The sequence below is a fragment of the Equus caballus genome, chromosome 14 (genome assembly GCF_041296265.1).
Source record: "Equus caballus isolate H_3958 breed thoroughbred chromosome 14, TB-T2T, whole genome shotgun sequence".
Taxonomy (NCBI): Eukaryota; Metazoa; Chordata; class Mammalia; order Perissodactyla; family Equidae; genus Equus; species Equus caballus.
Window position 1 is genome coordinate 91,214,940 of NC_091697.1, and position 72,089 is coordinate 91,287,028.

General features: G+C 35.6%; 1 long non-coding RNA gene across 1 annotated transcript; it reads left to right on the forward strand.

Moving 5' to 3' along the window:
• Positions 1–2,499: 2,499 nt before the first annotated feature.
• Positions 2,500–56,093, forward strand: LOC138917334 (uncharacterized). Its single transcript, XR_011425184.1, has 4 exons — positions 2,500–2,619; positions 16,527–16,568; positions 34,435–34,512; positions 54,875–56,093. It is a non-coding gene; the product is annotated as an uncharacterized lncRNA (long non-coding RNA).
• The last annotated feature ends 15,996 nt before the right edge of the window (positions 56,094–72,089 follow it).

The following is a 72,089-nucleotide window of genomic DNA, read 5'->3' on the forward strand; positions in this document are numbered from 1 at the left end:
TATTTTATGTGTCTGAATGATGTTTAGACATTTAACTAATGATTTGGTTGTAATATTTTCCTCTCTGCAATTGTGACAGAATAAAGTTTGTAAGAGGAACATACATAATATTTAATAAATAAATTCATAAGAGGAATATAAATATCCCAGATGTCCTCCTTTTTATTCTAATTATTTTCAAATTCCTAAAACAAAATGGAAATGGAAGAAAAGAAACAGGAATAAATCTACTTAGCTTACAAAGCATAAAGTTACAAGTAGAGAAAATATCTAAATTTGGGTCAATTTGACTTTGAAAATTAAAAGAAAAAATTCCAAGTGTTGAAGGAAATGAGTCACCAGAAATATAATAAATAGAGGAAATATTGGAAAATACATTTGATCGGAAAGATGAAGCACCAAACAGATCAACGGACTTGAGTGTAGTCTGACTCATGTTGGATACAGTTTCCAAGAGTATTATGTTTACCCTCAGGCCCAATCCCCTTTCTCTTAGCTTCCCGCTTTTTGACCTGATTGAGAAATTGAAATGTTCCAGTAAAGTTTAGTTAATACTCATAGGAGACTTAGAAGCATTTTCAAACACATGACATTTTTCTTTCTGTGATGGAACCACAATGATTAGCTAGACATTTGTTTGAGTGAACAAAATGGCTCTAGCCCTGATAGTTCAAGGAGAAATTTGTAGTCACTTGGCCAGCTCATGTTCCCCTCCAAATTGCATAACCCAAAGATGCATACTCTGAGCTCCAGTTAAGTGTGTTCACTGCATTGTGACCTACACAATTTGCCCTGTCACCTACAGGTAGAGTATGAAGGATGCATTTGAGGACCAGATCAGCAACCTCAAGATAGATTTTACTGTGTAGCCCATTAGTTGGCCTCCATAATATGAAACTGTAGAAACTTATAGTTAATATATTTAATTCAAGCTCTCTCTGCTCTATTATTTAATTATATAAATAAAACAATGTTTAAGTAAGCATTGCTACCCAGGTCTGTGGGAGATACCTACTAGCCCTAAACAAACCTCTGAGGGTAGCGCCACCAGGAGCAGGGGGAATTTTAAAGATCCAGTCACCATAGTTTTAGGAAATCCCCTGGAAAGCAAAGATAAATCCACAGTTTTGTGCATCAGCAGAAAAGAAAATCTTATTAAACCACATTCTTCTGTTTGTATAAATAAAGTCATTTTAGGAAAAGTCAGGGTTGTTCAGTGCTTACATCACCCACAGAGAGTTTACTTACTAAAATCAAGTGCTTCTTTCTACTTCACTTTTAGTTGTTGAAGTCTGGCAAACTGAAAATCATTCTAGAAATGTTTTTAAAGTGCTTTATATTTCATTTTTTTTGTAAAGAAATATCAGCTTTGTAATATCATTAATAGATACATAGTTTTAAAATATCCCAAACTATTTTAGTTTTAAACTAAAAGTTCAAGATGTTTCCAAAGGCCAGTCTAATTGTAATTGAATTATCCTCTCTTTTTAAAAAAGCAATACTCTTCAGTAAATAATATAAACATTATAATAGAGGTTGCTCATGTGGGTTAATGAAGGAGTTTGTTTCAAACAGAACTTGATATTTGGTAAAGAAGTAGAAATCAGAATCAGAGAAAATTAATTTTGTTTTTTAGTACTTTGGTTAATCCTTTATTGTTTTCTTCTTTTTCGAAAATACAGTTTGTTCTTTTAAAGCAATACACCTTATCTGCTGTGTTGTAAAATGATACAGAAAAAATAAACATAACAAATAAAAGGGCTGCTTGCATTTTTTTCTACTGAAATTCTAAATATTTCTACTCAAATATTCCACTGGCTTTCAAGATACATTTTAAGTTTTCTCAATTTCAGGTAAATTGTGGAAAGCAATTAGACTATGGTTACAAGGGATAAAAGTGTATAAGAGGTAAAACAGGATTTACAATCACTCAACTAAAGAGAAGAGAAACTGAAATAAGTCATTTACTTTCCAAAGGGAAAAATCTCAATGTTTTTAAATTGGGGCGGGGGGGGGGGGGGTGGAGCAAGGGTCTAACTGCCATGTAAACTCATTTTAAATGTCATGTCTTATTAGAACCTAATAATCAGAATGCCTATTTCCCCCTTTTGCTTGAGCCATCAAATTTTTGTCAAAATTTTGTGATAATTCATTCCATCATTCCTTAGACATTTAAATGACAGACAGTCGTAGTAAAGGGGAGAAAAGCCTCTGTAATCCTACTCCTCATGATAAAACTGCCTTCAGAGAGGTTATAAAAATATTCCGTATCATGACTAGAGCAGCAGCTAAACTTCTCAGTTCCATGTGTGGTGCCCTGCCTTTTTGGAAAATGACAATAAATTGACTACCCACCCTTCCTTGCCCTTTTGACTTCGGAACCATGGCTGCCCAAATCTTAGCTTGACCTGTTTCAGTCAGCAGCTCTGGTATTGCTCTGATCCTCTCCCAGAGGGACTGAAGCCTTCCCTCTCTGAACGGGGAAGCTCCCCCTCTAGTGTTCACTGCTCATCAAATGATTCCTCCAACAAATAGAGAGCTGCTCGGTTTTTGGTTCCCCATAGAAGGACATAGCTCGGAGCGACATTTCTAAGTGTTTGATGGCACAAAGAGGAAAAGGTAAGTATAAATCCTACATTTTAAAAACTATTCTTCCTTCTGAGCACCTTGAAAACATCCCGACTGTTCGGCTGTGAAACTCTAAGAAATGCTGCTTGTGCTGCCTTGCAGGCAGAATGCATGGCTGAACACATAGGATGAGTTTGGAAGCTCAAAGATGACCTGGTAGAAAACAGCCCTTTCTTTTGGGAAGTTTGAAGTCTTGTTGTGAATAAATGAATTTTCCTTGAAAGCTGACACCAGGAGCTCTTTCTGTGCAGACCAATTACCAATAGAGGAACAGGACTGGGGAGTCTGGAGGGTTGGAGGCTCCAGCACATTTTTCTCAAGAATTTTCCGAAAAAACAGTAAAAGAATTAAATTCCCTCTATTTGCTGTTACAGAGAGCCTGGGTAAATAAAGTCCCATACAGTAAAAAGCTTATCCTCACTATATCTGATACAGAATTACAGAAAAAAGTGCAGTGGATATCAGTAATAGTTTTAAAGCATGTTGGCCTCAAAGGTTAAAAGTTCAGCCACTTCATTAAATCTAGTGTTGAAGCTTCACTGAGACATAATTCAGAATTTATCATGCAGTTGAAAGTAAGAGAAAGTAAAAACAAACAAAGAAAGAACAAGCCAAAGAAAGAAAAAAGTAAAGCAAAAGTCTGAAATAGTTCTGAGAGGCTAAAACTTCACAGTTAGTTACCAAACTAAAATCTAGAAGGTTTATTTATTTTTAATCATGGAACATAATTTTAAACTAAAAAACAAACAAACAAAGATAGTAAACGTACACAAAATTCTTCAAAGAAGGTACAAAGTATCATACTATTTAAGCAATTGCTTCAAAGTTTGTTTCAAAGGACAGTGTATATCTTGGGATAGGTCATATAATTCATTGAATATTCAGATTGGAAATAAGTGGCCACATTAAATTAGTTTTGGCTTTAATTCTCTGAATTTAGGGGAATAATGTAAGCCCTCAACCAATGTTTTTCTTAATATCACTGACTCTAAAAACATGGTTGGCTAATTTTATTCTTGTGTTATAAGGGAATATACACTTTTTAATGACAATACTAAGACTTTTAAAAATTATGATAAATAAGAATGACTCCCTAAACTCAAGGGAGGGAGTTCCTTTTCAAGTTTTCAGTTTTAATATTATTTCATGATCAAAATTATCACTATTATCATCATGACTAATTACGTGTCAAGTACCTACAAGTTATATAAATGTACACTCTGTAGGAACCCATTACATTTTGTTATGATGTTGAATTATCCTATTTCGGTCTAATAAAAACCTTAAAATATTTTCTAAAGTAAAGTAAACCATTCTTTACAAACATTTCTTACTTTTTTGTCATTTTTCTCTTTACTGGGGGTCATTTAAAACTAGATTGCTTAACAGAGCAGAAGAAGAACAATGTCTTCAAGCCCTGCAATGTTAGATTATCTTAAGTTTTTCCTATTTTCAATTTTCCTGGTTCTGTGTTTTGTTAAATGCCATTTTAGTGCTCTCTTTTAAAGCTGACTTGAGGGTCTTCTTAAAAAGACCATCATTCATGAACTGATGGGATCAGGTGACTGAGGCCTATCTTTGATCTGCAGGAGCCCCTTTGAAGGTTTAAAGGACTAAAATGGTCCATGGGTCCATTCAGTTTTGAACTTCTTGGATGAGACTGCCAACACATAGGATGATCATTTCCACTGAGCTGAGGGTTTTTCCAGGTGGACAACTCTGCTCTGAACTGGACTGAGATCACACATTCTTCACTCTGGGCAGTTGTTTGACAGGAGTATCCTTCAATCGCACATCCCATACGAGGTTGCATTATGTGACACACAGTGTGAATTAGAGGCAAGCACAAATATAAATGCTACCTTCTTTAGTTTTTTTTTTTTTTTTTTTAAGTGATGCTCTAATCCGTTAGTTCAGGCAAACTTCACACCATCAGTAAATTCCAAAGTAAATAGAATGCCATACGTACAGGAAAATTGAATTTTAGGAAATTTTTGTAGCTCAATTTTCTAGTTGTACAAAATTCACATCAAAATTTGTACTATGAGGGTCATGAGTTATATCACCTTGACTAATTTAATTGCTAGAGATTATGCAGCATTGCAAAGGAGAGATGAGGGGGCTCCTATCCATCAAAGTGGTTATAGCAGAACAAAGGCACACAGAAAAATAAGGACAGCAGCAAAAATAAAAGCACAAAATAAATTTAACTACACAGAACCCTGAGGGTCCTTGTACTTTGAACTGATTTATAAGAGGATTATAAAATATGAGAACCACAAGGAACCTTAGAGATGATCTCATCTGCTTTTCTCATTTGCCAAATCTTAGGCCCAGGAAAACTTAGAAAAATAAGTTGCTTGCTTAATATCATGTGGCTACAGAATGCAGAACAAAGCATTGGATCTTGATCTTTGGGTTTCAATGGCAGGGCTCTTTTCACCAAGTGAGCTTCAGTCATGCTGTAAAGGTAGGTAGGGGTGTTTTCACAGAAATAGGATGAAAAAGACATTTTTGGAAAGTTTGGAGTAGATGTGAATTATTCAAGGAGATGGTAAATATTTAGAGGGGAGGAAGTTAAATGTTTGTTGGGGGTAGAAAATGTACTTGCTACAGTCTTACCACTCATAACATTCTTAAAACACATAATCTTGGAGTTTACCTTCACTGAAAGAACAACTAGTAAGGTACAATTTGTTATTGAGACTGGGAATTAAAGAGCAAATCATGATTGATTGAAGACCTTATGCTTCTTCTTAACAAATAAACGGGAAAATCTTATCAAGGTATCTCCTTACTAGACAGGTCTCTACAATAAATCCACAGTCCTAGGCAAATGCATAAACACGATTCTTATGAATTATGGTGAAAACTTTGGTCAAGTGGGCTCATTTATTTCTGAAGAAATTATGCATTCATTGATTAGTTAATCAATAGCAACTCCAATGGTGTTGAGACAAGAATAAACTGTTCAATGACTTTTTAATGATAATGGCAAGTTAAAAAAACAGAAGGAAAGGTGGTTGTTTTGAAAGCAGTTTAAGTAGGAAAAAGTCTAGATTTAGTTAAAAGAAAATGGTCATAAGGAGTATAAATGACACCTTACAGAGTTTGACGTCAGTAAGGAAATAAAGAGGGATGTTTACTTGTAGGGAGCAGTGACTTCAAGTGTGGTTCGTTGTTCTCACTGTGCTGCCGAAATACACGAATTAATAATAAACAAGAGTATTGTTGGCATTTACATTCAAAATAAAACTCATGAATTACAGGTTGTTCTTTAATATAAGAACAAATAAAATATATATTAAATATGAATCAAATTGCTTAGAATCTACTTTAAGTTGTGGAAATTGCTAGTCCACGTAATAGACAAGTTATTGTGGACATGCTGGAATTTGATCATTTGATCATTCTGCAGAACATCTATTTACTTTTTAAGAGCTCAGTTTATTAGTTGTCTTCATTTGGAGGCCTTCTTTGATACCCCTGTCCTCCCTTGCACCCTTCCTCCTTGCTCTGTTAGGAACCTAATTCTGTGCTTTCTTTAGACACTAGTCTCTTCCACACTCTGCCCCAACTATAGATTTCCTCATCTCATTCAGCCTCAAAATACGCAAGAGAGGTGATTATATTTTTCTTTTCTGCATCGACCCTGTTCTCAGTGTCTGGCATATAGTAGGCACTCAATAGAAAATCGTTTCATGAATGAAATCATTGGTGTAAAGATTAGAATGAAAAAAAACCTTTGGTTTCCCAGTCTTCATTCTAAAGATTTCCCATTATTTTGTGGATATAGCAATAAAGTTTCCATGACAGTAAACATTTTTTTCAAGGTGAAATGATGTATTCCAAATTGGAGCTACACATGAAAATTATGACCCTTAACTTCAACTCTAAAATTATACAATAATTATAAAACTGCTCTGCTCAAGAATGTCAAAATTGTACCTCTTTTAACAAATGTCTCTTCAAATACTATATGATACTAACTCAAGCATTTTAATCTTATTACATTTTCAGTGTCATATAGTCCAGTTCATGCCATTCATTCAGTGAGTCTTTAAGGACTGCCCTGGTAGTACAGTAACAATTGAATTTTCTTCTCCTCATGAAGTTTACATATGAGGAGAAGAGGCAAATGATAAATAAATAAATGTGGCAAAAAAGCAATGGAAGAAAAGAATAACAAAATATGGGAGTTAAAGAATGCTAAAAAAAAAGGTCAATACTTGAAGTTTCTGTATGTCATATGTATGTTAAACTGAAATGGCAGGTCACCAAGGCTCTGCCTTTGTTCATACAAATATTATTCCATACAGACAAGAGTATGTCATATTGTTCTTCCTTAACTTTTTCTAGAGGTCTAATCTAAGCATGTCCGTTTAAAATTTCAATGTGTTATCAAGTTTATATTGAATGCTCCCCACAATGCAACAGCTTGAGTATTCCACTGTTGGTTATCCTCTAGACATATTCAGGCCAACATAATTTGTAGCAGAAATTATTACTTTAATAAGATTTGAGAGGGATAGGGGAAATGCTCAGAAAATACTGTAAGATAAGATTCTTTGAGAAACAATGGGAATAATGAAGAAACAATAAAAGGTGTATAAGGGCTCCCCAGAAATCATTAGGAAAAATAGAGCAGATGATCTGTTACAAAACTTACACCTTCAGCAAGATATCAGGTAAGTTGGACAGGACTTAAAACATAATATGCACACATCTGTATGAATATGACCTAACAGAAGAAATAAAAAATGTTATTGCAAATTAGTCATTCTACTTCCAGTATATTCTATAAACCTTAGACTGGAAATGGGGTTGACGGCTTTTAGGTAGGAATTATAAGAAAGAGAACCAACCATGACATGATTATAGAGGCATAGCATTTCAGAGATGAAATAGATCTTTGAAGGACATTTGGATAAACTTCTTAACTTTACAGATGAAACTGAATTGAGGGAAACTGTTGAGTATAGACCACTTTGCAAGAGAGAAGATGTGGACAATGCTGTCACAGTGCTTACAATGAGCTTAGCTGCTTTTCTTACTTCTCTCGTACTTCTTATCACATCATACGAATGTGAACTTCTTGATTATAGGAGCCATCTCTCATGTACCTCTGAAATCTTGCTGTTTAGCACAGAACCTGGTATAATAGTTCTACTGAAATGCTTGATTACTGCCTTGCTAGCTGAAAAAACAAGTGAATGAATATATGGCCAACTCTGTACAGACCATGATAAGTCGGAAACCCAACAACAGAGCATCTGACAAAACTTGACTCAACTTTTGGAAAAATTTCTCTCTCAAACTTAAGAAATAATGAAAAGAATTGCCAGTTCAATCTTAATTCCAAATAAAAATAAAGTCAAAATTATTGAGCGCAAAGCATGTGCCAAACCACTTTATTTGTACTAAGTTGATTTCCCAATAGTCTCCCAAGACATATGTTATCCTCAATGAGAAGAAAAAGTAACCAAGTCTAAGGGAAATGAAATAAATTACCCAAAGTACCATCACTTGTAAACAGCAGAATTAGATTTAAATGCAACTCTGGCTGACTTCACAGACAAGGCCCAATGCCTTTCTGTTCTCCCATTCTCCTTTCTGTTGAAACATGGCTTGGAGAAGTGGTGTTTAAAAACCTAGAAAGGTGTGATATTATTAACTTAGAATTTGTAAAAACTATGGAAAGAAACATTGAATATAATTTAACTATATCCTACTCTTTAAGGAAACACAATTCAAAAATGTTAAGAGAAAAAAGGCTTGATTCCATGGTCATCCATTTTAAAATTGAAGATGGCTCCAGTATTGCAAAAGACTCTGAAACATGAAATTAACAGTAAGTTCACTGAACTACCTTCTTCTCAATCTCAGCTTTGTCACCAGTGTATGATCTTGGGGACATGACTTCTCTGCACTTCATTTTCCTATTTTGTAAAATGGTGATAACAGCAATAGTCTTTCTTATAAAGAAATTGGAGAATTACATGAGATGTAATTACAAAGAAAAGTGTTTAGAATAATGGTTGGGACATAGTAGACATTTAATGAATGTGAGCTATTATATTAAAGAAGAAGAAAAGCAAGTATCCAAATGGTTCCATGATAAAAAACACAGGATCAAACAAATGGCAGTAGAGAGAAGGGAGCAACTCAAGACAGCATGGGACAAAGGCCAATGAAACTAATTGGGACTGAAAAGTCAATTAATTCTCTTTAGGGAGGGGGTTGTGGTAGCAACCTGAATTTCTGAAAAATAAAGTGAATCTGGAAAAGTTGAATTCAGTTTGCCTTGGCTCTTGATGGCATGAGTGGTATGGTCTCAGCAGCCATAGGCTTCTCAGAGAATGAAAATATCAAAAATTAAAAAAGTTAAAATCTAGGGAAAACTGACTAAAATTTACAGGATTAAATATAATTGAAATAAATGCCAAGTTCTACATTTAGATTAAAAAGTCAAAACAATATTGAAAAGATTGGCATTACCTTGGAGACAAATTTGTTTATTGATTATTGAAAACTGTCTTTATTTCCTTTTTAATACTTACCACTATCTCATATTATATTGTGTTCCCATTTTACATACTTGTCTACATGTCTACTTTCTAGAACGTATGTCTACGTTCTAGAACGTATGTTTCCACACAGCAGGGAGCTCATGCATCTTGTCCACAGATGCCCTCCGTGTGCTTGGCACAGTGACTGGCACACAGCAAGTACTCCAGAAATATTTTTTAACCAAGGCATCGATTTTTAAAATAGATCCCCTTCAGCTCACCTTAGTGGGGCAAGGTGCTTAAGCTGTTTAAGCTCCTGAATCTTCATCTCCAAAACTGTTATAATAAACAAGTGAATAGATGTAAAGTGCTGGGCCTCATGCCTGGCACATTGCAGCATCTCATAAATGCTCATTTTATTCTTCCTGTCTAGTGTGGTGGGTACAGGATAAATCCTATACCTTGTAGAGGCGTTTCCTGCTATGGAATGACACAGGACTGGTCTTTAAACGCCATGCTTCATAGATTAGTAATCTTTCATATTTTCTATCTTTGCTAGAAACTCCTAAATTATTTTACAGTGAAATTTGTTATTTACACTATATCTTTAGTAAAATATCGACAAAAAATATCGAAGAAATTCAATTACGGTCCACGTCACTTAACAGCAGGGGCACATTCTGAGAAGTGTGTCCTTGGGCGAACATCATAGAGTGTACTTACACAAACCAAGATGATATAGCCTATTACACACCTAGGCTATATGGTGCTAATCTTATGGGACCACCGTTGTATATATGGTCCGTCGTTGACTGAAATGTCATTATGTGACATATGACTGTCTATTAAATTCAATAAGCACTTATTGGTCCTTATTACACTGTATAAAGATAATACCATCTCTGTCTTCAAAGACTGTGTATGGTCTAGCTGGATGGATTTAGATTAAATAGGTATATTGCAAGAAATATATAAAAATGTAAAGAGGACCTGGCGTTGCCATTATTTTTAGTACATAATTCTTTTTACAAAGTTGATATTGAACCCTTGGAGACATTAATTTTAATACCAATAATTATGTGCTTAGAGTTTCCTTTGGTTGGACAAAAGCACTGCAAAGCAGTAAAACAAATTGCAAGGGTTATTTAGCTGTTCTCTTTTTTTTAACTTCAACTTCAAATGAAAACAATTATATTTGAGACATGCATTTAAGAAATGGGTGAATCATAAGGTCAAATTATCTTTAAACAGAATCAAATGACCATTGAAATCTCTTACGAAAGACATTTGGCTTAGGAAAATTGTTTTCTTTTACTTGAGACTCAGCATTTATACATTTGCTGTTTTAAAATTACTTCTAAAGATTATCTTTGTATTATAATGGAATTGTTGTGCAAATACGGCTTAATACATAAAATGAGAGCTATTACAGTGTCCCTTATGGTTCCATCAGGATCCATAAAGAGCCCTCACAGGTCTCTGTGCAGTCTGCCTTCTGGTGCCCTGGATCTGTGCTGCCATAGTCACCTTCTCCAGTTTATCAGCCCTGAAATAAAAAGCAAATTCTGAGCTCGAGAAGAGGCTGATAGATGTAGCCTAAATTCAATTTAAGAAAATCAAATACTATCAAAGGCTAATTTTGAAAGAAGCCTTTCTACCATTCAAAAACAAGACAAAAATTAAGATATCTTAAAATGCCAGTTGAGTATACTTCTGATTATCAGGGAAAAAGCATAATATGGCAGAAACATTTTCAATATACCCCATTTACTTTCTGCAAGGATTAAAAGTGGATTTTAGGATTTCCAAAGATGAGAGTTTCTATTGGAAAAATGATCTGTACAATAAATACACTTAGTAATGAATTCACTCTTCATTATTTCACAGATTCCTTCTTAGGAAAAAGTATACTGAGTTAAATATACTTTTTCTTCTCATAGATATTTTTAAAACATAAGCAGAGATTCAAATAAATTCTGCTTATTGACCCCATGCTAAATGCAAAATTTCTCCTTTTAAGCTTGGTGGTGAAACTCTTATACTTTAAATAATCATATGAAATAAACTTTCGGAAAGGAAAAACGTATGTTGAACTCTAAAATGTGGTTTAGAGTTCATAAGTTCCATGATGAAAATTTATTTCATTAGTTTAAACAAGCTGCTAGATTTTATAAAAGACATTTTCATATTTCAAATTATTTAAAATGTGATAGGTCTATGGTTTTATTTCAACCTGAAATGATCAAAATCAGGCTACTGAATACCTCATTAATTGGAATCCATTAAAGAAGATAACTAAATTCAGAACCTACTAGTTGAATATGTGATAATAGCTGACATTTTTGTAGTATTAACAGTTTACAATAAATGTCTTTTCACATATTTAATATTTATACGATTAGTGCCATACAAAATGCATACCAAAGGGAAGTTTTCTGTTTTGAAGAGGAATAGTTGGCATACTTTTTTTTTTTTTAAATGTAGCATTGGAGAACCCACAAACCTGAAAATTGTGCATTAACTAAAGTATTATGAATTCATTTTTTAAGGGGAAAGTAGACTTATGGTTAATTTTAATGATGAGCTATACTGAATTACTTGCACAATAGCACACATGTCTTTGATGATACTAACCTCAGAAATAGATCATTTTAAGCAGCAAAGGCAAAGGCAGCAATTACAGAAGGATGTCAGGTTACAAAAACTGAGCAATTAGACAAGAATTTTAGCAGGGCATGATTCAGTGTAGGTATGGTTTTTTAATATTAATTTCTGATATATCTCTTTATAATAAAATATTTTAATCTCTCTCAAGATCTCTCTAGTTTAACTAAATCCTCCCACCAGATATGCAAACTAGAGCCATGCTAGTCATTTTGGAATTGTAAAAAAGGAGGTAATAACGTGTTGCGTTAAATTCCACTGTTCCAATTCATTTCAATGAGAATCAGTCAATAAAAAGTCCCTGTTTCAGCAAAGGCGGGAGAAGAAACAAAAGGACTTAATGAAATGATCTGTTTACAAAATGCTAAGTGAGGGTTCTACGAGAAAACAGCATTAAATCCAATTTTGGTTTCCTAATGCAATTTAGGAAATCTCATATGCTCCCAGTTTTTGCTTGTCATTTTTTTCATTTTGGTAAATGGACTGAGGCATGTGGTCTTTTTTCCTTAACGTTAAAATTCTTTTAAAAAGCTATTTAACTTTCTTTCTCTTCAACTTTGCTGCAGTATTTCTAAATAGCCTCGAAGAGATAAATCAACGGCTGAACTGTAACCTTACACTTATATACTTGTTAAATGACTTTTTTACAGTCTGTTATTGCTAGAAATTGGATTGCTTTTAAACTAATGCTGTCTGGCGGGCAAAAGTGAGTGAAACCACAAAGCCTGGAGGAACACTAATTACTTGTTTTAATTAGCAGCAACTTTCACTTGAGCATAATCTCCCTACAGGCCACTTTTCGGTAGGTGTGGAAAAAAATCATGTAGGAGCAGACTGATAATCTCTTGCTTGTCCCTAAAAGAGAGCAGAACTCGGCTTCCAGTGTAGACATATCATTCTGCACAAGCCTCTGTAAACCCTCGGGAACAGGGCCGACCAGGCGAGGCTGCCCAATTCAAAGATCTTTAGCAATCAGTTGCACAATAGAGCCCCTTATTTTATGCTGCTACATCATAAAAGTGGTCCTTTTGTTACATTTCCATCCTGAAAAGGGTCTTAATCCCTTTCTTTTCAGACCAGTCTATGGCAAATTCCATTGGGACATCCCATTCGCCACAAGGACTGAAATGACCCACTCCGAAAGCAGCATGTGAAGCTTTGAGCCTTTTTTTGCCCCCTGCCACTCTCCAGAGAACATTAAATCGTACTTTTCATTCCCCTCACCATAGGGGGAACCCCCTTAATGATGACAGAGAAAGAAAAATTCCATCACACTGTCCTATGATACCATTCTGCTGTCAAGCAGGCGTTTCCCCGTCAGAGAATCAAACATGGCTTCCAGCAGGTGGATGGTGCTGAAGGTCGCAGGCAGCCAAATGCAGAGGTTACACGCGGAGGAAGCGCAGGTTCCCACAGCAAATTAAGTCATCTGTGAAGCCTTCTCATTTCCCAGTGACTAAATTTATGACTGCTCTAAAGGGGCCTCATTGCTTGCATGCACATGTGCTTTAATGAAAGTGTCTGAGAGTTTAGAAGAGCCGGATCATCCCAATTAAAAACACATACATGAGCTACAGGTTTAAAGGAAGAGAGCGAAATATTCAAATGTCTTTATGTCACTCCTTTATTACTGATTAAAGAGATAAAAGCTTCATAATTTTTAATAATTTAAAAATGAAGGCTTAAATAATACATTGAACGTGGGTATACTTCTAAAGCAAAGGTGGAGGTATTGGGAAATAATAACATTTTTTTCCTTGATATGAGAAATTATTTTAACTTTTACATTAAGGATACTGAAAGCCCACAATATTATAATTGGGTAATGCTGTTATACATCTTGCTTACCACGCTATGGACTCCTATAGAGCTTGAAATATGCGTTTCATTTAAAAAAAAATCAAAGCCGATTTAAAATGGGCTTTTTGTAAAATTAGAAATACAGTGTAGTAAATTAGTAGTTTTCACTGGATTTAATAACCTTTACTTGATTAATTTCATTCAAATTAAAACTAAAGTTTTCTCATAGATTTTACCAGTATTTAATTGTTTTATTATTTAAAATACCTTTTAAATTATACTGTAGCACCTGCACAAGTGATGAGATTAAATACAATCTATTCCATTTTACACAAATGACTTAGAGAATTGTCTAATAAACTTTCACAAATGTTGACATTTCCAATTGTATATGGTGATATCATTACAAATATTCCCTTGACTTGATTATGATATTTTTTAAAAAATTAGATATTCATTGAACATTTTTTGTTCCTTTTATTGATTAACTTAAGAGAGGCCTTAATTTAAAAACTCTCCACCCCTTTACAGGTGTAACTTTTTGCAGAGTTACATATATACAATCACATACCATAGGGAAATATTTTAGAGAGAGATATATATATATACCATGTGGTAATATCATATACGTATTCCTTTATCTCACACTTAAGGAAATTTCTGAATTACAAAAATAACCTTAAAAAATAAAATCAAATTCAAAACCAAGTACATCAACTCTAGAATACAACAGATATTTTATTCTGCCATTCTTACATTACTCAGGTGGTGCAATTTTCCCATGCTTGGTCATTTAAAATATCAAGGGAAAAGACCCCTCCTAAATGCTTACATAGTAACTTTCCTTTGTTACTGCAGAATAGTTCTCTTCAGGAACTTTATTTTAGCTTGCATAAAGTTACCGTTAGTTTATGTGTTGTAAAAAGTGAAAACTCACTAAGCGTTTGTACCAAATTATTGAATCCTTGGCCTGGGGTGTGTTTTCTTCAATGCTCTGCTTGTGGCTCAGTTGTGTCCAGGGTCCAGCTTGCTGGAGCATTGGGGTATGCTGTGCATGAGATAGCAAAAGAGATCTGAATGGGTAAAAGTAAACACCCAGAATAAAGAAGCAGTTGAAAGGGGCTTTGTGAACAAGGGGTGTTGCAGGAGAGGAGAATGGGTGAGGGTGGGGCCGCCCCAACTCTTTGTCTCCCTTCACAGCGGTGTCTCCGAGGGACCTGCATTGTGCCATGAATGAACTGACCATCTCTCAAACTGGCTAATCGCCACCCCTGTAAGCACATTTAAACTATCTAGCCTAAATATTTGGAGTTATTTGGGGCTCTTTTTTCATTAATTAGTGGCTACCTACCTACCATTCCTTGATTTTCTGTACGTTCTTTCCCCAATACTTTCTACAAGACATGTTCTGAAGTCCATGGCTGAAGCTATGCCTGGGACTTCATGCTGTTTAATTAAGTCTGAAGAAAAAATGGCTTATTTTGTAGGATTTGTATGCTGTATAGAGAACCTGTACATCAAGTGAGAGCCACACTCTAACACAATTGATTCCTACTTTCAAGTTTTAATTTCTAGGCAGAATGTCTTTTTGAATATAATTTTACTTTATTTGTTCTTACATGGGAAAAGGAAAACCCATGTCTGAAGAGATATCTTTCCAGAATCTATACTTCACAGAAGGAAGTTGACTAAGTACAAGTTGGAAAAAGAAAAAAAAGGAAAAAGCAGCATAGTGCCCCTCACCTCACTAAATATCAAGGTATTTGTGTTTTATAATCCTGAACGTTCCCTGGGTAGGTGTCTTGATGGGAAATAAAACTTGAATGTCCATGAGGGACTCAACCACAATTTCCAAGTGTCATTTAAATTCCATTATTAACTTTTTCAGTATCATGACTGGCGATTAGCCTCTTAGGGAAACACCATTAATAAAATGACTTAATTACTGAAAATCCAAGTATAGAATATGCGTACTTTATCATTATTTATATTACTATATGTACACATGTGTTATATAGCTAATAGCTTATTTGATAAAGACTTATATAAAGTGTAAACTTTTCTTCTGAGGTAAGAAGTGATAAAACTATTAATGATTTTAATTATTGAGCTTTAAAGTAAACATTTATTCTTCACTCAAAACCCCTTCACCAATCACATATAAGGAAAAACTTCAAAGGTTCAGGTATACTTATCATTTTGGTAATTTAATTCTTTTTATCTTTGAGGAGTATTTGTCTTGGACTTTAAAATATAAATGCCAAAATAAGATAATCTTGTATTTGAGAAAATGATAATATAAATATTTTAATTGCAAATACCTATAACTTAATCAGTACTTAATTTGGGTTCTGGTTACACAGCTATGTTCAAATTATGAAATTTAATTCAGCTGATATTTATTATTTGCTCCCTCTCAGCATATATATTTTATCTCAGTGAACATCCTATGTAAAGTTTTAAATAATTCCAAGAATCCAGAATTTACCTTAGAAATTGTCCAATATAGATTTCCCAACAGTTTATTCTTAAACAATTTTCCACCCAGATCTAGTCTTGACAAGGTCAAAGCCTCTAACCATCTTTTCTGGCATCTTTAAAAAGTATAAATAGTAAACATGAAAGAATGCTGTAAACCACAATGCAGATTGTAATTATAAAGTGTGGTTAAACGTTGTAAGGGAGAGCAAGTTGTGTGAGACAAGTGTGCTTACCTCTGAGAAGGTAAAATAGAGAGAGAAAGAAGTTAGATGTCTTTATAGGTAAGTCTGTCAATTCTGATTCTTCTGATTGAAGTTCAAAGAACCATGGAGTATCTTTGATAAATGCTTACTATGTGCTAGTTATTGCTTTAAGGGTTTACCTGAATAATATTTATTTTTCACAACAGCCCTATGAAACAGTTACTATTATTCCCTCTTTCAGGTGGAGAAACTAAGGCTTCAAAAAAAGTCAAAAACAAAGTTAGTAAGTATTGAAGAATGAATGAAGGCAGTCTGACTCTGGAATCTATGCTCTTATATACTATTTGAGACTAAATACTCTGCAGGTCTCCCGGAAATCCCCAAGGGCATGCAAGCAAATGTGGAGCTCCTAACTCCTCCAGATGAAACACACAGCAAATATGCACTAATAAGCAATGATAGTGTTCAAAATGTTTGTTTCCAACTTGTTCATTTAGAACTTGAAATGGATTTCCACACAGAAATGCTATTATAAATATATTTCCTAGTTTACAAATATCTGTTTAACTCGTGGTTAGGATTTTCTGTGCTAGAATTATGGATCAAATTTGCTGTGCTTTATGTTTTAAGAAGTACTCAATATTTAAAAATCTATTTGTTGAGTGTGTACTCTGTATCGTATCCAAATGTTGCACCACAATTATTAGGCACACATGTTCTAACAGAAGAAACATGGAATTATTGAATGCATTGTGATTATCCTATGATAAATATACTTTCGTAGTGTTCTAGGAGTACAGTAGAAAGGTAGATTTGTTTTGACTGGCAGATTTGGGGAAGACTTCAATTACAAGTGTTAGTGCTATTTAAGCTGGAACCTAAAAGGTGGATAGGATTTGACAGCTAGACAAGAGAGAAAGAGATGCTCCTTCCAAAATGTTCCGGATATCCATGTAATGTATACTCTGTGAAATGTATATTTTTTTTTATTGAACTATAACTTCTACAGAACAATTTCCCATAATTCTTGTATACCCTTAAAGGTAAGGCTATGATTTCTGATTCTTGTTTATTCAGAACTCAATTAGCACATTATTGTAGAGTATGAATATTGTTGAGATTTTAATACAGGGTTGCAAATTTTGTAACACTTCTCAACAGAGAGGTGGGGTCAATTTCCCTTCCCTTTCGGTCTGGGTGGCCATGCGACTACAATAGTCTGCTGGAAACGACGCTATAGGACTTGTGAAGCTACTTCATAAAAGGCCGTGGTGCTTGTCTTGTTGGCTGCAACTGAACACGTGCTCTTGAAGTTGTGAGCTGCCATATAAAAATTCTGACTAGGAACCGTATATCTTGAGAATAAGTAAAGTGAGAGACATGACTCTATTAAAATGAGAAAAACAAAAACAAAAATGTCTGACTAACCAGACGTCACTATGTTAAAGAGGATCCAGTCAAGATTCTCAACTGAAACCTGCCTCCCTTCCATCCATCCCCAATAAGGGGCTAGAAATATGAGTGGAGTCATCTTGGATTCTAATGACCAGCCCATCCATCAGCTGAATGTTACTAAGTAACCTCCATCCATGCCACTTGGAAAAAAAGGAGTTGCCCAGACAGGCTTTATCTGAATTCCTGACTCACAAAATCATAAGGTTTAATAAAGTGGTTGTTATTTTAAGTCGCTATATTATGAGATAATTTGTTACACAACACTACATAGCTGGCACAAACTAGAACAAACATATTCAAAAGTATCTTATATATGTTAAAAGTACTCGACTTTGCCGATCTTTCTAACTATACTCTTATCCTTCTCTTTCCTTCACTAGAATTATTGAATAAATGAATAAAAAATGGACTTAAGGATAGGGGCTTTAACATTAAATAAATACAAAATAAATATAATAAATCGTGATAAATACTTTGAAGTAACTTAAGAGAGTGTTATTAAAAACAAATATTAGGAGAATTTACTCCACATTAAGTGCTCAGGGAAAATTTCCCTTCAGAAGTGAGGTGAAGGATGGGAAGGAGCAGGCAGGAGAAAATTAAAAGAATGAACTGTCTAGAAAGAAAGAACAGCTATGTGGCAAGTTCATGAAATAGGAAAGAGCTTGGAATATTCTAGAAACTGAAGGAAAAAGAAATTACCACTATAACTGAAACATAAGAAATAAATAGGAGTAGGGTTCAAAATGATTTTGGAGACATGGCTCAAGAGCCATATTATAGAGGAAAATTTCTTTTTTAAAGAGTTTGGATTTAATCCCAAATTCAGTGGGAAGCTATGTAAATTCTTTACAGGTATTGGCTATTATTATTTCTATTTATATTGTAAAATATTTATCAGATCTCTTTCCACTAAAACATTATAGTTCTAATACTAATATAGCATTGAACTTTTAATATTTTTTCTTTGTAGAAATTAATTTTGAATTCTCACTTCCCAAACCAAGAGCATGTTCTCAGCAGAAAGAAGAATGACATTTTTTCCTATGATTTGTCCCAAAATGGTAACTCCTGGGCAGCATCTAGAAGCTGGAGTGACACAAGGAGTTAAGTGGAGAAAGAAAAAGGGCCCAAGGAAAATACAGAGTTGAGGGTCCATCTGTTCCCCACATTGGAGAAAAATACATTTCCGACGGTAATAGTGCGGGCTAAAACAGGACTTCACGCGGCAGTTGTGAGTCTTAAGTAAAATAATCCATATATTTCACTCATGACATGGTGTGGCACATAGTGATATTTTAATGTGTTAGTTGTCATGGTTATATTTGAGACGTGAAACTATAGCGAGACAACTTTTCTTCTGGAACGATGTAAAGGATGTTTGTGAGGTGAATATTCGCAAGTCGTGTATTCCTTGTCAGTAGTACCCATTTAGTTAGAGAAGCTAACTTTTCTATTGGAAGTTATGTTCAATATGCCAGGCTGTCACTGAAAAGAGCCATTACTATTTTGAGAGCAAGCTAATTAATTTTAAAAATAAGCCCAAATGATAAGCCAAGACAAAAATTTTATTGCTTAAAAAAGGAAGTATTTGCTGATTTCTTACATATCTCACAGTACAGTGAGACCGTTTAGGATCCTTTCACACAAATTTGAGTAGTTAATATAATCTAATAAGACCAAAGAGCTATAGACTATTCCTGCTTTTTCTTTCCCACCTGAATATGCCACAGGTATCAGAATATGGCCAGTTAGTCCCCAAACCACTTTTATTTTTCACTCTTGTTCCCCATTTGCATCCAGATGCAGAGGATCCCACAGAGGACTCCGAGGGAAAGGTAGAGCCGTGAGGTGGAGGGGTCCTGACTCCCTAAGTCACCATGTAAGAGCCCTCCACCAGACACTGGCACTGACTTGTTTGGTGAGCAAGAAAGAGACATCTTGCCCGTTAAGCCATTCATTGAGATTTTTGGACTGTATGTTTTAGCCATTGGAGTCACTCGATTAATAAAGCTACATATATTCCAGACACCCCCAAAAATGCCATTCTCTCAATAAGCATATTCTTTTTTAAAAAATCACTTGAAATTACTTCTTTCCCTCCAAAAAAATTCTCTTCTTTAGGTGTCTATTTCTGTTAATAGTACCACCATTTTCCTAGTCTCTCAGGCTCAAAATCTTGGTGTTATCATTGGTTCTGTCTTGTCTCTCGTAGGTAAGTGGTTGCCATCTTCAATAAAGTTTGAATCCTCAGGGATTCTTACATCTAGCCCTTCTTCAGCTAATATAGCAGTTTAGACCTCTAGCCTCTTTCCTGCATCATTATTTAAGCAATTCAACGACAATTTATTTGGTTCTCAATATGTGCCCAGCATTGTGCTAGGGAATATATCAGTCAAAGTCCAGCCAGGAGAGAGAAACTATACATTAATTTGAACAGGGAAAATTTAATATAAAGAATTAGCCAGCAAAAAAGATAAAAAGGACCTAAGGCTAAAGAAAAAGCAAACGCAGAAAGCAACTATTATATCTAGGGCCAAGGGAGAGTGAACAAAAAGGAACTAAGAACTTAGAAGAGGAATCCCCCCAATGCAGAGATTCAGACCTTATTGGGGAAAGCACAATGGACACAAAAACACACAGCCTGATGGTGCCTAAGAAACTTGCTGAAGTAAAACATGTGCCCAGCTGGCCCCTAAGACTAACCCATATGAGGGCTGAGAAAAATGCTCAAGCATAGGATAGGTGGTACATCATCCTTAGAAGTGTCCTGTTGAGTAGCTGAGAAACCTGATGGGGGATGTAGTCAGGCCAGAGTCAGTCCCTGCAAAAGCCTTGCCAAGAGGCCAAGTAAACTGCTGAAGGGTGTGAGTGGGTTGCTCCCTAAGAAAGGTCTGTTTTCACTTTTAATTGTGTTCTTCCAGTTCCCTGTCTTAACAAAGCCTCACATCAAGTCAGCTGGCAAATGTTTGAAGGGGCCAGCTATAGTATTACAAGGCAGGGCAAAGAAGAATGGATTTGGATCTGAGAAGTATTAATATGATAACTGGTGGAGGGAATCAGATAATAACAATGATGTCCCCATACTCCATTAGCTCAGAAATGACTTCGACCAACATAAAAAAGTAAATATTTATAACAGACTTGGAAAGCGTTCAAAGGAATATAGACAAGGTTGCTTAGTCCATCCTAGGGAAATGAAGGAATGGTCATGTGAAAGCTGTTGCTTTGGCTGAGTTTCAAAGAATGAGTAGGCATTAGCTAGAAGGAGCATGGGTGAAGAGGAGAAGGCTTTCCAGACAGAGGAAACAGGACGGGCAAGGGCTATGGGTGAGCTAGAGCATTGTTTATATGATGAATTACAAATTATATAAATTGCAATGTACAGAAAAAAATGACCCTAATAGGTAAGCATGGACTAGATCGCTAATTTATCTTTTTGCTTTTTAAAATGTTATTCTGGGAAGCTTGAATATTTTCCTGAAGACATCACAGAGTAACTAAAAAATTAGAAACAGTTGGTGGAGGTAGGTGTCAATATCAGAATCACAATACTGAAAATCATTGCCAGGGTGAAATTGATGTTAGTTCCACAAGGAATGGAATCTCTATCACCAGTGAAGCCCAAATGCCTATTATCAGTGCCTAGTACAGAGCATAGGCTCACGAACTATTTGCTGAAGGAATAAGTGAGTGAAGGTTCATTTTAAAGATGGTAACTAATTTAACTTGAGTTAGAAGTGATGAGTATTCAATTGCAGAAGTTTAGGAGCCAGGTGAAAAAAATCTCTAGCTTAAGAGAGAATTCTGCAAAGAAATTTAGTTTTAGGAATTGCCGAGATATAGGCAGAACTTGAAGTCTTGAGTCTAGATAAAATCACTGAAGGAGAGTACAATGGAATGATATGAAAAGAGGGTTATGACAGAACTTCAGAAACATCAATAGTTACGACAGGAGTAGGCAAAAAGAAATCAGAAATAAGACTGAGGGATAACCAAAGATTTTTGGTAAGATCTTGAAAGAGAAATAATTTGAAAAAAAGGAGATGGGAGAGAAGATGAAGAAAGAAGCAGCAGGGGCTGGCCCTGTGGCCGAGTGGTTAAGTTCGCGCGCTCCGCTGCAGGAGGCCCAGTGTTTCGTTGGTTTGAATCCTGGGCGCGGACGTGGCACTGCTCGTCAGACCACACTGAGGCAGCGTCCCACATGCCACAACTAGAAGGACCCACAACGACATATACAACTATGTACCGAAGGGCTTTGGGGAGAAAAAGGAGAAAAATAAAACCTTTAAAAAAAAAAAAAGAAAGAAAGAAGCAGCAGCAGTCATTGGTTTCAAATGCAGCATGAGAGTCAAGTAAGATAAAAAAGTAATGTTAGTATCTTTTTATCTGGCTTTCTCTCTCTATGCCTATTATATAACCTACATGTTGCTCTCTATTGAGCCTTACTAAAGTCTAGCTCTAATCATTTAACTTCCGCTTTAAAATCTTTCACTGATTCCCCATTGCCCTGGAATCAATTTCAAGAACAATTGACTAGGTGCTACCCTCAGGACAGGTGTGACCTCTACCCTGAACTCCGTTGCATTTCTCTGGGACTTATCACATTCAGCATTTCTATTCATACTTGTGCACTTTTGTTTTATCACATGTATAATCCCTCTCAACTATACTGTAAGGTTTCTGAGATCAGGAGATGTTCTTACTCCTTGTATCTCTGCAAATTTAACCTCATGCTTAATTTTAAAAAATAAAATGTATTGAACACTCTCCATCTTCGAAAATTGAACTAGATTGCATTTCCTGGTAATGTTATTAATTAACATTAAGCTTATAAGTTAGGTATTATATTCCCTTTGGCCTGTTCAGTGGACTTAAAATTTCCTTTCCAAATTACCGTTATGTGGAAAACTGGAATTTCAAACCAGGGCTGTAGACCTAACAAGATTGTGAAATGCTTTTACCACACTGAACCACTCTGTAGATGGAAGGGCATCAATAAATATTTATTTAATTAAATTTATTTGAATTGATATCAACCTTATAAATGGTTTCCAATTGTGTTGGTAGAGCTCTTTGCTTTGTGTTATTGCACATTTTAAAAAATTATGTGATTTGGATAGTAATTTAGAAAGCAAGGGTGGGGCATACAGTGAGGGAAGGATAATAAGTTGTAGATGACAGAATTAGGATTTTGAATGATACTGACAGATTGACATGATGGGTAGTGGAAAATGAGTTGAAATTCAACAGGGAGAGTTCTAGAGGCTATATTAGTGTGGGGAAGGCACAAAAGGTGAAAGAGCAGTTAGGATGGTTTTAAACAGTCCAGAAGAGAAGAAATGAGGACTTGAACTCTGTTAATAGGAATGGATGTGAGTGACACAGAGCATTTAGAATCTACATACCTTGACAAGTGAATGGATGCAAAGATGTGAAATAAAAATTCAAATAGGACTTTAAATATTTGAACCTGAATAACCTAGAAAAGGTGAAGACATTGGCAGAGACAGAGAGGTCAGAAGGAAGGGGGACCCAGATTAGGAGTGCAGTGAGAGGCAGCACAGTGATTTCAACTTTGGGTACATGAGTTATTCAAGTGGACGTAAAACCATTTTCTTTTTGGAAATTGGGAGACTGTTGATTCATCTTAACTCTTTATTTTAGGCAAGATATTGAACCTATTCGTGAGTTTTAACATGACATAGTATTGAGCAAATACTTCGTGCCAGCAACGAAGTGGGGTGCTTTATATGCATCATCTTACTTAATTGTCATAACTTGCCTTAAAAGTCCATTTACAACTGGGGAAACTGAAGCTGGCGACTAGAAAAGACAACTGAAGATAACCAGAGACATTTTTTAGGACATCCAAAGACATTTGTGGAAATCACTAAAGCTAGTATTAAATTCATTATTAAAGCTCACGTTAAATAAAATTACTGTCTTTTTGTAACATTTCCACCTAATGCGAATCATTAGGTAAGCCCTGTTTTCATCTCAGTGGGCTTGATATGTGACTTTGTTTTCCATTTTGTCCCCATTTTGGCATTTATTCCTGGGCTGGATCAATCTGTTCCTGACCTCGTTGCTTAGGAGGAACTCTAGTGTCTGGAACTAAAATTCTGAGTCTGATACATCTGGCTGCCCTTAGCTGGACTTATCCCACCCCTTTGTGGAAAGGAAGTTGCATATCATCTGACAGATATGTCTTCTTGAAATTCTCCCACTCTCTCTGGGATTTCTAGGATTGTGGTTTGAACTAGCTCTTGAAGGTTGAGTGGGGGTTTCATGAGTGAATAAGAGAAAAAGATATTCCAGACAGTAGAAACTATGTGCAAAGCACGATGCAGGCAAGGCGCAGCAGGCAGAGGTAAGTGTCTCAATGATACGTGTTGCACTCTTCTCAGTATGAAGGATCTTTACACTTGAGGCTGAAGATGAAGACTAAGAGATGGGTGATTCTGTATTTCACTGTCATCTCCCCAAACCAAGTGGCTCTCCCTTTTTACTCATCTTTGTTTACCAAGCAGAACTAACATGGCCTTTCCTGTTTCCAGTACTATTCTTAGAACATTATCTCATCTTTGACTTTCCCTTCTTGGTATTTTTCATAGAGCTCTGTGATGTTACTTTTTATTTGTAAAGCTTAGCTCATCAAAACATTCTATATGGTTTCTTTATATGTTCCTTCTTTATTTCTTCATAGATTTATTTTTGTTTTGCTTAACTGTTCTTCCCTTAAGAGTCTTCTCTGGGAAGTTGAAGGAAGGAGTTCTAGATAGCAGATCATGCCTACACTTTTATCTATGTTTTATTTTATAAATGGCTTTCCTAGAAATCTAAGGTACGTGTCTCTCTAAGAATCTCCAATACTTTTATGAACTCCTAGATGACGTATGCCAGTAACTGTTAGTTTCGTCCCTCAATATTTAGTTTTCCTTTATCTCCTGAGTGATAAATTCCACAAATTCTACCAGATATAGAATAAATTTCTCAACCTTTTTTGTAGCAAGGCATGTTCATGGGCATAAATTTTGGCCAATTGGATATAAGTAGAGATTATGCATATATAGGAAGTATCCTTAAAGGATGCTGACATAAGCTTCTCCTTTAATGGGGATGAGATGTTTGGAGCCCCAGCTGCCATCTTGGACTATGCTGAAGAGGGCCACATCAGAAAAGCAGCAGTGATAATAATGGGCAGCAGTATTTATAGCATTTACTATGTACCAGAAATTATTCTTCCCACTTTGCATACATTAACTCATACATGCTTTAAAACGATCGTATGAGGCAGGGATCTCAGTTTCCTCATCTCTAAACGGTACTTATGAGCAGGGATCATAGAGCCACATTGCCCGGGCTGGTGTTTGATGCTACATTTTATAATCTATACCTTTCTTAGCAAGTAAAGAATTAAGAACAGTGCCTGGACATGAGAAGTACTCATTAAATGTTTGCTACTATTACTTTTGAGTAGTTATTACAACTTACTATCCACAGTCTCAATTAACAATTTCCATTAAAATAAATTATAGTTAGTGATTATAAATCTATTTACAGATGTAGATATGGAGGCATAGAGAGATTAAGGCGCTTGCCAAAGATTAAACCACTAGGAAGCAGTGAAGTTGGATTCTGTATCCATGTTCTTAACCTATTCTGTTCTGGATGAAAGGCTGAAAAGAGGCTGGGGTCTGCACTAATATGTGATATCACTACACTGACCCTGGAGAGCTGACCTCTGGATTTTTTTAACAAAGAATCAAATCTTATGCACTAAGCCAGTTAATTTGGAGTTTCTGTTGCATGCAGCTAAACTTAATTCTCACTGTATGTCTTCATTTCTCCCAAAGTCACTGCCACTTTCAGATCATTAAACAATTCTTCCTTATAGATTAAAGTAAAGTTCAGAGTAACAATTCTTGTATCTTCTGTGAGATAAAATTATCAGCAATGTTAGGGAAGAATTTTATGTTCACAGAAAGTTTAAGTTTTCATGGAGCGGGTGTTCCCACAGATATGTGGATAGATGAAGCCCCCACAGCTGCCATCAGCATCTTCCCCCGGGTCTCTGTATCATTTAGTGCCTATGTGAGGAGATCCTCCTTCACATTCTCTGTGTGCTCGGGCATTCAGGAGTACACTTCCAGCGGGGCAGCGCTAGGGTTCTCTCTCTTTTTATTTTCAACTAGCCTCAAAAATATTTCTATCTGCATGAGCATGAATTTTAATAGAAATACATATTTGACTAGTTTATGTCCAAGGCTTCTTATGCTAAACTCATGCTTTTAAGAACAAGAAGATTTTGAGAAGTCGTGGAGCTCTTTATTTAACACAAACACTTATTCCACCAATTCTGCCGGGGTTGTGTAACAGAAATACTGTAGGATCTGAGTCTTGATTTTAATTTTAGTTCTTATGACCTGTCAAAAATTGTTTAGTATAAAATGGCGTAAGTAAAATAGGGCAAAAGATTGATCAAATTTTTAAAATTTGAATTACCAAACAAATTTAGAAGCATAGTAGAATCTAATCTAATGTTTTCTATTGTTTTATCTGATGCTGCTATTAGATAATATTTAGCTGCAGCATAGAAATTCATTTATATCTCTTATTTTATACCATTTCAATGGTCTGGCTAAATATAGAAACTCATATTAGCCCATTGTTATAATTTACTTGTTTACTTAATTTTGTTTTTATTAATTCTTCTCAGAAATGAGAACTGGGAAATCCATAATCAGTGCTTGAGCATAAGGACGAAAAAAAAGAATGACATAGTGTAAATTTTAGACCAGAATAACCAAACAGAACATCTTTTGAAAACTGGTCCATCTTTTGTTACTACCTCTCAGGCAGTCAACCACAAGGATGAGTCGATTTAAACTAGAATCTTCTCAGATATACTCTGAGGTGTAACACTAACACACTAAAGTAAGTACCACAAAACATCCTTTGCTTTGAAACATAACTGCTGTCATAATGACCATCTGCTGGCTGTAGGTTTCGAACATCCAGTGACCTCTGACATTTATGACAAATTATGTACCAAAGTGTGAGCGACGCCTTGTTAAAATGAAGCCAGAGGCCCTCAAGTTCTCAACCCCTCTTGTCTTTAAAAGCTTGGGTTAAACGGCGGCAAGAGGCAGCTTGGACAGAAAACAGACATGGCAACAGCTAAAAGGAAATGAAATCCTAATCCTCTACCCTTTGACGTTTGCAGCTAGCTTCGCTGCAATGTGCTTTCAACCATTAAACTACCTTAACCTTCGGAAGTGCCAAACCAGTTAAAATTGACTGAAAATTTGCACATCACCACACAAGCTTTGATTGATTCTTATTTGAAAATTGCATGGAGGACAGTCACTTACTGTAATATTTTTAACCAACAAAATATGTTCCTTAGTCACCTCTGGTGTACAGAGAAATTGATGTCATAGGAAAAGCAATGCGAAGAATACTTTTCAAAGTCACAAAGTGAGTCTAGCTGCAAAATACAGTAACATCAGTTGGATTTCGACAGAGTAGGCTATATTGTAAATGGTTTTGAAACATACGTAAAAAAGAATTTTACTTTTTGATCCCAATTTCAAAGACACACACTAATTTTACATATGTGGGGTAAAACAACGTCAGTTAGTATTTTTTATTAAAAATCTGCATGTTTTTGTAAGCAATAATTTTTATTGCTATTGTGAAAATAATGTATAATAATAAACTTATACAATACAATTTCCTCATAGAAAAAATAATGCAAGGCATTTTTAATTTATGATCTCATGGCACAAGGTAATGGTCTAGGGACCAGAACCTCAGAATAAGTTAACATAGTAATTGATAAGCTTATGAGCAAACTGTACAAAAAGAAACGCATATGGCTCCACATGATGCGATGGCATAAGAATGTTGACGGACTGTGAAATAGTAAGACATTTCTTAAGCAAAACCTTTAGGAAAATTGGGGCTCCTAGGCATCCATTTTCCCACCTATGTTTTCTTGACTGATTAATTTAAAACAGACTCTGTGTGGTCTTTGGCATAAAACAAAGAAACTGAGCAAGTAGATCATAGAACATTAAGGCATATACTTAAGCAATACAAAAATCTACATTGTACTTTCCTGCTTCAAGTAGTTTACCTATTTTTTTTAAGAAATGGCAAAGCTTTCACAGCTTTTCTTTGTTCGAGATATTATTTACAGTTTTGAGAATTGCTTTAGATAAAATGCTAACTTGTCAAAGGGAGAATTTATGACGGAACACTGGAAAACCAACTTATGATAAAGTTTAATACTTTGTGTGGGGATGTGAGGTGTTCATTCAACAGATTTGAATTTCCAAATTGGATTAAATGATAGGTAAAATGAATTCTAGAAATACCCCATCACCACGTTTCTTCTGCGTGTGTTTTATAAACTGTATCCGACAATCATTTTTCTTATCTTTTGTCTGGACTACTTTTTCAGGGCACGGACCACAGATTTAGATATTGCACCATTCTCTCCTGGTAGAATTTTGTAAATCATGGGTGCCTGTATAAAATATGAACATGAATATATGAATATGTTTGCATATTTGTCTACATATTTTATAATTATAACTATCGTCTTTTATTTGAATATTCTAATTGACATTTCAGAGACAAAATCTGGTCTTAAGCAAAATTTGTCTGAATATATTTCCAGTTCCTTTCTGCCTTTGCATTTCAGCAGATTCTTTCACCTTCATCCAGTACTTCTGTTTGTCCTTTTTGTCCTCACAAGGGCCACCACTTCCCTTTCTCACTATTCCCCATCTAAATTGGCAACTATGTTGTAGTCCCCAGAACATGTCTTCTCTTCTGGAAATTAACAAAATAGTACCAATGGATACAATAGCACTTGTGGATTTCTCCATGGGACATTAGCTCTGAAACATTTTGAGATCATATAACCCAGTGATTTTTCATAAATGTATTTTTTTAAATTAATGGAATTCCTTTAACTTTTCCTTGAAGTGTAAGTGAAAGACCAAGAGCCTGATTGCTCATCTTCACTTCCTCCTCCTCAAACTTCTGTCTAGCTGCTGTGGCTTGGAAAAAACTTCACTAACAGAGTTTGAAAAGCCTCGGGTAGCCCACCTATACAGACACCAAACTAAGGCTAAAAGAAGTGAAGTGACGTTGGCTCCTTGTCTGAAATGTTCCTCCTTAGTCAACAGAGAAAAATTGAAAGCTTTTCGTCTAAGATCAGGAACAAGACAAGAATGTCCATTCTCACCACTCTTATTCAATATAGTATTGAAAGTCCTAACTAAAGCAATTAGGCAAGACAAAGAAATGAATGGCACCCAAGCTGGAAAGGAAAAAGTAAGATTGTCATTATTTGCAGATGATGTGATTTTGTATATAGAAAATCCCAAAGACTCAAGCCAAAAACTGTTGGAACTAATCAATGAATTCACTAAAGTTGCAGGAAATGAAATGTTCCTCCTTCATCAACATCTTTATATTTAAAAACTCTTTTCATGGGACTCCTTCTCTGTCAAGACCTAACTGACTTATTCTAGACAAAGTCATTATATATTGTTTTGATGCCACACACTTTTTCTTACAATTTTAAAATAATACTCTGATGCAATTGTTTGTGTATTCCATGCAGACAGAGAGTGTTTAATTCATTTTTATCTCTAGCTTCTACCAGTGTCTGACCATAGCAGGTACTCATTAAATTTAACATAGACAGTATTTTCTTTAGAGTTGACAAGAGTTACTATACAGCTTGATACTGGCAGAAATAAAACTAAATTGACCAGCTCTCCAATCTCTATTGCAAGACTTTATCTACTATGTAATTTTGTTTGAGAATCCTTTCTAATAAGATTGGGTAAGACCTTTATCTCAGAACTCAACTCAAAAAGAATGAAGAATATGAGAGTTTCAAATATAAAACTGATATACCTATGCTAAAGAAGTTATGCTGTATCTTGTTTTGTAGCTAAATTTGTCTGTTAACGCTTATAACTGCCAAAACTATCTTTTTCACTGCATGTATATTTCCTACATGCATAGCATACATATATGTTTTCCTACATGCATACTTCCTGGTCTTAGTCTTGGCTGGTGCATAAGGATATTCACTTTATCCTCCTCTCCTGCTGTAACTGGATGCTCCTTGTTTTGCAGTAAATATGTCCCTCCCACCCATACCAGGACTTTACCGTTTCACTCTACACCCATTGGCTGAATATCATGGAGAAGAAATTATGGTACTCTAGGACTCCTTGAAATGAAATGGATTATTTTAAAATATAAATATTCAATGTTATTGTTGGATTCAAGTAGAAGGTGACTGTTTTCCAGATGTTCAGGAGTGAATTTATCCAGCAAATCATGGTTCAAACACATGTCCCTACTATTAAATGTACCAATATACTTACATCAATATCCAAAAGCTCTGCCTTCCCCTGTTAAAGGGGAAGTCTAGGCTTCTAAAGTAAAATCCTGCCTTTGTCTCTAATCACATGCCTCTCACCTACTCAAAGACATCGCTCCAGCAATTCTCCCTGTCGCCTGCATCTTCAGTGTTTCTTTGCACTGTACAAACACAAGGTAACATTCCCCATCTTTAAAACAAATCCCTCCCTAGAGCTGTGTTACTTCTTATCTGTGTCTACTTACCCCCACACATCTCTACTCTGCCTTGAGCAAAACTCCTAGAAATCGATCTTATATGCATCTCAATTTCCTCCCTTTTCTTTCCTCTCGTTTTCTCTTGAATCAATGTCAGTCAGCCTTTTTGTGATTCTGAAACTCAGAATTATCTCTCCACAGGATAGGAGACTGGGGCTTTTAGAATCCTGAGTACCGTCTTCTTATTATTAAGAATTGCCTGTGGGACCCTTGATTCCATGCACCACCACAAAGACTGAGTGAGATTTTTCATTTTGGAAAAAAACCTCAGGCAGTTAAGCAGAAAAACTTGGGAGGTTGTTAGCATAGACTGGACCTGTGTACCACAGTTTCAGCTGAGCCTAGAGATTGGCCAAGGGGCTATGACACGCAGGACACAAAAAGTGTCTGCTTTGACCTTTTCTGTTTGCCCCATCTTATTCTCTTTTCATGAATCCTCCTCATTTTCCTAACCTTTAAATTGGCATGCCCCAGAAGTTAATCCTTAGACCTTTCTTTTTTCTAATTACATTTACTACTTATCTGACCTTACACTGTCCAATCACTTTGCAATCATGTATATAATATTAAATTCCAACTTTATATTTACCTCTTTCCTGAATTCTAGACCAATATATTGGGTGCCTAACATAAAATCTCTACTTGGATATTAGTTAAGACTTTTGAGATAAATTTACCACAGAACCCAATAATTCCTTCTCCAAGGAATCTACGCACAGGAAATAAAAACCTGTGTCCTTACAAAGACTTGCACATGAATGTTCAAACTGCATCATTTATAATAGCCCCCAACTGGCAAAAACCCAACTGGAAACATATCTATACAGTGAAATTCTATTCGCAATAAGTAGGAATAAAGTAGTAATACATGCTATAACATGGATCAATCTCAAACATAGCACTAAGTGAAAGAAGCCAAACACAAAAGTCTACATACTGTATGATTTTATTTACATGAAATGTCCAGAACAGGCAAATCTACCAAGATAGAAAGGAGTTTAGTGGTTACAGGGGCGTGAGATAGATATGAAGAGTTACCGGAAATGGCCACTAAGAGTCTTTGGGGGGTGATGGAAATGTTCTAAAATGAGATCAGATTGCTAGTTGTGTAACTCTAAATTTATTAAAAATCATTAAATTATATACCCCTAATGGGAGAAATTTATGGTATGGAAAATATACTTCAATGAAGGTATGAAGAAAGGACCTAACTTGATCTTCTGCCTTAAATTTTCTTCTGTCTTCCTCAGAAGAAAAATCAGGAAAAATCAGCTCTGTTTTGCCAGTTACTTATGCGAGAAACCTTGGAATCATCTTTGACTCTAATCTGTCACCTCTCCTCCTACTAGTCTTCCTACCACCTCTCTAGCAGGACACCATCATCTCTTGTCTTGCCTATAGCAATAACTCCCTTGCCAGTCTCCATGCATTTATCCTTACCACTTTATGATTTATTTTCCATACAATGAATTATTCTACTTATTTTTTCAAAACACTCTAGAACCTTGCCTTCTCACTCAGAGTAAATTGCAAAGATGTCATCATGTTAGGGTTTCCAGATAAAATACAGGACACCCAGTTAAACCTGAATTTCGAATGAACAAAAAAATTTTTTAAATTACATATGTCCTTTGTAATATTTAGGACTTACATATATTAGAAATATTTGTTGTTTGTCTAAAATTCAAATTTAACTGGACAGTCTGTGTCTTTATTTGCTAAATTTAGCAACCCTACATCCAAAAGTGCTATGTGACCTGAGCTCTCACCCACTCTCTTGTCTCATATTCTGCCTCACTCCTTTTGCTCAAACTGCAGAGACCTTTTTACCACTGTCAAACAGGCTGAGAACATTCTAACCATAGGGCCTTTGAGCTTGCTCTTGCCCACCCCTAGAAAACTCTTTCTCCAAATTTCCGCATGTCTTGTTCCCCCTTTTCATTTAGCTTTCTGCCCAAATGGCAGATCTTCATAGAAGCCTTTCCTGTTGAACGAGTCTGGAACAGCTCCTGCAGTCCACCATCCCCACTTCTCTCATTTGACTTTACTTATCTTCTGAGCACTTATCGCAAATGGAGATATATTTGTTTTGCTTATAACTAACAGTAAAGTAGAGGCAGGAAATTTTCCTCTTGATACTTCCATAGTTGCAGGAACTAGAACAGTACGTGGCAGATAATGTGATCAATAAATTCAGTCATCCATGCATTCATTGATTTGTTTTTTTCATCCATTCAACATTTTTCCTTTTCTAGGTTCTAGATCTCAAATCACTTGTAGTGACACTGTCGATGTATTAAGTCGTGTAGTTTTAGGAGGCAAGTGAAAAAGAGAAGCAAGGGTGTGGTGAAGCTCACAGAGACAAATTGACAGACAGAAATAGATAGGTGTCTGTAGACTAATAAGAGCTGGATAAGTTGGATGGGAGCACAGTTGCTGCACTTGTGTCCCTGAGTGACAAGCCCACCCACCCAACTAGAGTTCAGGGGAGGGGTAAAGTGGAGAGACAGTACTTGGGACTCATCCGCCTAGGAGTGATAGTTAAAACTGACGTGTCCTGAGTTCCGGTCAGCAGCTGCTCCTACACACTCAGGAACTCTCCATTAACATTTAAACTGACTGTCAAGTCCATAATTTTGTCCTCTCTCTTCCACCAATTACCTTCTTCCTTTTAAAGTGTTGAAGTCCTCCCTGCCCACTGGCACATTTACCATTGCCTATGCAATCTTCTAGTATTTTCCATTTTCAAAATGAGTTCACTTTGTCATTCAGCCTTATTTCCCTTATCCTTCGTTCCTCTACTTCCTAAGCATATTATGTGACTTCAACAATTATACTGAAATTGAATTCTCTGAGGTCCCCAATCATCAATCTATTTATATTTTTCTAATCTTCATTCTCCTGGACTTCTCAGTTGAATATGAGACCATTGACCATACCTTTTTCTTTATATTTTTTCTTGCTTTGTTTTCCTCTGTTACTCAACAAAGCCTGATCTTTTCCTACCACTTTATAATTTTGGTTTTTCTCTGAAAAATTCAATTATTTTTTCCTCTACATATTTGCCCTCAAATGCTAATAATCCTCAAAATTTGTTAGCAACTTTCTTTTGCTCTTTCTATAGTCTCTTGCCTGTGGAAGCTTCACATAACTTCGTGACTTTGCATTTCAATATCAGATATAGGGCTTGCTCAACCTAACCTGCTTGGTGTCTTTGTTTGTTTGTTTTTTTTCTTGTGAGGAAGATTGGCCCTGAGTTAACATCTGTTGCCCATCTACCTCTTTTTGCTTGACGAAGATTGTTGCTGAGCTAACATCTATGCCAATCTTTCTCTATTTTATATGGGATGCCACCACAGTGTAGCTTGATGAGTGGTGCTAGGTCTGCACCTGGGATCCGAATCTGCAAACCCTGGGCCTCCAAAACTGAGCACGCAACCTTAACCACTATGCCACAAGTTGGTCCCACTCCTTGGTTTCTTATTCCTCCAGCTCTGGTAATATATCACTATTTACTTGTTGTGTGTATTCACTTTAATGTACTGAAGATATATAAATGTCAACATGTTAAAATATAACTCTTAGTAATTAATATGTCCTGTCTTCCCAAATAGATTTTTATGTTGCTTAGCAAAATAAGCTCTGACTTATGCTTCTTTCCAAAATGGGTTTTTAAATGTCTGATAATCAAGCAAAAACTGTTTTAGATGAAAAGGAAACTGAAAAGTTTTATTTATTGGTATAGATTAAGAAGCACGCATAAATATGTACCAGGGGATTTCCCTTTTTTATTAGTCAGATCACTCTTACCAGTTTGGGGCTTAAAGTACCAGTGGTACTTTAGGAAAGCAGGATGGTAAAAATTGGAGTTGTATGTGCATTCACATTCATACTCTCAGCTTTGGTTGATGCCTTAATCATACTAAACTTCATATCATCTCCATTTATGCCAGAAACCTCCATCAAGTCTTGCTCTAAACCCGTGTCTTATGCTTTCTTCTTATTCTGTCTAATTCCAGAAACAATGATGGAGTAGCCAGCTCTCTTGGGAGACCTCTGATTGTGTCTCTGGTCAAAACCAACCTCCCTCATTTCTGGTAAGCCCCTTCTGTGTCTCAATGTCCAATAACCTGCTCAGTGGGTAGCAGGATTTCCATGAAATGGAATTTTGCTAGAAGTGACTTTCTACCTCTTTAAAAATGTTTAGAGTTTGTAGTTTCTTGAAAATGTTTGGATTTGAGAGAATTTAAACATGCTGAAAAAGAATTTATTTACAGAACTTTATAAAAACATCAACAAAGATACAGGGAAGCAGGGACATGGACACAAATTAATCTTTTGACCAATAAATATGTTTTAATTCTTAACTGAAAAATAAACAAGGCAGGGATAAGTGCATATCAATTGAATTTAAAGTCTGATTGGAACAAGAGAAAAAACTGTGGAAGTTTGAAGAGAGATAATGAAAAGCTAAGAAAGGGGTTCTAATCTAATAAAAAGACAAAATTAAAGATAAGATATGGAGGATTAAGAGGAAAGGAAAAAATAGCAATTCAGGAAAGGTGAGAATTATCAGAGAAGCATATAAATCAGCAGACAGAAAAGGCCTGTCAGTTTCATTGTGGGAAAGTACTATTACCAAATTATAATAAAAGAAACAATTACACAGGAAGAAAAGCACTATCACCAAACCTTTAAAAATATATTAGTGATTCAGAATATTAGCTTCACTCGTGTGAGGGAAAAAGGAATTTTAAATAATTGGCATGATGTGAAATATCAGTTATATAACTGCCCAGATCCTTAGGTAAATGATTTTGATATGTACACGAGAATATCTAAACAACACACACAAAGTTAGAAAGAAAATATCAGGAATAACAGCTAGTGCTTTATGACAGAGTTGGTAGGGCTTGAGTGTGTAATATTACTTAGGCTCAATTTGATCATTTGATGGAGGATTCAAAAGTAAGCAATTGTATATATAAATTTTTCTATTATATAATATTTCTATTATATTTTGTACTATAATTATAAACTATAATTTATATCAAATTGTTATAGCACAATTATATGCTAGAAAATATCCTAGACAATTTATATTTATCATGTTAACTCCTATAAAATTTATGAAATGTATTTATCATTATTTTCACATCAATGAGGAAAATGGGATTAAGAAATATTAAACAACTTCCAGATTACACAGTGGGTGTTAAAACAAAGTCTTAGCGAGTCCCCAAAATCATGCTCTTTCTACCAGTATATTGCTTTCCTCTATGTGTGAATTGAAATGAGGATGCAATTTGCATGGATTAATTATCTTTATATCTCAAATTTTAGCCTGTGAATATACTTCAAAGTCCACTGTAAATGACTGGTTTATTTGGACTAACATTTGTGAATCTAGGAGTCCACAGTTAAAATGCAAATATTGTCAAAATGGTAACGTATGTTTACCTTTGACCATCAAAGTTTCTCACCCAAAGTAACCTATGAGATCAATATCTAAGAGTGACAAGAAGGAGGAAGGACATTGGAAGGAAAATTGGATTATTGGCCCTACCTGCAAAGCAAAGCTCAGAAAAAACTCCCTGCTGGCAGGTCTATGGACTGCGTGTGGGGAGGCGGAAGGTGGGGCATGAGCTCCTTACCTAAGGAAATAGACAATGAAATGGGAAAGGAAGTGTCAATCCACCAAAATCAAATTTCTTGAATTTCTTACAGTACCTTGGACTTTGTGCTTTATAGTAGGACATTAAGGCAAAATTTTAGTTGGTATAGCTCCCTTCTGCTGTGCTCCATCTCAGTCCCTGTGGCTTCTAGATGCTCCTGGAGAGCATCTGTAGGAGGCCTCCATAGGGCCCAGGTGCTTGCATGTTGCAGCCATGTGGTTTAGGGGTCAGATCTAGATAATCTTGCAGCATCGTTACCTTGGGTCACTGATGGTTGCTGATGGAGTGCGGGTATTGCTGTTACAGAATGGGAGATTAGTGGCGGAGCAAAATGGCGGGGTGAGCTGACCCGGGATTCTCTCCCCTCCAAAATACAACAAAAGATTGGAAGAACTGAATTTCAGAGAATAAACATAATGCCAGCTCGTTAGAGACCTACAATACCAAGAAGGCAGAGATCATAACCTTGCTTACACCTTCGGAGGTGCTGGAATGGTAGGAGAGAACATCGCTCCCTCCCCTAGAGTCTGCGATGGCTGCGGCAGCGCGGGTTGGGAAGGAGCGGGGGAGGGGCTGCGCGACTGGGGGATCATCCGGGACTCCTGCCGATGATTCAGTGGAGACCCGCTGACAGGGGGAAGGCTTCCGTCCGCGGGGACCCTATAAATCAAGGGCCTAGGGAGACCAGAGAACAGAACTGATCTGAATCCAGACCGGCGCGTGTGAGTAACAGCCCCTCCCCCCTAACAAAGCCAGTGGGGGCAGCCATCTTGCCCGAAGGCAGAGAGCTAACACGCTGCTCTCGACCCCCATCTAGTGGCGACAGGCTGTAACTGCAACTGAATTCTACCACCATGAGAAAAAACCGCTCCTCTACCATCCAGCAATTTATAAAAGCCCCAGACCAGAAGGAAAACAATAAAAACACAGAATTAAGTCCTGAGGACTTGGAATTAGGTAAACTAAGTGATAATGTATTCAGAGCAGCTATAATCAAAAAACTCAATGAGGTAGAGAGAAAGATAGAGAAACAAGCTGAGTTCTGGAGTTACTTCACAAAAGAGATTGAAATCATAAAGAAGAATCAAACAGAATTACTTGGGATGAAAAACACAATGGACCAGATAAAACAGAATACGGATTCCCTGAATGCCCGTGTAGACAACCTAGAGGAGCAAATCAGCATAATCGAGGACAGACAGGCTGAATGGCGCCAGACAGAGGAAGAAAGAGAACTAAGAATTAAAAAAAATGAGGAAAATCTCCGAGAGATAATGGATTCAATGAGGAGTAAGAACATAAGGATCATAGGAATTCCCGAGAATATGGAAAAGGAAAATGGAGCAGAAAGTGTGCTTAACGAAATTATTGAAGAGAACTTCCCAGATCTAGGGATCAACGGAGAAATGTGTGTAGAGGAGGGTTTTAGATCTCCTAGATTTGTCAATGTAAAAAGACCCACCGCAAGGCACATAGTAAAGTCGGCACATAGGAATGATAAGGAAAGAATACTCAGGGAAGTAAGAAAAAAAAAGAGAATAACCTATACAGGAGCCCCTATCAGACTGTCAGCGGATTTCTCTACAGAAACCCTACAAGCTAGGAGAGAACGGAGTGATATATTCAAAGCTTTAAAGGATAAAAACCTTCAGCCAAGAATACTCTATCCAGCAAGAATTTCCTTCAGATATGAGGGAGAAATTAAATCTTTTCCAGACAAACAAAAGTTAAGGGAATTTGTAACTAAAAGCCCTCCATTACAAGAAATCCTCAAGAAGGCTCTCATACTTGAAAAAAGAAAAAAGGGAGAAAGGGGACACAATCCACAGACTAGGGAGACTGATGGATAGAACCAGAACAGGATAGCAAATATTCAGCTATAGCATTAGGGTAAAAAAAGGAAACTACCAAAACAAGGGCGATCTTAGCACTCTAACTACAAATTAATAAGACGAGTTGGAATAAAAAATGAAAATAATTATTTAGGAGGGGAAGAGCAAAGGGTCTAAATCAGTATTGGTCGAGTAAGTAAGAGACCACCAGAGAATAGACTATATTATACACGAGATTCTAAATACAAACTTCAAGGTAGACACTAAAATAAAGTACAGAACAGAGTCACAAATCATAGATAAGGAAAAATCTAAGAAACCCAGCATAAGAAATTGCAGTATTAAATGGGTAGTCTAAAGCACACAGGAAAAGAAACACAGGAAAACAAGATAATGAGTGACAGATTGACAGCATTAAGTCCACATGCATCAATAATCACTCTCAATGTGAACGGATTGAACTCTCCAATAAAAAGACACAGAGTGGCAAAATGGATTAAAGAACACGATCCAACAATTTGTTGCCTCCAGGAAACACACCTCAGCCCCAAGGACAAACACAGACTCAGGGTGAAGGGGTGGAGGACAATACTTCAAGCAAACAGCAAGGAAAAAAAGGCAGGTGTTGCAATTCTCATATCAGACCAAGTGGATTTCAAAATAAGACAGGTAAAGAGAGACACAGAGGGACAATATATAATGATCAAAGGGACACTTCATCAAGAAGAAATAATGCTTATAAATATCTATGCACCCAACACAGGAGCACCACGATTCATAAAGCAACTATTAACAGACCTAAAGGAAGATGTTAAAAACAACACAATAATAGTAGGGGACCTCAACACCCCACTCACATCAATGGACAGATCATCCAGACAGAAAATCAACAAGGAAATAGTGGAGCTGAATGAAAAACTAAAACAATTGGACTTAATAGACATATATAGATCACTCCACCCTGAAAGACCTGAATACACATTCTTCTCAAGTGCACATGGAACATTCTCTAGGATAGACCATATGTTGGGAAACAAGACAAGCCTCTACAAATTTAAAAAAATTGAAATAATAACAAGCATCTTCTCAGATCATAGTGCTATAAGGCTAGAAATTAATTACAAGAAAAAAGCTGAGAAAGGCACAAAGATGTGGAGACTAAACAACACACTACTGAACAAGCAATGGATCATTGAAGAAATTAAAGAAGAAATAAAAAAATACCTGGAAACAAATGAAAATGATAGCATGCCATACCAACTCATATCCCAAGCTGTATTAAGAGGAAAATTCATCACAATACAGGCACATCTTAACAAACAAGAAAAATCCCAAATAAGTAACCTTAAAGCACACCTAACTGAACTAGAGAAAAAAGAACAAATGAAGCCCAAAGTCAGCAGAAGGAGAGAAATAATAAAAATCAGAGCAGAAATAAATACTATTGAAACGAAAAAGGCAGTAGAAAGGATCAATGAGACAAAGAGCTGGTTTTTTGAGAAGATAAATAAAATTGACAAACCACTAGCCAGACTTACAAAGAAAAAAAGGGAGAAAGCTCAAATAAACAAAATCAGAAATGAGCGAGGAGAAATAACAACAGACTCTGCAGAAATACAACAGATTATAAGAGAATACTACAAAAACCTATATGCCAACAGAATGGATAACCTAGAGGAAATGGATAAATTCCTGGACTCCTACAATCTCCCAAAGCTCACTCAAGAAGAGGCAGACAATTTGAACAGACCAATCACAAGGAAAGAGATTGAAACAGCAATCAAAAACATCCCAAAGAATAAAACCCCAGGACCAGATGGCTTTCCTGGGGAATTCTACCAAACTTTCAGAGAGGATTTAATACCTATCCTTTTCAAGCTATTCCTAAAAATTAGGGAAGATGGAACACTTCCTAACACATTCGATGAGGCCAACATCACGCTGATACCAAAACCTGACAAGGACACCACGAAAAAAGAGAACTACAGGCCAATATCACTGATGAACATAGATGCAAAAATTCTAAACAAAATTTTGGCAACCAGAATTCAGCAATTCATCAAAAGAATCATACATCAGGATCAGGTGGGATTCATACCAGGGACACAGGGATGGTTCAACATCCGCAAATCAATCAACGTGATACACCACATCAACAAACTGAGGAATAAAAACCACATGATCATTTCAATAGATGCAGAGAAGGCATTTGACAAGATCCAACAGCCATTTATGATAAAAACTCTGAACAAAATGGGCATAGAAGGAAACTACCTCAACATAATAAAGGCCATATACGACAAACCCATGGCCAACATCATACTCAATGGGCAAAAACTGAACCCCATCCCCCTGAAAACAGGAACAAGACAAGGATGCCCTCTATCACCACTCTTATTTAACATAGTACTGGAGGTCCTGGCCAGAGCAATCAAGCAAGAAAAAGGAATAAAAGGAATCCAAATAGGGAGGGAAGAAGTGAAACTCTCACTGTTTGCAGACGACATGATCTTATATGTAGAAAACCCCAAAGAATCCATTGGAAAACTGTTAGAAGTAATCAACAACTACAGCAAAGTTGCAGGGTATAAAATCAATTTGCATAAATCAGTAGCATTTCTATACTCCAGTAATGAACCAACAGAAAAAGAACTCAAGAATACAATACCATTCACAATCGCAACAAAAAGAATAAAATACCTTGGGGCAAATTTAACTAAGGAAGTGAAGGACCTATATAATGAAAATTACAAGGCCTTTCTGAGAGAATTGGATGACGACATAAGGAGATGGAAAGACATTCGATGTACATGGATTGGAAGAATAAACATAGTTAAAATGTCCATTCTACCTAAAGCAATCTACAGATTCAACGCCATCCCAATCAGAATCCCAATGACATTCTTTACAGAATTAGAACAAAGAATCCTAAAATTCATATGGGGCAACAAAAGACCCCGAATTGCTAAAGTAATCCTGAGAAAAAAGAACAAAACGGGAGGCATCACAATCCCTGACTTCAAAACATATTACAAAGCTACAGTAATCAAAACAGCATGGTACTGGTACAAAAACAGGTGCACAGATCAATGGAACAAAATTGAAAGCCCAGAAATAAAACCACACATCTATGGACAGCTTATCTTTGACAAAGAAGCTGAGGGCCTGTAATGGAGGAAAGAAAGTCTTTTCAACAAATGGTGCTGGGAAAACTGGAAAGCCACATGTAAAAGAATGAAAATCGACCATTCTTTTTCACCATTCACCAAAATAAACTCAAAATGGATTAAAGACCTAAAGGTGAGACCTGAAACCATAAGGCTTCTGGAAGAAAACATAGGCAGTACACTCTTTGACATCAGTATTAAAAGGATCTTTTCGGACACCATGCCTTCTCAGAGAAGGGAAACAATAGAAAGAATAAACAAATGGGACTTCATCAGATTAAAGAGCTTTTTCAAGGCAAATGAAAACAGGATTGAAACAAAAAAACAACCCACTAACTGGGAAAAAATATTTGCAAGTCATATATCTGACAAAGGCTTAATATCCTTAATATGTAAAGAACTCTCACAACTCAATCACAAAACATCAAACAACCCAATCAAAAAATGGGCTGGAGACATGAACAGACATTTCTCCAAAGAAGATATACTGATGGCCAATAGGCACATGAAAAGATGCTCATCATCGCTGATCATCAGGGAAATGCAAATCAAAACTACACTAAGATATCACCTTACACCCGTTAGAATGACAAAAATATCTAAAACTAATAGCAACAAATGTTGGAGAGGTTGCGGAGAAAAAGGAACCCTCATACACTGCTGGTGGGAATGCAAACTGGTGCAGCCACTATGGAAAACAGTATGGAGATTCCTCAAAAAACTAAAAATAGAACTACCATACAATCCAGCCATCCCACTACTGGGTATTTATCCAAAGAGCCTGAAGTCAGCAATCCCAAAAGTCCTGTGCACCCCAATGTTTATTGCAGCACTGTTTACAATAGCCAAGACGTGGAAGCAACCTAAGTGCCCGTCAACAGAGGAATGGATAAAGAAGATGTGGTACATATATACAATGGAATACTACTCAGCTGCAAAACAGAACAAAATCATTCCATTTGCAATAACATGGATGGACCTTGAGAGAATTATGTTAAGTGAAATAAGCCAGCAAGAGAAAGATAATCTGTGTATGACTCCACTCATATGAGGAATTTAAAACTATGGACCAAGAACAGTTTAGTGGATACCAGGGGAAAGGTGGGGTGGGGGGTGGGCACAAAGGGTGAAGTGGTGCACCTACAACATGACTGACAAACATTAATGTACAATTGAAATTTCACAAGATTGTAACCTAGCAATAACTCAATAAAAAAAAAAAAAACTGAAAAAAAAAATTTTAGTTGGTATAGCCAGCATATGTCATTGATTTGAACATGCATGTTTTCACACTTTAAACTCTCTGAAATTAGGATGTTTTACATTTTATATAACAGATCATTGCCTCATAGTTAAATTGGCAGCATTTTAATTTTTTATTAGTGGAGTATCTTGCAATTGATGGCACCTTAGATTTTATTAAGGGCAGTAAGTGAGGTTCATCAGAGAATCAGAAGAAAATGTATATGAGCCTGTTCTTGGGTCTCCCACTGATGCTCAGCATCACTTCTGGTGCAAATTCCCTTCTAATATGAATTTCCTTAGTCTTTAATTACAAGACTAATATTTCATAAATGTGCCATTCAAGGTCCTTGTCTGCTCCATTCCTCTATGAAGATGGTGTGATGTTAATTGAGAAAAAGAGTTAAAATATTTCGTTTATATGAGCAGTATATTTAAAAGCTGTGAAATCTTCATGGCCTTTAAAATAGGATTTTAAAAATCTCATAGGATTCAGGATACTTTTACTTTTAAATGAATTTTGAAGTTTTGCAAGATGTTTTCTTTTCGTAAGCTTCTGTAGTCAAAAGAAATATTTTAACTAAGTAGCTGGCCTGAGATGTAAAGATTGAGTTCGATCTAAAAGAAAGTCTTCAGTCTCATAAATTGAGGGCTGGCTAAGCTCTGAAAGCAAAATCTCTGAGCTGTATGTTTCTAACTGGATTCTCAGTTTTTGTTTTGTTTTTTAATAAGGCATAGTTTTCCATGCAGTAACATATGTTTTCAATATTTGAGCATTCTCAGCCATTTTCGCCATATGTTTGTTGTAATCAACTAACCACACATGGGCAAATTCTGCCCTTAGATGAGTGCAGAGAATGCTCACTGGGGTCGAGGAAAGAAAGCACATGTCATGCAGCAACCCACAAACCAGACTTTTCTGTCACTATTTGCACATAATGAATGGTGCAAATGAATGATTATAATATATTTTGGTAGTGACTCTGATTGCAGAAGCTCTTTGGCTCTGAGAATGTCTGAGATTAGCCATTTGACAAAGAAGCTGTTGAAAGACTTGGGGAAAGTTGTGTGCAAGGCTGTGTGTGCGTTGGGTAGGGGGATGAGGAGCATCAAAAATTGTTTGTAATGTAGCATGTCAAAAGTTATCCAAGGCATTATTCACTTATTTTATTCATTTTACAATTTAGCACTCTTCTAAGCACTAACTATACATTATCTGCTCTCATGGAGCTCACATTCTAGGGATAAAATACCAACAATAAACAAGCAAGCTAATAAATAAACCAGTTAATTTACATAAGTTCAATAAAGATGATAAAACAGGATAACGTTATTTAGAGTGATGGAAATATTTTTGCTAGGGTAGTTGGAGAAAGTCCTCTTTCTGAAGAAGTGATATTTAACCTGAGACCACAGTGATGAGAAGGAGCCAGCCATAGGAAATCTGGAGTGTAGGTAAGAATACTCTAGACAAGAGGAAGGCCCTAAGGGTTGGACAAACTCATGGTTCTGGGGGGAGGTGGGACTGAAAGTAAAGGCAGGGACCAGGTCGTGCTGATTTGGGTAAACCATGTTAAGTTTTGTGGGGATTAGTTTAAGCATGCTGGAGTGTTTCAAGCAAAAGAGTGAAGCAAACTGATTTATTTACACATTTGTATTTAAATATTTCATTACAGTTGTTTGGCCAAACGAATAACCACCACAATGATAATTACTTAGCTGTAAGCTTTAAGGGGAAAATTAAGATATGGAATGATCCACATGTGAACTTCACATAATTAACATAAACACACTTACATCTACAGCAGTTATTAGGGAAATTGGAAAGAAAAGCGTTGTGATAATTTTTTTCCATGGGTAAAGATTTTTGAAAATAGAAAAAATGGTTGTACGTTGACATCATAAAGTGATTTTCAAAAGTGAAGTTTGGCAGATGCGCATACAATAAATCTTCTACCACCTCTGTGCAATTTCAATTTGCATCAATTTTTATTCATTTTAAATGTGATATAGTGACATTTATATAACAACATTAAGGATATTAGAATCCTTTGAATGAGGTTTAATTTTCAAAATAGCAGAATAAAAATTTTTGACATATAATAATGTATTCACCCAGCATCTCATCTTCCCTCTCGTTCTCTAAGATGATGACAAAAGCAAAATCATAGGGAAGAAACCTAAATGTTTCAAAATCTTTAACAAATACTTTCAGATAGATTTATTCTCCAAATATTTGCCATGTATTTTCAGGTTTTAAGGTCATCATTAAGTTCCGTGGCATTTTTGAATAGTTATATATGTTGATTAACATAGAGAGATTTACATCAAAACAAGATTGCCTTGCTACAGGAATCTGTAATCTGGTAAATGCAGGATAATTGAACTTTTTCTAGAACTTTTGAGAGGGCATGGATTTTCTCACTTAATTTGTAGGCAAATACAGGAATTGTCTATTCCTTGGCTGCATCAGTAAGACAAGCTAGTTCATGCTGTGGTAACACAGCTCCAAACTCCAGTGTCTCACAACAACAAAGGTCATTTCTCCGTCATGCTCCATGTGGTTGGCAGGAAACTTCCGCTTTTCATAGTCATTGGGAATCCAGGTTGATGGAGGAGCCATGATTTCTTTTTTCTTCTTCAATCTTTTTTATTGAGCTAAAAATCACATAACATAAAATTCACTGTGTTGAAGTGTGCAAATCAGTGATTTTTAGTATGTTTGCAATGTTGTGCAACCATCACCACTATCTCATTCCGGAATGTTGCCATCACCCCTAAAGGATATACTTTATCTGTTCACAGCGACTCCTAATTCCCGTTCTTCCTCCCACCCCCAGGCAAACATTAATCTACTTTCTGTCTCTACGGATTTGCCTATTCTGGACATTTCATATACATAGAGTCACACAATAGGTAGTCTTTTGTGACTGGCTTCTTTCATTTAGCATGATATTTTTAAGGTTAATACACGTTGCAGCATGTATCAGTACTTCGTTCTTTTTTATTGCCAAACAGTATTTCATTGTATGGATGTACCACATTTCTTTGTCCATTAGTCACTTGTTGGACACTGGATTGTTTCCACTTTTTGGGTATTATGAATAATTCTGCTATGAACATTTGTGTACAAGTTTTTGTTTGAACATGTTTTCACTTCTCTTGGGTGTATATCTAGAGGTAGAATAGCTGTGACATATGATAAGCCTATGTTTAACTTTTTGAGAAATTGCCAAACTGTTTTCCATAGCTGCACCATTTTACATTCCCACCAGCAAGGTTTGTTGTTCCAATATCTCCACATCCTCATCAACACTTGTTATTTTCTCTCTCTCTTTTTCTTTAATGGACGTCCTGGCGGGTGTGAAGTGGTATCTCACTGTGGTTTTGATTTGCATTTCCCTAATGATGAATGATGTCAAGCATCTTCTTAGGTGTCTATTGGCCATTTGTATACCTTCATTGGAGCAATGTCTGCTCAAATCCTTTGCTTATTTGTTAATTGGGTTCTCTCTCTTTTTGTCATGAAAGTTATTTTTATATTCTGGATACTAGATCCTTATCAGATATATGATTTGCTAATATTTTCGCCAATTCTGTGGTTATCTTTTTATTTTGTTGATAGTGTCTTCTGAAGCACAACATTTTTGTATTTAGATAAAGTTCAATGTATCTATTTTTCACTTGTTGCTTTTGCTTTAGGTGTCATACCTAAGAGACCTTTGACTAATCCAAGGTGATGTGAATTTACACCTATGAGTCCTTCTAAGATTTTTATACCATTAGCTCTAACATCTATACTTGCGATCCTTTCCGAGTTTTTTTTTGTTTTGTGCATTGTGTGAGGGGTCCAAATTTATTCTTTTGCATATGGATATCCAGTTTTTCCAAAACTATTTGTTGAAAATATTATATCTCTGTACTGAATACTTTTGGTACCTTTGTCAAAAATCAATTGACCATAGATGAATTTGTTTATTTCTTAACTCTCAATTTTATTCCCTTGACCTATATTTCTAGACTTCTGCCAGTACTACGTTGTATTGATTACCATAGCTTTGCAGTAAGTTTTGAAATAGGACATATGAGTCCTCCAACCTCATTCTTATTTTTGAGGATTGTTTTTGCTATCTGGACTCCCTTGCATTTCATTATAGATTTTAGGATCAGTTTGTCTTTTTCGGCAGAAAAAGGAATTTTGGAATAGGGATTACATTGAATCTGTCCATCAGCTTGGGGGGTGTTGCCATCTTAATGATATTAAGTCTTCTAATCCACTGACAAAGTGTATCTATTTATTTAAATTTTCTTTTATTTAAATATGTTTTGTGGCTTTTAGGGTAGAAGTTTTCCACTTCTTTGGTTACATTTTTTTTCCTAAGTATATTATTCCTTTTGATGCTGTTGAAATAGAATTGTTTTCTTAATTTGTTTGTATCTAACAGAAAGAAATACAATTGAATCTTTGTACATTAATTTTGTGTCTTGTAACTTTGCTGAACTCATTTACCAACTGTTCGTGTGTGTGTGTGTGCATGTGCGTGTGTATTCTTTAGTGTTTTTTATATATAAGATCATTGCACCTGGAAATAGATAATTTCACTTCTTTCTTTCCAATCTGGATGACACATTTCTTTTTCTTGCCTAAATGCCCTGCTAGAAATCCTGTACAGTGCGGAATAGAAGTAATGAGGCCAGATATCCTTGTCTGGTTGCTTATCTTAGAGGGAAAGCTTTCAGTCTTTCACCATTAAGTATGATGTTAGCCATGGGTTTATCACCCTTTATCAGGCGGAGGATGTTTCCTTCCATTCCTAGTTTGTTGAGCAGTTTTATTACAAAAGTGTGTTGGATTTTGTCAAAGGCTTTTGCTGTGTCTATTGAGATGATCATGTTTATTTTTTTCTTTATTCTGTTAATATGATGTATGACATTGATGATTGATTTTAACATGTTAAATGAATTTTGCATTCTTGGGATACATCCGACTTGCTGATGATATATTATAGTTTTATATACTACAGAGTCTGTTTGTTAGTATTTTATCTACATTCATAAAAATATTGATTTGTAGTTTTCGTTTCTTGTGATATCTTTGCCTGACTTTAGAATTAGGGTAACACTGGCCTCATAGAATGAGCTAAAAAGCATCACTTTATTCTCTATTTTTTCGGTAGGCGTTTGGAAAGGATTAGTGTCAATTATTTTTTAAACATTTGATGTAATACCCCAATGAAGCCACCTGGCCCTGGGCTTTTCTTTCTTAGAAGCTTTTTGATTGCTAACTCAAACTCTTTGTTTGTAATAGGCCTGTCCAGATATTCTATTTCTTCTTGAATCAGTATTGGTAGGTTGTGCATTTCTAAGAATTGGTACATTTCATCTAGTTTGTTGGAAAACAATTATGCATAGTATTCCCTTGTCATCCTTTTTGTTGTTGTAAAGCAAGAAGTAATGTCACCATTGTCATTCCCAATTTTAGTAGTCTTCTCTCTTTTCTTCATCAGTGTATTTATAGGTTTGTCCATTTGTTTTCATTGATTTCTCTATTTTTCCCCCTATTTCAGTTATTTCCACTGCAGTCTTTATTATTTCTTTCCTTCCTCTTGCTTTGGGTTTAGCTTTCTCTTCTTTTTCCAGTTTCTTAAATGGAAGATTGATTTGCAATCTTCCTCCTCTATTAAAGTAAGCATTTAGAGCTAGAATTTTTTCACTAAAGACTGCTTTAGCTGCATCCCATAAGTTTTGGTATCTTGTATTTTTGTTTTCATTTATCTCAAATATTTTCCAATTTCTCTTGTGATTTCATCTTTGACTCATTTTTTATTTAGGAGTATGTTGTTTAATCTCAATGTATTTGTGAATTTTCCCTTCTACTATTGATTTCTAGTCTTTTTCTATTGTGATCGTAGAACATATTTACAATTTCAATCATTTTCTGTTTATTGAGATTTGTATTTTGACCTAAAATATGGTCACTCCTGGAGAATATTCCATGTTTTCTTGAGAAAAATGTGAATTCTGCTCTTATTGGGTAGAATGTTCTATAGATGTCCATTGGTCTATTAAGTCAGGTCTATTTGGCTTATACTGTTGTTCAGGTTCTCTATTTACTAATTGATCTTCTGTCTAGTTCTAGCTTTTATTGAAAATATGGTGTTGAAGTCTCCAGTTGTTATTATTGATTTGTCTATCTTCCCTTCAATCTGTCAGTTTTTGCTTAATGTACTTTTGGGTTTTGTTGTTAGGAGCATGTATTTTTTATAATTGTTATAGCTTCTTGATGGATTAACACTTCTTTCATTATAGAATGTCCTTCTTTGTCTCTATTAACAATTTATGTCTTAAAGTCTATTTTCTTTTTTATTTGTATAGCCACTCCAGCTTTCTTTTGGTTACTGTCTGCATGGAATATCTTTTTCCATCCTTTTACTTTCAATTTATTTTATTGCACCATTTTAATTTGTTGTCACATCTTTAACTACATATTTTTTGTTATTTTCTTTTTGTTGCATTGGTCATTACAATAAACATTTAATTTGTAACAATCTAGTTCAGATTAATACTAACAATTTCAATAGTATACAAAAACTTTGCTCCTCTATGGCTCTGTTCTACCCCACTTTTAAGCTGTTATCATCACAACTTATCTCTTGGTATATTTTGTGCCTAACAACACAGATGTATAGTTATTTATCTAAGAAGATTGTTTTGAATCAAAAAGAAAAAAAGTATTTACAAAGAAAAATATATTATTATGCCTTTTATATTTACCGTGATGTTTACTTGACCAGTGTTTTTTATTTCTTCACATGGATTCAAGTTATTGTCCATTGTCCTTTCAGTTCAGCCTGAAGAACCTTTGTAGGTCAAATATGTTAGCAACAAACTCAATTTTAGTTTATCTGGAGATGTCTACATTTCTCTTATTTTTGAAGGAGAGTTTTGCTGGATCCAGAATTCTTGATTAACAGATACGTTTTTTTTTTCCCTTTAGCACTTTAATATGTCATTTCCACTGCCTTTATGACCTCTATGGTTTCTGATAAGAAATCAACTTTGATCGACTAAAGATCCCTTGTATGTGGTATTATTTCTGATTGCTTGGTTTCAAGATTTTATTTTTGTTTCTGTCTTTTATCAGTTTGATTTTGACATCTCTAGATATGGATCTCTTTGAATTTATCCTACTTGGAGATTTTTAAGCTTTTTGGATGTGTAGATTATTGTTTTTCATCAAATTTGGGAAGCTTTTGACTATTATTTTTTCAAATAGTCTGTCTACTCCCTGTCTCTCTCTCTCTCTCCTTTTCTGAGACTGGCATTATGTGTTTGTTGTTATGTTTGATTATGTCTCATCAATCTCTTAGACTTAGTTTATTTTTTATTTTTTTCTCTTTGTTCCTCAAACTGCCTAATTTCAACTGACCTATCTTCATGTTCGCTGATTCTTTCTTCTACTAGCTTGAATGTGTTGTGGAGCTCCTCTTGTGAATATTTTATTTCAGTCATATTTTTTTAGCTCTAGAACACAAAGAATATATATCTATACTATATATTACCTCATTTTTAATATTTTCTAGTTGCAGAGATGTTGTTTTCACACTTTTCTCTAATTCTTTACATAAGATTTCCTTTAGGTTTTGAAAATATTTAAAATAACTTATTTAAAGTTTTTGTGTCATAAACTTAATGTTTGGGCTTCCTCAGGACAATTCTATTGATTGACTTTTCTTGTTATGGGCTACATTTTCCTGTTTCTTCGAATACCTCAATTTTTTTTGTTGAAAACTGGACACTTTCAATATTACTGTGTGGCAATTAAAGAAATCAGATACACACTTGGTTTTTCCTGGATTGCTTAAAATATGCTTACTCTATATATAGAATATTTTTGAAGTAAGACCTCAAATTTTCTTCCAAACACTCAAAGCTTTTCTAACTAACATAGAAGTACTCTGTATAACAGAGTAAATTATTTCCAGTTATTCTTATTTTTTTCCCCAAAAGTAGCTTGGTAAGCTTTAGGGGTGTTTTGCCTCTAAGAAGCTAATTTCCGAAGGCATTCAATTTTAGGACAATAACTCATCAAGAAGCAGAAAAAAATGAAAAGTAAATATTGACATAGAATGAATTATCAGTACCCTATGTAAGATGTATCATGATTAAGTATGCAATCCTAAACAAAGGTTATTATTTTGATCCAGTCCAAACAATACTGAGTAAGGTTTACAAATAGGCATTGTGATCTGGTGGATTAAGTTCTAGCACAGGTGTAACAAGTATTCTTAGTTCTGGTATTGCCTTATTAGAGGACTTTGTTCCTTGGGCTTGATTTTCTTATTTACACAATGGATCCAGTTGGATCATTTCTAATATTCTATAATTTAAATCTGAAAATCCCTAAATTATCCAGAGTGCTGTTTATTTGCCAAATTGTGTCTCACAATCTCTTTCTGATAGATTTCTCTGTTCACAATGGAACTTGTTCAAAATCTGACATCTTAAATCTTGTAGCTTTTAAAATAGAGCTCTTGTGTCCCCAGTTTTTTCTTTTACATCTATATTTCTAATGCTGAGGATCAATTAAAACTGCCTATTCTGTAAGAGCTTCTCTCTAAACATAATATTCATTTTTATTTTATTTATTTAATTAATTAATTTTATTTATTTGTTTTTTGAGGAAGATTAGCCCTGAGCTAACTGCTGCCAATCCTCCTCTTTTTGCTGAGGAAGACTGGCCCTGAGCTAACATCCATGCCCATCTTCCTCTACTTTATATGTGGGACACCTACCACAGCATGGCTAGCCAAACAGTGCCATGTCCGCACCTGGGATCCAAACCGGCGAACCCCAGGCCACTGAAGCAGAACATGTGAACTTAACCGCTGTGCTGCTGAGCCGGCCCCTAATATTTATTATGTCCCATATACATGGTAATTCTTATTCTTGCTAACTGTCTTGATTCAGCAATGAAAGAAGGGATAACTCTTGAACGGTAAAAAGGTTTAAATAATCAGCCTAGCAATTACCAGGGTACGGACAAGTCTTTTGTACAATAGAGATTTTCAAAGGTGGCAAAGCAGCAAGGTCTGTGAAGATGATATCTGGAGCCCTGGAAAGACCCTGTCCAAGCCCCATCACTACTACCCTGTATCTGTTTTATTTCGTCCCTATACCCTGTGAAGGTAATGTGATAAGAGGTTATTTGAAGAGAAGGATAAAGGTGAAGACGGTGCCTGCTCTAATTTTTCTGTCAAATGTCACTAAAGGCAGAAAACCACATTTTCTAATGCCTATACCTCCATTCTAGTGGGTTATATCTTTACTTATGCATTGCTCCCCACCTCCCAGCTTCATTCTCTGCTGTCTGGCCCAGGTAGATAAAGAGAATGAAACATAGGTACTGGCTGTAAAAGAGCAGAGTGATGGAGCAGAGGGATTTTAGTTGAGTCTTTCTTTCTCTCGTTCATCATAGCATACGATTGTGAGATTTTCCTTCCTCAACTAATGAGGACCATGAGCAAATGAGTAAATGTCCCATTTCTAAAGATTTCCAAAAGGTGAAATTTGAAATTCATTTTTCATTTTTCACTTTCTTTTATTGTTTTATCCTTTAACATGGAAATGGAAAGACAGCTCCACCTTTATTTTCCTTAAGAAAAACAATTCATAAGAACATCAGTTCTGCAAAGAAACCAGACATCATTTCCATGATCTCTTCCATGTACGTTCTTTCCACTAACACTCATAATTCAATATTTTGCTGTCACAAAGCAGCATGAATAACCCTGATGGTGATTCTATTGAGAAAGTCCCAAGAGTATAAGAGTAAAATCTAATTTAGCAAAACTTTCTGGGTGTCACACATGCCCCTGAGCATATTGTTAGTAAATTGCCCAGAATCTATACTTCCCTGTCCTAATATTTAGAGTATGAAGAGTCAAATGAGTTTGCTTTTTAAAGAAACTCTTGTCTTCATGAGTAAAGTAAAAAAAACCAATGGCAACCTAGACACCTCACAATCCATTCTGCAAACATTTTCATTAAGAATCTTGTGATAGTTTCTATGCTATAGGATGCTATGTTTGAGTCCAACTGCCCCTGTGCTATGGCTCCAACATGAAGCACTGAAGTGACATCTTTAATATTTGACCTATGGAAAAGGGTCTAGCATATGGAAAGCGTCGTCACTTGACATATGCTCAGTATATTTTTTAAGCTAAGCTACTTTTTCAGATGAAATGAATTTAATAAGTGATGTTATCTTTCAGTTTTTGTAGAAAACTTTGGGGTCAAGAGTTTCCAGAGTCTACACAAATTCTTGACATAGTAACCTTGGTCTTACTGATGGATGTGGATGTACCCATATCATCAGACTTGGGAGAATTTATGGAAAGTTCCTGGAGAGAGCACAAACTCTGCCCCACAATTGTGCTAAATCAAAAGTCGATGTGCTGCACAACACGTGGGGACTCACACATGCTAGTAATGATTGCAAAGGTTTTGTATGAGCCTTACATAATGGACATAAGAGAGTTAATCCTGTAGACTTGGCAGAAAGCCTATGTTACTTTCTTTAATACATAGTATGGTCCTTTGCACACAAGGGACATTAACTGAATATTGTGGTTGACTACAAAAGAAATTGAAGTATAATGAAAAATAACATGAGACAAGATGACAAGATTTCCTTTTGTTATCTCTTTAGCCACTAACAAACAAACAAAAATAGTCATCACTCTTGCTATACTAGGCCCTATAATAATGTTTTCATATATTTTAAAGACAGAACCGTATTAAAAATCTGTATTTAACAGACAAACGAGCAAAAACAAGCAGTCAAAGTTCCCAGAGAAGGAATTACCAAAGTAGCTTGAGGAAAGTGTAGTATTCAGACAAGCCGACAGGTGAGGAAGAGGCAAGGGTGAGAATACTTTTCAAGAACAGTGAAGTACTTTCTAGTGTCAACTTATGCCAAGGTCAAATAAGAGAATGGCTGAAACTTTGGGCAGCACTGGTGGCAGCAATTTTGGTAGTGGGATGGGAGTGGCAGCAGAGAGGGAGGAAAGAGGACTCAGATTGGGTATCTGTTGGACATCAGCAAGTTGAAGGAGTGGATGAGTGGTCTATTTTGGTCGTCATCTATTTCCCTTGATGAGTGGGAAGAAAGGTTATTTCCTGAGAGTGAGTGATTTATGTTAGGATAAATGTTTTGGAGAGATGAGACTGAGTTTGAAATAGTTGCTGTAAAGAATGGGTGAGAGAGCTGACCAGGCAGCCCTGTGGACCTCATCGAGGTTGCAGACCTTGACCATAGAGGGTCACAAATGTTTTAGAGGGGATTCAGGAACTGCTGTGAATTTTCCTGTTAAACTCTAGGTTTCTCTTGATATTAAGGGCTATATCTTAACTCTCTGACCTCAGCAGACATCATAATGCCTGAACTCTACATAATGATCTACAATTACTTACTGTATGATGAAATATTGACCTATGTCATAAGATGATAACAACAATTATTGACTCATTTATGTGCATCAACAGGTAAATAAGCTTCCTTCTTTTCTGACTATGCCAACTATGTCCACAAACTCTCACACTATAGTTTTCCCTTTTACTCTCACTTTCCTTGTGGTCCAGTATTTTCTCAGTCAAGTGATGGTGATCATAGGATGCTAATCATCTATCAGATTTAGCAATTGCAAAATCTTTTCAGTGGAGATTCTTGGTATCATAGCTGTATTAGGGAGACACCCAAAAGAGAAGACTCTACTTGTATAATAAACTTTTTTCTTGATCCTCATTTCCACATTCTATTTTCCATTTCAGTGATATGCTATTTCTTAATGGTAAGCAATTAGAGATTCAGTTTCAATTCATAAAATCAATATCTTTAGTCCTAGGTAAATAGTATTAGAACTTTGTATTTTGTGCTCATGAGATAGAAAAGCATCTTATTTTATTTGCACCATGAAACTCTAGACAGAGTTAATTCACAGCTAAAACTTGAATTTAAACTGGTTTAGCAAAATAGAACCAGTGATCAAGAACATTGCCTCCGTTTCCTTAATGCCTTGTGATGACATTTTTCCCCTATGTGGGTGGTTAGAAGTAAGTGATGATGATTATAAAAAGCAAAAAAGGAGGACTCAGGGCTTGCATTCTATATGCACTAATATGAAGGAATCAAGTTGAATGCATGGTGTCCAATCTGAGCCATGTCATAGGACAGCTGGGACAAGGCATATTTCACATCAATTCAAAATAATCTCTGTGCTTTTCCATTCATTTTAGTGATATTAAAGAAGGAGACAGGCTGGGCCTCAGGAAGATCATATAGCTGATAGCTTTCAAAATGAGACTATATGGGATGTATAAGAACATCAAGCCTTCATTCTGAATTGTGCAGACAGTAGTCTTCACTTAAAAAGTATGCCAGAAAAAAATTGCCTGATCACAGCCATGTTTTAAGATCTTTAATGCTTGTCTATGATTAGGGGTAAAATGGCTTTAAATTTTTTTTTTTTTTTTTTTTTTTAGAAATTCTGGCTTTTCTGTGAAGATCAGCCTCTTCCTAAGCTGCATCAACTTCAAATATTCTGCTGGCAGTGTCTGCACAAGAGGCTGCTAGGCTTCAGTCTGCCACAGGCCCTGGGATTCTGCAGGGTCCAGAATCCTATGGTGTATGTCTATTCATTTCAAATAGTTTTCAAAAATAGAAAAATGTGAGAGGATGAATGCTTAATATTAAATGAAAGGGATCTTGTGCTACAAAGCACACACTCTGCCTCTGTTGTATAGAATCATAATTTTGAGGTTGAAATTTATATTCTTAATGTAATTTCAAAGTGGAACACAGCTTTTAAAGCGGTGAAACAATAAAGGTGGCCATGCATAGCTTACAGTTATCGCTGTGCTGATAACGCCTGCACCGAAGGTGTCAGAGTTCTCCACGCACAGGGTGCTTTTAAAACCAGTCAGGATACCAAGAGAAGTACTAAAACACTTGAACCATACTCTGAGAAAATAAGGAGCGAGCGAGAGAAATACCTGCGAGTTTTGCATCAACACTTCTAATATTGAGACTTAAATTCTCATTCTGTTTCTGCCTGGGTTCTCCAGGCACTCTATAACGTTAATTATATCTTGCAACTCCAGGATATCGTTAAGAATATGTGACATCCTCATTTATATTATTTTCAGTTTGCATTTATTCTTATATATCTTTAGGGCTTGAATAATAAAAGGTAAAAATCAAAAAGTCAAACTACAGTCTTTTTATGAATCACAATGACGAACATGGAATATGTACCTCATAGTAGCCTGTACCCATTGAATAAGATTTGGTGCTTATAACCACAGTCACTGAACAGACAGAAGGCGATTAATGGATTCCCAGTTTCAAAAGAAGCATCTTTAGTTAGAAAATGCGAATGAAAATTGCAGTAACCAGTTCTCCAGCACAATGTTTTTCTTACAAGTGATAGGTAGTTTAGGGAGTCAATCACATCAACTTTCTCATTCTTACCTGGATAATATTTTCCCTGCATTAATTTCCAATTTAGCTTATTAAGTATATGACAAATCTGAATGTGCTTTGTGCATTTTATCTCATATTTTAACATTTTTATCCAATTACACAAAGAAACAGATGTAGAATACTTTTATTTTAGGATCAATTATACCATATTGATAAATGAAAATGACGTTGTACCTTATTATTTGCATTAATAAAACGATTCCTTCAATGGGAAACTTCTATAATTTTTCTCAAAGGTTCAAGATTTTCATTACCAATATATGTCATATGTCTTTCAGGCAACAACAAATAGACAAAGAAAGAGAAATGGTTCACACTCTAACTTTTATCATCCCCTCCTGCTTCCCTCCCCACCCCAAACAAAAACAGCAGAAAATTATTTGACCTCGCCAGAGTTTGCTGTAATTAATTGTCTTTCCAGTGTGTGTGCCACACTTCATTCTATGATTAAGACTTCTAACTCAAGAAATTGTCAGCAAAAGACAATATATCACAGTTTAAATATCAGTAATAAAACAGCACAGGAGATATTCTGTGACTACTTAGAATGGAAAGCATTTTATTGAAAAAGGTTTGTTTTCTTTGGCAGCCTTCCATGACCTCCTACTGTTGACAAAACTAGCAGCCTGTCCTGTTTCAAGTGTAACTGCAGCAGAAGCCACTGCTTCAGAGCACTTACAGGATTTATCTCTAAATTAATATTTTCATCGAACACTCTCACGATATACCTTACATAATCTTTAAATTATAGGAAAACGCTAGAAGGGTGTTCTGCGAGTCCCTGGCTGAAGTCGTGCTGGAGATTTACAGCTCTCTCAAGTCGACATTTGTGACTGACCTACAGCACACCAGGGCTGCTATTTCCCTTTCCTGATTCATGATAAGTGCAGCTGCCTCCACATCAGCCGCCCAAGCCCGTTAATGCTCAGGCCAGTCCCTGATGGTAAATACGCACAACCTCAGCCTCACTTTTTAATGTTCAGCTGTGAGGAAGTCGAATAGGGAATCCGGTTGCCTTGAAACCCTTTGCCAGGAGCCTTGTCACCAAAGGGTGGGTGCCCCAAAGTCCAACTTACCTCTGGCTCTAATTAAGGTGATGCTTTCCAATATAGTTTACGCACCAAAAATAGCAAAATTGTTTTCCCCTTGCAACATGGGTTATAAGGTCCTGCATTGTGATGCCTTCCGTCTTTCGCCAGCACCATAGCTAATTAAGAAAATTGCGTAAAGATTGATATGCAAGTAAATATTAAAGGCACAAAAGGGAAGGGAAAGCAAATTATTTAAAATGTCAGAAAAGCCAAGGCATTCATCTTCCCTGCCACAATTTGTTTTTCATTAATAAAATATACATTGTTTTCCGCTCGGAAAAGTTATTAGTGGCAACACGGTCTGCCTGAAGCTTTGTCTCTTCCGAAATGAAGTCTTTGTTTAGATATCGGTGATGGGGGTTTTGTGCCATTGTCTAATCTGTCAGATTAGATGAGCAAGTGTCTTTAGGGGTGCAAAAACGTGCAGCCACACCTGCTGTGCAAAGCTGTGAATTCACAACTCTTCTGACTATTAAAATGTGTTATGCTGGGAGCTCTTTTGTTGTAATGGAACTGTTGGTGGTTGCGTGTTTGAAGTGGCGCAAGTGTCAGGCCTTATTACAATCATAATAATCACTCCAAAAATAACCTCATATTTTGACCATTTAATGTTAATGTGCAGCAAATTAAAGGCTAAGCACCTAATAGATTTGGAGATGTTAAATTGATTTTGCACTCAAATTTTTCTAAGCAAAAACAAAAGTCTATTAATGCAATAACATTCACGGTCCAGAAAAACTATAGTCATTTGAGAAAGAGTTTTGAAATAATACAGGAAACAAACAAAGGATATACAACAAAATATGAAGCCAATATGAAGCCAATAAAACTACTGTCAGGAGAATTATATTAAATATCATCCTTAAAGAATGCTAATTATCATTTCTTTATTTGTTGGTATTTGTGATTTTCATACGAAGATACCAGGATATTTTATTCCCTCAGCTGAATATTGGATTATGCCTGGGCAGAGAGAATGTTTTCTATTTATTTCCGATTATGTAGGCCAGTATTTTTTTGCAGTTTCTATTATTTTACCTTGCTGAAATGTAGCTGAATTTAATAATCTTAAAAAATAAACAAAATAAAATAATATGAACTGCCTTATTTATTAACTTACCATGCATTATCTTAAAACTACTTTTCTACCTAATTTGTATTTTTGATATCGAGTTTTTTTGTTCTTAAAGTATTGGTGTTCTTTAAAGAATTTTTGAGCATCCAATAAATCTACAGGAATTTCTTCAGCGTAAGTTAGCAGGGTGTTTGCCGAAGAATGAGAAAATATTTTTTTAATGTTTAAAAAGAAGAAAAATGGAAAAAAAGAGAGAACAAAATGCTAAACCAAAAGAGCCTCTGTTGTCACTTTTCTAACACTAAGCAGCTTGTGGCAGGTTTAATAAACCCTAATCTAGAGAGGCCCTTTTAGGGACCTTGGACCTGTATGGCCTCATTAATTCAAATGGTACGTGACAGTTCAGAGGTGTCCTAAACCAGCCATTTACCTGCATAAACAGGCTCTGATGCCAGTGTGGCACGTACACTGTCCTCAGAGCAGAATTCTTCCTCCTTGATAGCTCGGATAGAGAAAACCTCTAAAATATAAGAATGTTTTTTCTCTGTAAGTCCTAATGAAATCTGATCATGAGATATAGTTCATTCCCATCCCAAATAGATTTTTAAATATTTTTAATACTAACCTAGAAAAAGATAATGCAAACGTAACAGAGAAAAATACTGGTTTAAAATAGTTGAAGATATTGGCGTCCTTCAACTTTCCAAAAATTGTCATTTTGCGGAGACTCAGGCATATGATCAGGTTGTTCTCATTTGACAATCACCATGATGCTGAGGCCTGGATTTCATATTGTGTAACATCTGGATTGTCCTGCAGATGCAGCAGGGTGACAGCTTCACACATTCCTTGAAAAGAGGTGTCCGCACACTGACAGTTACTCATCATTCAGAAAAAAAAATGAAACGGAAGAAAGATTTTCCTCCTGATGCTTAATTTAGGCTAATCTATGTAAAATACATTATCTAATAGCAACCAGTGCAAGAAGTGTTTCCTGGCACAATTGCAAATTGCAGCTGGTCCGAATTATAGCAAGAAGTATTTCACTTTGTGATGGAAAAGAGAAAAAGTTTATGTTGAAGGCCAAACTTTATATAATAATGGAAATTAAGAGTAATTGAAGATTTCATTTAATTTAATTAACTTTGTAATAATCGTCAATTACTTCTTTTTTTAATCCTTATATAAATGCCCAGTGAAGACATTGAGTGTGCAAATGCTAAAATAATAAGTAAAACTAGTACCTCATTTAAGTCAGTGCCGAACAAATTTCTAGTCATTACTTGTTGAAAGAAGTCTTCCTGATAACAGGACTGTTCATTTTAAAGCCTTGTAAAGTAATAAAAGTATATAAATGTGTCAAAATTAATATATACATATATATTTTTTCTTCTTAAGATACACTGAAATTTTCTATGAACCTTTAATATTTACCTTTGCAGTCAGTCTTCCTCTCTTCCCTTTTCCTCAGAACCCTGTGCCCTTGTCTTACACCCCAGTTTTAACTGGATAAGCAAAATACTGACGCTGCTTAAAACTTTCCTGCATGGATGACATTTAAAGAAAGGCAGATATACAAAGATTGGTTTCCATTTCCTGAAATTAATGAAAGTCACTCTATGCAATGGATATTTGGGAGAGAAAATATATTATTTTATGGAAGATATTAAAAAAAATGTTATGCAGACTGCAGTGTATCCAGTGCAGCTAAAAAGATTCAGTAGTCTGACTTACGCTTTTACGTACTGGATTAGTCTTTATATTTGTTTTGATAGAAAAGCAGGCAACAGCCTATTTCATGGACAATAAATTCAAGATAGTAATGATGAGATAGTATTGCCTCAGCTAAGTGCACCCAGATTGGAGGGTCACATATTTGACCTCGATCTAGTATGGTCCTTAATGAATCTATATACTTGATTAGAGTTACTGTCTTTTTATGGCTCAAAATAGCTTTGCATGGAAAACTAGCTCATTTTAACTAGAGTTGGGAGAATCATTTTGCTTCCAACACATCTCTAAAACTCTTCCAAGGACTTTAAGTGCTTGCTTTAAAATTTTAACCTCCCGGAAAGCTATCCTTCCTCTTGCCAATTCTGGTTTTGTTTCACAACCTTCATTGCATAGGGAAGAAATACTTCTCTGTCACTTTTTAATGGTATGAAAAAATCTGATTTTTCAAATAATCAACAGAATTACTGAAATATTGGATTAAAGGCCCAGTCTTTCAGTTATTTCAAAATTTTTCAGGTCTTCCTTACCTGTCCCATTTCATAGAACAGAATGGAAGAATTGATATTGGCATTCATACTGAAAGTTTGCATAAGTAACAGTAAAAAAATCAACAGGAAGGATTAGAACTCGGAGCCATTACGTGTCTTTTGTCGTATTTTGTCTGTGCTTTGTTTCTTTTATTCATTTATTTTTACTAGCATTCAGTCAGCTTCAGAAGAATTGGGATTTTTATAGGGTCTAGTCACAGATATTACCATTAATGTTCTGGTTTGCAGGCATTGCACTGTCTTTATTGTGCAGTGGTGCTTCCATGTGTAGCTCTCTCTCCCTGTCTGTGCTTCCAACTCCATCTATGTCTCTCTATTTTTCCGGCAGCATCGCTCACTCTTAATTCAAGGAAGTGATTTCTTACTTCTTGTCACTCTCTTTCTTTCTACCACTTACTCTCCATCTATCAGAACTCGTTTCCCAATTCTGTGGCTACTCTTGACTCATGTATCTCTCTTAATCCATTCTTCTTTCAGAAATAGGGCAGAGATTCTTTCTTTCCTTTTCTTTTTTTTTTTAATGCAGCTTGTGGAAAGTCTTCTTTTCACTCTTTCTCTTTTTCTACCTTTTAGGATTTGAAGAGTAAACAAAATTTGACAATTAAATGCCGATTTCACATCACTATGTACATTCCTGGAGAAATAAATATTTTCTGGAAGTTTCTAAAAATATGAAATGGTAGGCTTCTATGGGGTTACTCATTAATAAATACAAAGAAGGTTTTAAATCAAGGATATTTAAAGATGAAACAATTAGATGTAAGGTATCATCTCTAACATCAGTAAGTTAGAACACAAATAGACAGGTTGTTCATATTTCCAGCTGTGTTTCCTAATATTAGACTCAGGTCTGAATGCACAAAGAGCAAAAGCGTTGGCATTTTAAGTTTTTTTAGTGTACCGCCTAATACACTTGGATTGCTTTTATATTGTTACTCTTCCACATTCTAAAATGTGTTGGTCACACATTCTTTTTAATATACGATATTGAGTGGATATGTTTATGTCAAAATAACAGTGTTAGAATAGTTGTCATTCTAACAATATCAGGAATTTAACGTGGAATTTAACGGTTCATGAGAATGTTTTTCATAGCATTAATATATCCCTAAGCCTTTCACTATGAATACAGTATATCGGTCAATTTGTTTTTCCTAAGTTTTAAAGGTAAAACAAAAATGCAACTAAGAAGAGATTACTGCATTTACTCCAGAACTTTCTTACTGTGCTTACAAACAAGGTCAATTTTCAGTCACATGTTGCTAAAAGTGAGCATCTCAGAAATGACTATTTTAATAGATACTTTAATTCCATGTAATTATAACTTTGAATGGGAATTCTTTAGTAACTCTGTCAAATGAACTTTGCCTTTTTGAAAAAAAGGCCCCTATTGGCATAGAGATCCCCAAATACTAATGGAAGTGAAAAAGACTGGGAAATAAACAAACTTTAGAGGGAAAACAAACCTCACAGTTAAAACTAAATTGAGGACGCTAGAGCAACCTGTACCATCTCTGTAATATAATTTGTAAATTAACATTTTTCCTCAGTAAGCTAGTGACACATGCACCCTTTTAATAATTACTAGTAAAAAAATAAAACCTGAATGATATAAATGTAATTCAAAAGGAAATAAATTGATATTCCTTTGCTCCATGTAATTGTCACATAAATAGGCCATAAGCTATGATGTAGGCAACACCCACGGCTTATTGTAAGCGAGCTCACATTTCCATAGTACATTTTCATGTACCCTAATAAACAGAATAAAATATTTAACATGACGATAAAGCTCAGGTTTCCTCCCACCTCTTCTTGACAATAATGCCATAGCTCAATATCCTGAACATTTTCGCTTGAAGAGGATAAAGCCTTTTTCTTTTCAAGCGATATTAATCTATTTTGCTGTCTTAGCAGAGATACATTAACCAGGCCGAACTCTGAACACGTTTTTATTGCTTACAATGGAAAAGACAGGCAGATAGCTCATTAAAATATATCAATGAATAATAACTTCTTCCTTTAAATTAACTAATATCTAAGTTTAATGAAGCTCCATTTATAGTGACGCTCTGGCTGAAGTGCTCTTCTTTCTGCCTAATTATGTGCACAGCTTTCTGACAACAAGGAGTGTCTTTAACATTAGATAAGGACCTGGGCTTTGATCTCAATCAATAGTCTTTAGCCTTTGAACTCGTGTCAGTGGAAGACCAGTCCGTCACATTCAGTTCTACCTGATCTCTTTTTCTTCGTGATGCCTGCTGCCATTTACAAAAGAAACACACACACACGCACATGCATGCACTCACACACGCTCATGCACACACCTAAGATACAAGCAGGCAAAGTGTTTAGATTGTGTGTCTATGTGTGTATGTGCGTGCGCACAGGCATGTGTGGACAGGATCCTTTATAGCTGTAAAGATGTGTGACTGTAATGATGATGTTAAAATTTTCTTGTTTCCTTTCACTGGGCTTTGTGTATCTCAAAGGAGCCCCATATGGTGCTCTTTGTCCGTGTCATTACCTCGTTACAGCCACTGTCTGCCAGCCAAAGGTAGATCGGGCGCTGCAGCTGTAGACAGCGATACAACTGGAATTGTCTAAGGTCAACAGTGCCGTAATTACTTTAAAATGTCAGCGTACAATAAAATACAACAGTTCATCTGGCAGAAAGCAAATTAGCTTTGACCATAGCGTAATTACCCTTTTCTCAGCACCATTAGAAGAGATCAAATCTCCACATTCAGTGTTTGAGGAAAGGCCATCAGAGTACACTCTACCTGACAAGGATGCACATTTGCCATTTTGAGATGTAATTAATTGTCCCTATAATAGAAATTTTTATATTTGACTCTGGAATTGAAATGTGTAATAACCTGGCTTCTTCATTTTAACCATTTCAATGCTGGAAAAAAAAGGTATGTTTTGCCAAGTACAAATAAGTAGCGTCAGTATCATCAAGAATGTATTTTTCATCTTGATAACAATTAGTTCTCCTGCAGGAGTGATTTTCTGAAGTGACTTCCATTCATGTTGAGACTGGTACTAATGTCTAGATCCTACATCAGAGGAACCAAATTAAGAAATTAACATCAGTAAACTCTTTCTTTCATAGCTCCTTTTTCTTCTTTGCACGTGTGTTTCCTATCTGGCTGGGATGACGTGAGTGAACTGGCTTTCGGACTCACTTATTGGAGGCTGATTTCCACAGTGGTCTTCACCTACACCTCTATTTCACACACAAGGGCAATCTAGGTACAAAAGTACCCCTCCTCCATCTCCAGCAGCATTAATGTGCCGTTATGCCAAGAACATCCTCTGTTTTTTTTCAAAGACACTCATCATTAATGGTGGAGGGTACAAATGCACCAATGATATAGTAATTTGATTAACTCGAAACAAACAGCAAGAAGCTGACCAGTGACAGTCCCTGTAGGGCAAAGACTTCACTGCTTGTTGACTTTCATTAATATTTAAGGGCGCCAAAGATGCTTTAAGCTGATTTGAAATGACTTAAGGTGTCTGAGCAGCATTTCTCCTTGTGCCTGGTTGTAGATACACATGAAACACAGCTGTTTTGTATCAGAAGACCTCCACTGTATTTAGGCAATTCTACCACCAAAAAGATGTTTACATTTTCTTGATGTTTCATTCACTGTGTTGTGGGCTTCTTCATAGTTTTTCAAATAAAAGCGTGTTCTCAAGTTCAGAAAACTCCCTTTTGAGCACAGATTTCCTCGGGGAAAAACGATCTATGAAACCAACAAGGAACTTTATAGTTGTCAAGAAAATTCTTAACGTGATCCCTGTTTATCGAACCATTGCTAGTTTTAATGTGTTAAAGCCAAAACAATAAACAAGCTTTCTGGTAAAATCACTGTAGCATATCATTGATCAGTTTATCTCTTCAGAGCAGAAAATTATGGCACATACTGAGCTTTCTCCCCAAATGCTGGGCTGCTTTGTTCTTCTTCAACGTCATTTATAACTCTTAGATCATTTCACAATGTAAGAAAAAATAAAGCTTGAGGAACATCTAAAAAATAAGCAAAATGGTCAGATAAAGCTTTTAAATGTTTTAGGAGGAAAGCAAAATTCTTTCTTTGAGGTACATCTAGTTTTAGATTACATCAAGATGCCTGTGAATATATTTAATGGATAATTTGTAGAGTTCAGGGAAGTAAATATCACAGGGTAAACTTGGAAGGACTTTGTTAGACACTTTTAAATTGGCAAGACTGACCCAACTGAAACTTTCAGCTGCCCATGAATGGCATAAATTAATGACTCACTGTTACTTTGAAAGAGAAGTGATTTTTTCCACTCAATAATACTTGGAAGAGTCCTTGGCGGGCTAATAAGACCTCTGAAATAGTCTGAGATTTGCGTTAGCTCTAAATTTAATGCCTTTGACAACTTCATCCAAATTCACCTTTACTCTCCTCTTTTCCCAGTGCAAACTCTCTCCTCCAGCTAAAGTATCCCCACACCTCCATGGCCTGGCCATGGTTTCTCCACATTAGTCCTTAGGATGCCCTCTCTGTGTTGCCTTCTCTACTGCTTATTACTGCTCCAAATAAGATTTATATTCCACTGTCTATCTCAGTAGTACATCCATAATGGTGCTCTCCTTGTCATTTCATAATTGTATCTTTCTCATCTGAATATCTAAACATTCTATCATCTGTTTAAATAATCCAGCAATTGGATGGCATTTAGATTTTGGGGGGTATTCCTTTTCTTATTTCATCTGTATAAATCTTGTTTTAATAATAAAAATGACTTCTTATTGATGGCAAGTGATCAAATATTAGTGACATTGCTTCCACCACTGGTCTGCCACAATGCTATGCACATAATAGGTATTTTTTAAATTGAATAAGTTAACTAATTTGTTTAAGAACTTGGGAAAAAATATAAAGGTATCAGTGCCGGTAAAAAATTAATGAATATTAATTACATATGATAAAAATGATTAAGAAATGAACAAAACGTTAGATTCTAAATCCAAACGCTTCTTCAAGATTTTATATTAAATCCATCCATGACTCAAAACCATCAACTTGTTTTCATTTGATCCAGTGGCATCAATGAAATAACTCAAAGTGAAAACGTAGTGTGCAAGGACTACAAATGACATAAAGCCAAGAAGATGGAAACCAAAAGCTAACATAGTCTGCTGTGTTACACATTTGGTATCTGGAAAAAAATAAAAGCAAGCATTCTTGAGGATATCACCAAAGAGATTTATCAAAAGATGTTGTAAAAATGTAAAGAGAGAGATAAATCTTGGCAAAAAAGAAAGATTAAAACTAACATTATGTGCAAGAATTTGAGGTAACATGTTCCTTATGGAATTTAGCCTGTGTTGCAAAAAGCAAATAACCTGTATGGAAAACAATGTCCATCAGTATTTGTCAATCAACTGAGCATGCAATCATTTAAAGGCATCCAATTATTCATTTGACCTTTCTTTTACATTAGTAACCCCAATGACTAAGATTATATTTTTATAATGAAATATTTGTTAAAACTATCAGCTTACTTTACTTTTTCCTTTAAATATTGACATAAGAAAGCATTTCCTTTTCAATTAATTGAAGTCGTTAAATCTTTTTTCATTTAAACCACAAGTAGAAATGAACATGCAAGGCCTAGTACTGGGTTTCGTGTTAAAAACAAAGACAGGTTTAACATGCGGAATTAAAGATGTTTCATTTATGCACATTTATTTTAACCTTTTTCATAAGACCTCTTTGTTTGAAGCTATTGAATTTTATGTATAATGCCTAGCAGTCAATATATTTTTAGGAGTAGATTTGTTTTGCTACTCTCTGAGAGAACTATTTCATACATTTACTTCTCCTGTTAACACTCAAATCTTTCCATCCTTTCCCATTCTCAGCCGATAACCTTGCTTTCATTCCACTGACAAAAACAAAAACAAACAAATGACTTCTACCTCTGGCTAAGATGAGACAACAGGGACCAGGTTTGCCCTCTAGACCAAAATAACCAAAAATAGATAAAATATAAAAAATAAAAAAGTTTTCAAGACAGTAGAAATCAAGCAACAAAGTACAATGATTCCTGAGAGATGGGAAATCAATTAGATAAACTCTATTATTACCACAGTTCACTGCCTTAAGAGAGATTCCACATTTATGGTATGGGGAGAGAAAACACAAGGACCTCAACATACCTCTTGCATTGAGGAGACAGAGCTGAGAGTCTAGGGAGATGCAGGTAGGTAGATGTCCCAGGGCAGAGTACCAGAGAAGAGATATTTGCATGAAGACAGAGCCCCAGAGATCTGCAGAAAATAGTAGAGCAATGATCGGAGCTTGCATGTGAAGAAACCACCAAGGTCAGGGAGAGAACCATCCAGAAGGACTAAAGAGAACAGTCCCAAGGCTCAGATAGAGTCCAGAATAAGGCCTGTTCTCACCAGCTAGATAAGAAAAACTCATAATTCATGGGGTGCCAGGTAGAGGATGCAAGAAGGTCTTGCCACAGTAGCCAGAAAAAATTAGCCCTAGACTAAGCACTGTTTCATATCTGCCCTAAAAATTCACAATAAAAGATCTAGAAACATCAAAATGTTTCCAAGTGACTTAAATTTGTTCTGAAGAAAAACTCAAGAATTTATAGAGGAACACAAAATACCCATCAGCCAACAAGGTAAAATTAACAATGTCTGGCATCTAATCAAAGATTACCAGACATGCAAAGAAGTAGGAAAATCATATGCATAATGAATAATCAATCAATTAAAAGAGACACAGATGTTAGAACGAGCAGACAGGGAATTCAAGCAGTTATTAGAATTGTTTTCTATATGTTAAAAACAAAAAGCTAAGAAGCAATACAAGAGATATAAAATAATAAGCAACCAAAAAAGTACCTAATTCATCCTTCTAGATAGGAAAGCTAAAATATCTAAGTAAAAAATACACTGGATAAGATTAGTGGCAAGCCAGACTTCTCATGAACATAGATGTAAAATTCTAAGCATAATTACAACATATATCCAACAATATATAAAAAAGATAATACATCATGATCAAATGGCATTTATCACAGCAATATAGGATTGATTTATCATTTAAAAAAAGTCAAGCAGAGCCAGCCCTGATGCCTAGTGGTTAAAGTTCTGCCCACTCCACTTTGGCAGCCTGGGTTTGGTTGCCAGGTGCAGAACCACTTGTCAGTCAGTAAACATGCTGTGGTGGTGGCTCACATAGAAGAACTAAAAGGACAACTAGAATATACAACTATGTACTGGGGCTTTGGGGAGGGGAAAAATAAAGAGAGGAAGAGTGGCAACAGATGTTAGCTCAGGGTAATTCTTTCCTAGAAAAAAAAAAAATCAAGCAATGCAATTCACCATATTACCAAACAAAAAAGAAAGAAAATGATCATCTAAATAAATGAAGAAAAAGCACTTGACAAAATCCAATACTCATTTGTGATAAAAACTCAGCAAACTATGGTTCAAAGGGAACTTCTTCAATCTGGTAAAGAGCAACTACAAAATACCTACAGCTAACAGCATATTTGACGGTGCAAGACTGAACGTTTTCCTCCAAAGAACAACAAAACATGGATCTCCATGCTCACCACTTCTACTCAATACTGTACTGTGGTTCTAGACAGTAAAGTCAGGCAAGAAAAGATAGAAGGAATCTAGATCGGAAAAGAACAAGTAAAATTGTCTTTGCTTTCAGATGACATGAGCATCTAAGTAGAAAATTTAGTGAAAACTAAAAAAAAATTACAAAAACTAATAATTGAGTTTGGCAAGATTGCAGGATACAGAATAAATATATAAAATCAATTGTACTTATATACACTAGCAACAAATTGTCAAAAATTTAAATTAAGAAAACAATACCATTTAAAAAATGCTAGACCCTATTCAATGTGCTCTAGCAACGTTGTTATTCTCTTTCTCTGAGAACATCAAGTTTATGATGGCCTTAGAAATTTTTACTTGCTTTTCTGTTAGAAGCACTTCACTACTCTATCTGCGGATGGCAAATTATTGAATTCTCCATATCTCAGAAGAAATATCACCTCCACTGACAAGTCATCTCTGATCAGCCTGTCTAAAACAGCCACCACAAGCACCCTCCTATCTTTCTATCTTCTCACGACACTTTCTTCAGAGCTCAATCACTATCTCTTCATTCGTTTATTTTTACTCTTTGACAAGGTGGCGAGCTCCATGAGATTAGAACCTTCTCCATCTTGTTCACTGCTGTATTTCATCATCCAGAACAGTGTTTCAGAGATAGCAAGCACTCAGCAAATAATAAACATGCATTGATTGTTGTTACATAAATGAGTGAATGTTCATTGTATATTAGGTGGGTAGCATACTTAAAGGTAAACCATTTCATTTTAAAGTATTAGTGCAATTTTTAAAAGTTTTTGCTTCCTGTCTTGAAACTTTTCTAAAAACAACCTATTTTCCAGAGTATAGGCAGTTATTATTTGTCTCTGTGGTATCAGATAATGTGAAGGTATTCTAACTCACCCTGATTGTTGTGTAGTGGTAACAGTGGGCTAGGAATAGTGGGTTCCAGGAGACATGTTTGCATTCAGAGTGAATAACTCTATCTTGGGTGTATACATGCTAATTGCCTTACATTTACTATCTAGTTTATTCAAAAATACAACCATAAGTATTACTATTTCTATTTTGCAGGTGGAGAAATTGAGTCTTAGTGAAGAAAATTAATTTACCTATTTTAACAGAGAAAGCATGTGACATACCCAGGCCAATTTTGGGGTTGATTAGACCTGAGTTTTTCCTGGGAAGTTTCTATTATACCACAAAAGTTTTGAGAGACAAAATGTTGGGTGAATGTTATTCCACATATGTAGAGGTAGATTGTCTTTACCCAGTCTTCTTAGGCCCTTTGCCTTTTTTCTGTTTATTTTGTTTGTTTCTTTCTTTCTCTCTTTTTATTTTTCTTTCACTAATTTACTCAAGAAATAAAGGGATCCCCAATAAAGGCCAATAGAAAAATTTTATTAGTTAACTTGATCAGATTTTCCACTGATTCACATTTTTTTAAAGTAGACCCAATATAGGACTTTAAAGACCAGGATGACTCTTTTTGTTGATTACAGACTCCAGTGCTAAGAAATCGAAATTTATGATTTATTATTTTATACAAAACATCTCCTCTCTTTCACTTATGGCCTACTGCATTTATATAACCCCGTCATCAATTCATGCAACAACAGCTCAAAAAAATTATGTTGAGTAAGAGATGGTAGATGGCTCAGAGCTACTTATCTCTAAGAGAGGTCATTAGACTCATTTCCTTTTGCAAAATACTTTTGAAGTCTAAGTGCTGAGTACCACTTTGGAAACCAGGCACTTTTTTGTTTATATTATTTTCAAAATTAATACACTCAAAAATGTGGACCAATCCTCCTGTCCTCCCAAAGGTGGAATTACCATCTTATTCTCGTATGTAAGCTTAATTGCTTTTTTCTCTAAATGACATTGCCTTCTTGTTTTAAAAGCTAATTATTGTACATCTCTCTAAATGAAGGCATGTGGTAGCATAGGACCAATGGAAAGGATCAGGTGCATATGCTTAAGTAAAAAAACTATGTCAGAATGAATTTCATACTGACACAGGGTAATAGGGACAGGCAAGGGAAAGCCAAACGCCACATGGAGGCCATTTGTTCCTTCAAAGCAAGATACACATTCAAACCTTCAGATAAAAATGTACAAGCTGCTAACTTCAAAGGTGAGCATTAAAAACTAAAAAAACAACTATTGAGAATTGTACCTTGCATACATAAACACTTAGTGTGCACATGTGTGCTGGTACGTCACATTCATAGAGCATATCTGACGTCAAACCATATTATCTTAATTGCTGAAGTAGAAGATAACTGTTAAAAGCTCTGAATTTGTAATGCTTTGTGTACTTAAAAAAATTCATAAGGTTCTGTAGAAATCCTGGCGCATATAACATTTAACATTATTTACATTTAATTAGGCAAAATCAAATCCTACAAAGCTGGTTCATTAGATTTCTCCAAGGCCGGTTGTTTATGTAAGCACTGAATCATTAATATGCAATTTCTTCGATAATTATAAGGCTGTCAGATAAGAAACCTGCTGCCTAGGACAGATAAAGAAACTTGGAGATAGTCACTGATATAAACCCCAGTTCACACTGCTACAGCATCTGGAAAAGTATTGCATGAAAATGTGAATCACTTTATAGAGGCAAATAACAGGGACCCAAATGAAGCAGTGAAAACTAAGTTAAGGTTTATTTTTTGAATCAAGCAGGAAACTCAAATAGTGAAATTATTTATTCACGTTAGCATGTTTTTATTTAAAGAATTGATTACAAAAGTTGAAAAATATTTTTCTCAACATAGACATTAGATGAAGGTGGCCCCAAGAATCTTCCTCCACGATAATAATGACCTAAAATGTTGCCACCCTGTTTCTCTGAGTACTATTCCGAACAATAAGTCTCGGGATGATTTAGAAATAGGCATAGCTGCAAGTTTGTTGAATTCTTTAACGAAAAGTTAGCTGTGGTGATTCTATCTTCTGCAGTCTCTCATTTACGTAAAATCCAAACAATCATACTCTCAACGAAATCATTTTCAGTCTTGTATGTTGATTCTCATACAACTTATTCTCAATCCTCTTCCTTTACTACTGATGGACTGCAACTAACATCTGTGTCTGATGCTTGCTCCTCTCTGCTTTCAGTCAAACCCACCTCAACCTCCATACTCCTCAGTCCCTCTTCCAAGGCAGGCCTTCCACTATATCATTTTCTTTGCCCAGTGGCAAAAAAAATCATACCGCTAGTACAAAATCTCCTTTGTTGCTTTATCTTTTCCAATATACCTCCCTTTGATTCGGTGTCAAACTCCCAGTGGCCCAAGTTATTGAAGCCCTCTTACAGAGGATGCAGTCAATCTCTCCAGGGCAACTGAAGCAACATTTAACAGTTTCTCGAGGGGTCTTGAGAATGAAAAATAAAAGATGATTTTTGCTAAAAAATGTATAATACATCTTTCTCTCTTAGGGTTTCATAGTGATAATTAATCAAAAATGATGAAAGCAGAGCAGAAAAGAAACTTGGTTTTCTTTGTTAACCCAGCATTTTCCAATCTATTTGAATATATGATCCTTTACTTTCATATTATATCTAAGAAAGATTTGGGGAAATAGATTTTAAAATTATTGCTCTTACTAACTTGCACACTGAATGTTCTCTTTAATAAATAACTTTAGGAAATGCATCATGCTTTTATTTTCACCCTATGTGATCCCATCATCCTCAGTGATTTCCACATATATTCCAATTGGCCATGTAACAACTAAACCTCACAGTTCACCACTTTCCTTAATTCAACTTTTTTTTTATTCTACATCTCCATCTTAACTCCAATCTCTTTGCCTGACACGTCTCCACTCAGAATATCTGATGACCATCACTTCATCAACTTTCAGGACTCTGGTCAACTAGCCCAATTCATTCAGTCTTTTCTCACTATGCTGCCCAATTGGAGCTCCATGAACAATATTTCAGGGCCACCCTCTCCTAGAGTGCCATTGTTTCCTTAATCTTTGGTAGCTAATCCTCTACTCAACTCTTCTTTTATATGTCATTAATTTTCTTTGCTCCTGCCATTAGTTCAAGAAAAACTCAAAGAACCTTGCAGTTATTGGTCCACTTTAACATGATGAAACTAGGTATTACTG